Source organism: Bombina bombina, chromosome 3, assembly GCF_027579735.1.
Source record: "Bombina bombina isolate aBomBom1 chromosome 3, aBomBom1.pri, whole genome shotgun sequence".
Lineage (NCBI taxonomy): Eukaryota > Metazoa > Chordata > Amphibia > Anura > Bombinatoridae > Bombina > Bombina bombina.
The window spans coordinates 961,623,679-961,695,767 of record NC_069501.1 but is presented as its reverse complement, the minus strand read 5'-3'; positions in this window follow the sequence as shown (position 1 = coordinate 961,695,767).

Sequence of the window (72,089 nt, the reverse complement as noted above, 5' to 3'; positions counted from 1 at the left end):
ATTGATGGACTGTAATAAGCATGCATTACCAGTGAGTATTTTCAGTTGGTGCAAAAAGAAGTCTGACCATAATATCATGTACATAAATAAATACAGCCGATTTATACTTTTACACTACCACATCTTTTAACTCTTAAGTATATATTGAGATGTTACTGGTCTTTTACTCTGCTTCTTATAAGGTAAAGGGGCCTATTTAACAAATGTCTGTCCGACATGATCTGATCAGCGGATCATGTCCGACAGACATCGCTGAATGCGGAGAGCAATATGCACTACGCATTCAGCATTGCACCAGCAGCTCTTGTGAACTGCTGGTGCAACACCGCCCCCTGCAGATTTGCGGCCAATCGGCCACCAGCAGGAAGTGTCAATCAACCCAATTGTATTTGATCAGGTTGATTTCCCGCAATCTCTGTCCGTCTCCTCAGAGCAGGAGGACAGGTTATGGAGCAACGGTCTTTAGACCGTTGCTTCATAACTGGTGTTTCTGACGTGTATGAAGTCTTGCCAGAAACACGGCCCTTCAAGCTCCATACGGAGCTTGATAAATGGGCCCCAAAGTCTCAAAAGAGTAACTCAAAAAGGAGCTTATGTGATTTTGATAACAGGATAATGTGGTGCTATGTAGTGATTGATAATTGCAACAACTGACAAGAGAGGCAAAGAAGCCCACACCTGAAAAAAAGGACTAAATTTTTAGCACTCACAGGGTTAAAATAGGCGTAAATGTCATAAAATGGGTCACTTATATATACCAGATAACACTAAATACTAGTTAGAATCTTGAATGTGTTCATGTGACTTTTGAACAGTTAAAATATAACTTTTATTATAAACACACAATAAAATAGGAAAGTACCAAGTCAAAAACTCTCTTAGGATCCTATCATAGTGGTACTAATGGGTATTAGCAAATCAAGATGGAGCTTGTGTATTACATATACTGGTTTAGTGTTATGCTCTATTGTGTATGTTCATCCTTGTAATCTTATCATGCTTTCCCACCTTGTCGGTGATGAATGAACTTAAATATGTAAACAACTCGCGTGATGTTGATGTCTTGTTATACTTATTACCGCCACTTTGAATTTATACTGGTGTATTATATGAGCAGCTGAATGATAGTAACTGATGTCTCCTGAAAGGAGAACAACTGTGCTTACAATCTGTCAATTCCAATGTGTTAGAGAATAATATATAGACAAGCTGTATCAAATGCGAGCTTTGCCAGAACGGTTACTGCTGCGATGTATATTGGTTAGTATTATACCACATAAGATAAAAGCTTACAGTGTTTCGTTCTACTGTAATTGTAGTTACAGATGTTATAACAGTAGAGGTTAATATTCCATATATATGCAACTGCAAATGTTAACCGCATCTAACTGCCGTGGGGTAACAGGCAGAGCTTGTCAAATACTTTTGACGATAACAATGGCCTTAAATGTTCCTTGTTTCAATGATCCCACCATGGAGTCTTAATTTAACACATCACTTCTATGACCCATAGACAACTATGACCGGAGGCAGCCTAGGGCAATCTAAAAATACAGGAGCTCCTAGGACTCCTCACCAATTCCCTATCGTTCCTAACATGTTTCGCCTGACTGGCTTTTTCAAAAGTCTTGAGTCATGAAAAAGGCCTGTGAGAGGCCGAAACGCGTTGACCAAGCATCTAGTAAGCCTTATTTATATGGTGTGTGTGTGGGGGGGTGGGGAGCGCTAATAGTTCTAGCTGTGAGTAGGACTGATTTGGTGATAATTGTATATACTATCTATTATTCATGTGTATTCACAATTGTTCCTCGTGTTTACCTTATCTACCTGTCACTGTTTAGTGACTAAATATTATTTGTGTAGTGATTGAGCTTTAATTTGTCCTATATATATATACACTGTGTGCAGAATTATTAGGCAAATGAGTATTTTGACCACATCATCCTCTTTATGCATGTTGTCTTACTCCAAGCTGTATAGGCTCGAAAGCCTACTACCAATTAAGCATATTAGGTGATGTGCATCTCTGTAATGAGAAGGGGTGTGGTCTAATGACATCAACACCCTATATCAGGTGTGCATAATTATTAGGCAACTTCCTTTCCTTTGGCAAAATGGGTCAAAAGAAGGACTTGACAGGCTCAGAAAAGTCAAAAATAGTGAGATATCTTGCAGAGGGATACAGCACTCTTAAAATTGCAAAGCTTCTGAAGCGTGATCATCGAACAATCAAGCGTTTCATTCAAAATAGTCAACAGGGTCGCAAGAAGCGTGTGGAAAAACCAAGGCGCAAAATAACTGCCCATGAACTGAGAAAAGTCAAGCGTGCAGCTGCCAAGATGCCACTTGCCACCAGTTTGGCCATATTTCAGAGCTGCAACATCACTGGAGTGCCCAAAAGCACAAGGTGTGCAATACCCAGAGACATGGCCAAGGTAAGAAAGGCTGAAAGACGACCACCACTGAACAAGACACACAAGCTGAAACGTCAAGACTGGGCCAAGAAATATCTCAAGACTGATTTTTCTAAGGTTTTCTAGACTGATGAAATGAGAGTGAGTCTTGATGGGCCAGATGGATGGGCCCGTGGCTGGATTGGTAAAGGGCAGAGAACTCCAGTCCGACTCAGACGCCAGCAAGGTGGAGGTGGAGTACTGGTTTGGGCTGGTATCATCAAAGATGAGCTAGTGGGGCCTTTTCGGGTTGAGGATGGAGTCAAGCTCAACTCCCAGTCCTACTGCCAGTTTCTGGAAGACACCTTCTTCAAGCAGTGGTACAGGAAGAAGTCTGCATCCTTCAAGAAAAACATGATTTTCATGCAGGACAATGCTCCATCACACGCGTCCAAGTACTCCACAGCGTGGCTGGCAAGAAAGGGTATAAAAGAAGAAAATCTAATGACATGGCCTCCTTGTTCACCTGATCTGAATCCCATTGAGAACCTGTGGTCCATCATCAAATGTGAGATTTACAAGGAGGGAAAACAGTACACCTCTCTGAACAGTGTCTGGGAGGCTGTGGTTGCTGCTGCACGCAATGTTGATGGTGAACAGATCAAAACACTGACAGAATCCATGGATGGCAGGCTTTTGAGTGCCCTTGCAAAGAAAGGTGGCTATATTGGTCACTGATTTGTTTTTGTTTTGTTTTTGAATGTCAGAAATGTATATTTGTGAATGTTGAGATGTTATATTGGTTTCACTAGTAAAAATAAATAATTGAAATGGGTATATATTTGTTTTTTGTTAAGTTGCCTAATAATTATGCACAGTAATAGTCACCTGCACACTCCTTTGAGAACCTGGTACCAGAACATATTTTAAACCGGTTGACAGCAACAATTTCATACACTCAACTAGCTGTCACCATTATCTATGGAAAAACAATATCCCCAAAGGCCAAATGATGAGGGTAAGAAAAAATTGTAATAAAAAAGAAGACTATTTAACTCAGTCACTCATTCTGAAAGAAAAATTTATTGAAAGAGGATACAAAGATAATATTGTGGAAGATATAAGACAAGATATTGAAAAAATAGATAGAAGAACCCTACTAACAAAGAAACAAAAGGAATCAGATAATACCCAAATCAGCACAATTAAAGTACCATTTATTACTGAATATAATGCCAATCATAAATTAACAGAGAAAATTATGAAGAAACACTGGCATATTTTAAAACAAGACAAAATACTAGGACCCCTAATTAATGAAAGACCCCATTTTATCTACAGAAGAGCAAATAACCTGAAAAACAAGTTGGCCCCCACTACTATAAAGAAAAAACGAAATAACGATAGGGACTTAAAAGGAAACGAAATAAAAGGTTTTTTTCCTTGTTTTATCTGCAAATCATGCAGACATTCACAGAAAAGAAAAACAATTACTTCTAATACAAATAAAAAAGAATTTAAAATCCATGATTGTATTAGATGTACAGATACCAATACGGTATATGTAATTCAGTGCAAATGTGGTCAGCAATACGTAGGAGAGTCGGAAAGACCCCTACGTGAAAGAATCAGAGAACATATTTTATCTATTGAAAACATGGACAAAGAAAGAAATAAGGAACTATCGGTTCCTAAACACTTTAAACAATGTAATGGAGGTAACTTAAAATGTTTTCAATATACGGGGATAGCTAAACTGCCCAAACAAACAAGAGGAGGGGATGTACACAATAAGCTGCTGCAACTAGAGAGCTAATGGATTTTTAATCTTGATACATTACACCCTCAGGGCCTTAATCTAGAAATCGAATTAGGAAGCTTTTTCAAATAATAAATCTATACAAAGAATTTTTTAAAACAATTTTTTAGAAATTTTTACAAATGTTTTTAAGATAATAGTGTTTCTTCTATCATATTAAAAAAAATTTATATTAAAATTTTTTTATAAAAAACTTTTACAAAAAAATGTTTATTTTTATTCTTTCAAAGTGGCTTATATTACATGATCTCTTTTTTCTTTTTCTTTTAAATTATCAAATAGTTTATATTAAATATATATATTTTTAATATTTTTAACTATAATATCATTTATAAAAACAGCATCTGTAATATATCTTCTATAATACCACTCTCTCAGGTCCGATATGAATTGATAATATGTTTTTCACCATTTAATAATTAATTATTAAACTTTTGAATAATTAACTGTTAATTGATCCAAAATTATGTATCTTGTTTTCATAAACCTTTCCATAAGCTCTCACTTTTTAAATATATTTGCTTAGAAACACATCACTAAAATGTAAAACGTTTTTTTTCTATTGCAAAGTAAACGATATGCACAGCAAACACAAACTGAACAAATATATCAACTAATTATGGAATCAATTAGTATGGACATCTAGATATAAAAGGACCCCATCAGTATCATCCGGTATGGTTTGACAAAGTCTCTAAGGAGCTGAAACGCGTTACCAATACACGGATGATACATTGAGGACGCTGCTAGGACGCTGCTAAGGAAAGTCAGGTTTCAATCCGGGATACAACTCGCCAACGTCACTTCCCGCACTTGTGGGCGTGTCTTAGGATTGACACGAGTCTTTGTGTTTGGCGCTACCCCTAAACTGACGAGCATTTGCTGCGGTTTTCAGCAGTTTCAAATAAGGTACTTTCTTCTGCTCTGACATTGTTTCTAAAGCACAAGTACGAGTCATAAAGGAATAACCCAAAAAGGCTATTTGTTTCTGAGAAATATCACAGATGGATATTGGAAATTGGAGTTTGGAGTAAAAACTTTTCTCTCTCTTTTTTCCTATCATATGCCGACTTATTGTTAACACTGCTAACTCAGATTCCGGGACAAGAGAGGATCACACTAAAAATATACACATATGCTTAAGTCCAATTATAAGCATATAATTTGATGAACTGTTTCTAATGAGAAGTTTTTTAAAATTACCTTGCATAAGGTCACTTTAAGGCATTTTAGGCTTCTTTTAGACACTTTTCAGATACATTTTTAGATTGTGTATTAGATTTTAATTTTATCTTAGTATTAGATTGTCTAACTATACATATTTTAACCAGAAATATCGTTATTTATTTAGCACTCAGATTGGTACCAATAGGGAGAAGTTAGATTTTAACATTGTTTATGTGTAATTTGCTTACATTTTTTTTCGTATAAATTGACAGTTATTATTACAAATAAATTTATTGATTGTAAAAAATCTTTTTGGTATTGATTGTGAATTTCATATTATCGGTACTTTATGGACTGTTTGTTTTAAATATTTAAAAATAAGAAAATTTATGAACCTAAATAGATAAATAAAAAGCCATTATTAAAAAGATCTATTGTCATTTGTGTTTCACACAATATTGGCGCACACATATATACCCATTTGTTGTACCGATAAATACCCTGTGATTGAAAATTGTCAACAATATTGTTTTATACTTTCTTAATGTTTTCTAGTGATAACCTTATTGGTTTCAAATAGTGCTAATAGTGCATATATTGTGTTTTCGATATATACCTTTAGGAATCTAGTATTGTAATGCGCCTTTAAATCGATATGTACCTTTAAAAATCTAGTATCGTATTGTGCCTTTAAATCCCTTTGTTAGAAGAAAAATAAATTGAATGCTCCTCTGTATTGTATATGAATCATACCAAACTACTATATATTCTAATGACACCAAACTTGTATATATTCAAAATGATATTTTTATATGAAAATTTGCGTTATAAATACGAATACAAATATTACACAGATAAAATGTTGCTCAGAATAAAATCAGAATGGTTTCGTAAACCACCTATTGTTTGCATATACATATATGTAAAAACACGTTACTTTCAAAAAAAGGCTACTAGAGTCTGATTTGTGATGTGGTATCAAATACTCCAGTGCACACTCTCTTGTGTGTCTTAGCTTGACTTTTGGATTATGTATACATTTGTTGCAAAAAGATATATAATGAAGTTGTGGCCACAACTAAGTTCTTTAAATTTTCTTTCGTATCTCCAAATCTGGACAATGTAGTGTTGCACTCCCCCTAAACGGACCTCTTGGTTCTGTTGCGGCTTATGAAATCCACACTCGATAGTCTGTCTACGCGTTTCAGCGCTCTCCTGCGCCTTTATCAAGACTTGTATGATACAAGTCTTGATAAAGGCGCAGGAGAGTGTGGATTTCATAAGCCACAACAGAACCAAGCAAGCCAGGATTACAAGGAGATACACTCCCCCCACGATCCGGTTACCTGAATGGCCTCCAATGGAACACGTGAGACATACGACATCAGGGAGAGGAAGCAAGCCGCCGGGAACTTCAAACGGAGAGACGCTGATCCTCCATTAAGGTATTACATCGAGTGAGCAGCTTCCCAAGACCCCATTATAACGAGGTAAGACACGATCAGAGGTCCGGTTAGGGGGAGTACAACACTACATTGTCCAGATTTGCAGATACGAAAGAAAATTTAAAGAACTCAGTTGTGGCCACAACTTCATTATATATCTTTTTGCAACAAATGTATACATAATCCAAAAGTCAAGCTAAGACACACAAGAGAGTGTGCACTGGAGTATTTGATACCACATCACAAATCAGACTCTAGTAGCCTTTTTTTTAAAGTAACGTGTTTTTACATATATGTATATGCAAACAATAGGTGGTTTACGAAACCATTCTGATTTTATTGTGAGCAACATTTTATCTGTGTAATATTTGTATTCGTATTTATAACGTGAATTTTCATATAAAAATATCATTTTGAATATATACAAGTTTGGTGTCATTAGAATATATAGTAGTTTGGTATGATTCATATACAATATACAATACAGAGGAGCATTCAATTTATTTTTCTTCTAACAAAGGGATTTAAAGGCACAATACTATACTAAATTTTTAAAGGAACATATCGATTTAAAGGCGCATTACGATACTAGATTCCTAAAGGTATATATCGAAAACACAATATATGCACTATTAGCACTATTTGAAACCAATAAAGTTATCACTAGAAAACATTAACGGCTAGATTTAGAGTTTTGTCGGTAACGAACCGCGTAGCTAACACTGGCTTTTTTCTGGCCGCACCTTTAAAATAACTCTGGTATTGAGAGTCCACAGAATGGCTGCGTTAGTCTCCAAAAAAAGAGCGTAGAGCATATTTAAAGCAACTGCAACTCTCAATACCAGAGTTGCTTACGGACGCGGCCAGCCTCAAAAACGTACTCGTGCACGATTCCCCCATAGGAAACAATGGGGCTGTTTGAGCTGAAAAAAAACCTAACACCTGCAAAAAAGCCACGTTCAGCTCCTAACGCAGCCCCATTGTTTGCTATGGGGAAACACTTCCTACGTCTGCACCTAACACTCTAACATGTACCCAGAGTCTAAACACCCCTAACCTTACACTTATTAACCCCTAATCTGCCGCCCCCGCTATCGCTGACCCCTGCATATTATTATTAACCCCTAATCTGCCGCTCCGTAAACCGGCGCTACTTACATTATCCCTATGTACCCCTAATCTGCTGCCCCTAACACCGCCGACCCCTATATTATATTTATTAACCCCTAATCTGCCCCCCACAACGTCCCCTCCACCTGCCTACACTTATTAACCCCTAATCTGCCGAGCGGACCGCACCGCTATTATAATAAAGTTATTAACCCCTAATCCGCCTCACTAACCCTATAATAAATAGTATTAACCCCTAATCTGCCCTCCCTAACATCGCCGACACCTAACTTCAAGCATTAACCCCTAATCTGCCGACTGGAGCTCACCGCTATTCTAATAAATGTATTAACCCCTAAAGCTAAGTCTAACCCTAACACTAACACCCCCCTAAGTTAAATATAATTTAAATCTAACGAAATTAATTAACTCTTATTAAATAAATTATTCCTATTTAAAGCTAAATACTTACCTGTAAAATAAATCCTAATATAGCTACAATATAAATTATATTTATATTATAGCTATTTTAGGATTTATATTTATTTTACAGTTAACTTTGTATTTATTTTAACCAGGTACAATAGCTATTAAATAGTTAAGAACTATTTAATAGCTAAAATAGTTAAAATAATTACAAATTACCTGTAAAATAAATCCTAACCTAAGTTACAATTAAACCTAACACTAGACTATAAATAAATTAATTAAATAAAATACCTACAATTACCTACAATTAAACCTAACACTACACTATCAATAAATTATTTAAATACAATATCTACAAATAAATACAATGAAATAAACTAACTAAAGTACAAAAAATAAAAAAATATTTACAAACATTAGAAAAATATTACAACAATTTTAAACTAATTACACCTACTCTAAGCCCCCTAATAAAATAACAAAGCCCCCCAAAATAAAAAAATGCCCTACCCTATTCTAAATTACAAAAGTTCAAAGCTCTTTTACCTTACCAGCCCTGAACAGGGCCCTTTGCGGGGCATGCCCCAAAGAATTAAGCTCTTTTGCCTGTAACAAAAAAAAACAACAATACCCCCCTTCCAACATTACAACCCACCACCCACATACCCCTAATCTAACCCAAACCCCCCTTAAATAAACCTAACACTAAGCCCCTGAAGATCTTCCTACCTTATCTTCACCATACCAGGTTCACCGATCCGTCCTCGGAAGTCTTGATCCAAGCTTCGGAAGTGTTGATCCAAGCCCAAGCGGGGGGCTGAAGAGCGACGTCCATCCTCGGGCTGAAGTCTGGATCCAAGCGGCGACTGAAGAAATCCATCCTCAGGCTGAAGTCGGAAGTCCATCATCTGGATGAAGTCTTCTATCAAGCCGCATCTTCAATCTTCTTTCTTCTGGAGCGGAGCGGAACCATCTTCTTCCAAGTCGACGCGGAACATCCTCTTCAACCGACGACTAGACGACGAATGACGGTTCCTTTAAATGACGTCATCCAAGATGGCGTCCCTCGAATTCCGATTGGCTGATAGGATTCTATCAGCCAATCGGAATTAAAGTAGGAATATTCTGATTGGCTGATGGAATCAGCCAATCAGAATCAAGTTCAATCCGATTGGCTGATCAGAATATTCCTACCTTAATTCCGATTGGCTGATAGAATCCTATCAGCCAATCAGAATGCGAGGGACTCCATCTTGGATGACGTCCCTTAAAGGAACCGTCATTCGTCGGGAAGTCGTCGGAGAAGAAGGATGGATCCGCGATGGAGGTCTTCAAGATGGAGCCGGTCCTCATCGGATGAATGATAGAAGATGCCGCTTGGAAGAGGATGGTTGCCGGTCCGGATCTACTCTTCTTCCCTGATAGGATGAAGACTTTGGACCCTCTTCTGGACTTCTTCAGCCGTCGGATGATAGATGTCTAGCCCCCTCTTGGGTTGGATGAAGATATCGGAGCCAGGACGGATCGGTGTGATACCCGGTGAGGTGAAGACAAGGTAGGAAGATCTTCAGGGGCTTAGTGTTAGGTTTATTTAAGGGGGGTTTGGGTTAGATTAGGGGTATGTGGGTGGTGGGTTGTAATGTTGGAAGGGGGGTATTGTATGTGTTATTTTACAGGCAAAAGAGCTGAATTTCTTGGGGCATGCCCCGCAAAGGGCCCTGTTCAGGGCTGGTAAGGTAAAAGAGCTTTGAACTTTAGTAATTTAGAATAGGGTAGGGCATTTTTTTATTTTGGGGGTCTTTGTTATTTTATTAGGGGGCTTAGAGTAGGTGTAATTAGTTTAAAATTGTTGTAATATTTTTCTGATGTTTTTAAATATTTTTTTATTTTTTGTAACTTAGTTCTTTTTTATTTTTTGTACTTTAGTTAGTTTATTTCATTGTATTTATTTGTAGATATTGTATTTAATTAATGTATTGATAGTGTAGTGTTAGGTTTAATTGTAGGTAATTGTAGGTATTTTATTTAATTAATTTATTGATAGTGTAGTGTTAGGTTTAATTGTAACTTAGGTTAGGATTTATTTTACAGGTAATTTAGTAATTATTTTAACTATTTTAGCTATTAAATAGTTCTTAACTATTTAATAGCTATTGTACCTGGTTAAAATAAATACAAAGTTACCTGTAAAATAAATATAAATCCTAAAAAAGCTATAATATAATTATAATTTATATTGTAGCTATATTAGGATTTATTTTACAGGTAAGTATTTAGCTTTAAATAGGAATAATTTATTTAATAAGAGTTAATTAATTTCGTTAGATTTAAATTATATTTAACTTAGGGGGGTGTTAGTGTTAGGGTTAGACTTAGCTTTAGGGGTTAATACATTTATTAGAATAGCGGTGAGCTCCAGTCGGCAGATTAGGGGTTAATGTTTGAAGTTAGGTGTCGGCGATGTTAGGGAGGGCAGATTAGGGGTTAATACTATTTATTATAGGGTTAGTGAGGCGGATTAGGGGTTAATAACTTTATTATAGTAGCGGTGCGGTCCGCTCGGCAGATTAGGGGTTAATAAGTGTAGGCAGGTGGAGGGGACGTTGAGGGGGGCAGATTAGGGGTTAATAAATATAATATAGGGGTCGGCGGTGTTAGGGGCAGCAGATTAGGGGTACATAGCTATAATGTAGGTGGCGGCGGCGTGCGGACGGCAGATTAGGGATTAATTATTGTAGGTAGCTGGCGGCGACGTTGTGGGGGGCAGGTTAGGGGTTAATAAATATAATATAGGGGTCAGCGGTGTTAGGGGCAGCAGATTAGGGGTACATAAGTATAACGTAGGTGGCGGTCGGCAGATTAGGGGTTAAAAAAATGTAATCAAGTGGCTGCGATGTGGGGGGACCTCGGTTTAGGGGTACATAGGTAGTTTATGGGTGTTAGTGTACTTTAGAGCACAGTAGTTAAGAGCTTTATGAACCGGCGTTAGCCCAGAAAGCTCTTAACTACTGACTTTTTTCTGCGGCTAGAGTTTTGTCGTTAGATTTCTAACGCTCACTTCAGACACGACTCTAAATACCGGAGTTAGAAAGATCCCATTGAAAAGATAGGATACGCAATTGACGTAAAGGGGATCTGCGGTATGGAAAAGTTGCGGCTGAAAAGTGAGCGTTAGACCCTTTTTTGACTGACTCCAAATACCGGCGGTAGCCTAAAACCAGCGTTAGGAGCCTCTAACGCTGGTTTTCACGGCTACTGCCAAACTCCAAATCTAGGCCTAAGAAAGTATAAAACAATATTGTTGACAATTTTCAATCACAGGGTATTTATCGGTACAACACAGTACCAGGTTCTCAAAGGAGTATATATATATATATATATAGGACAAATTAAAGCTCAATCACTACACAAATAATATTTAGTCACTAAACATTGACAGGTAGATAAGGTAAACACGAGGAACAATTGTGAATACACATGAATAATAGATAGTATATACAATTATCACCAAATCAGTCCTACTCACAGCTAGAACTATTAGCGCTCCCCACACCCCCCACACACACCTTGCATAACTCTGATATTGGGAGAATATCAGAATTGGGGTAGCATTGTGAGCTGAAAAGGTTTGAGAATAGTACACGCCACACACACCCCAAACACAGAAAGCCTTATTTCTATATCTACTTTGAGCACACTACACTATATTGATTATCTTTCACAGATAAATCTAGCTAGGAGCAGATCTTTCACAGATAAATCAAGCTAGGAGCAGATCTTTCACAGATAAATCCAGCTAGGAGCAGGACATCCACTAAAATCTCTGGATTTCCACCTGTGGTCGCAGCACTAACCCTGCAGCACCCAGCTTCACTAATCTCGCAACACCCAACTGAACCTTGAGAATAATTTTTCATTCACTAACTTTCATCACTTAGACTTATATTGTGCCTACGAATGTATTTATCCTAACTTCAACAAGTTTTTTTCATCTTTTTTCATCAATGGCATCTTTTGGCAATTTCTGCTAAAAAAGAAAAAAAAAATCAAATTTTTTTCACATTTTTTACATGTTTGTATTTTTATCCTTTGTTGGAGGATAATCCTTTATTTTCTTTTCACTATTTTGCACTATTTTTTGAGCTTTCAGTCACATCCCCTTTTTTCTCCTACACCATCACTAATGAGGGATCATCTATAACATAACTATATTGGAATCTACCTAAGTATACACTTGGAAATTCTACATCATATTTTCACTGAACCTTGGATTACAAAATACACTCAACTAATAGGAACAATTTGTGACTTCTCACTACACCATGGCCAAGACCCCGCTGGGCGCTTAGTGCCCCATTTGTGTACCAAGGTGGTGTAGTACTTCTTTAGTGGTACTTTCTTTAGTGGTACTTTTTCCATATATATACTGTATATATACAGGTATATATATATATATATATATATATATATATATATATATATATATATAGTGTATATATAGCTTTTATTTGCTTATTATTATCAAGATTGTCACTGTCACATTTTACCAGTCTTTTTGTATGTTGATAAACAGGGATCCATGTTAATGTACTATTTGAATATTCCACATAGGTACCTTTGCATATTGCATATTATTTATTGTTTTAAACTTTTGTTTTAACCCTTTAAGGACACAGCTTTCAGTTTGCTCAATTGTTTTATGACGGAAAAATTCCGCCATATGTCCTTAAGAGGTTAATTATTGTTTTAATTGTTTTAACTGTCAACATTTATTGTCATTAATAAATACACATGTACTACCTATTCACATCCTAGCCCACTTCTAGTTGAGGCGCTCAGGCTACATCCATATATTCTTAGAGTTCCTTATTGACAGCTAGAGGTCAAGACAGCCGGAGCATATAGGATTACACAGGCGCTAGGTATATATTCCATCAATAGAAGACCCTGGGGGAAATGACGACATTCTCACTAGGTCCTCAAACCAAGTTCTGCGAGGCCACGCCAGAGCAATTAGAATCACTGAAGCCTGCTCCTGTTTGATACGAGCTATCACCCGAGGAAGGAGGGCAACCGGAGGAAACAGATAAATTAGACCAAATTCCCATCGCACTGCCAGGGCGTCTACCAGAGCTGCTTGAGAATCTCCTGATCCTGCTCCATATCTTAGAAGCTTAACGTTTAGACGAGATACCATCGGATCCAGCTCCGGAACTCCCCACTTGAGGGTCAACATCGAGAAAACTTCCGGATGGAGAGGCCATTCCCCTGGATGAAACGTCTGCCTGCTCAGATAATCTGCTTCCCAGTTGTCCACCCCTGGGCTATGAATGGCAGAGAGATGACATTTGTGAGACTCTGCCCACTGAAGAATGCGATTCACCTTCTTCATAGCTAACAAGCTCAGAGTTCCTCCTTGGTGGTTAATATATGCCACTGAATTGATGTTGACCGATTGAAATATGATAAACTGGACTAAACTCAGTTGAGGTCAAGCTGATAGAGCATTGAGAATTGCTCTCAATTCTAGGATATTTATAGGGAGGGCAGACTCCTCCTGAGTCCAAAGTCCCTGAGCTCTTAGGGACCCCCAAACTGCTCCCCAGCCTAACAGGCTGGCATCCATGGTCACAATCTCCCAAGAAGGTCTGAGGAAACAAGTGCCCTGAGACAAATGGTCCCTGGAGATCCACCAAGACAGAGACATCCTTGTCTGAGAGTCTAAAACTATCCTCTGAGAGAGATCTGAGTGGTCTCCATTCCATTGATTGAGCATACATAACTGTAGAAGTCTCAGATGAAAGCGAGCAAACGGATGCCACCATGAGACCAATTACTTCCATGCATACAGCCACCGATGGATGAACAAAGTACTGAAGAGAATGACAGGCCTCCAGAAGATTGAATTTTCTGACCTCCGTCAAAAAAAATCTTCATAGATAGAGTTTATGATTGTCCCTAGAAAACATACCCTGGTACATGGCACCAAGGAATTTTTTCTTAGATTCACCTTCCACCCGTGAAAGCGGAGACTAGTTAACAGAGAATCTGTATGGGATCTTGCTAACTGAAAAGATGGCGCCAGGACCAAGATATTGTCCAGGTAAGGCGCTACCACAATCCCTAGAGATCTGTCCACAGCCAAAACAGCCCCTAGAAACTTCGTAAAGATTCAAGAAGCAGTGGCGAGGACGAAAGGCAGAGCTACAAATTGGAAATATTGATCCAAAAAGCGAACCTCAAGAACTTAAAATGCTCACTGTGGATAGGCACGTGAAGCTACGCATCCTTTAGGTCTATAGTGGTCATAAACTGACCCTCCTGAACTAGAGGAAGAATAGAACGAATAGTCTCTATTTTTAAGGACAGGTCCTTGAGAAATTTGTTGAGAGAATTTAAGTCTATAATGGGTCAAAAAGTTCCCTCCTATTTGTGAACTATAAAAATATTTGAATAACATTCCTGACCCTGTTCTGCTAGAGGAGCTGGGATAATCACTCCCAGAGAGGACAAATCCCTTACGCAGTCTAAGAAGGCCTCTCCCTTTACCTGGTTTACAGATAATCTTGATAATAGGAATCTGTCCCTGGGGGGACAAAACATGAATCCTATCCTGTATCCCTGGGAGACTACATCCACTGCCCAAGGATCTGGAATGTCGCAAATCCAAGCCTGCTGAAAAAAGGAAAGCCTGCCTCCTACCTGATCCAGAACTGGATCTGACAAACCTTGGGTGTATTCTTCTTATCCTGTGGTAAAAAAAACTCCCTTTCCACCAGTAACCATGAAAATGACCTCTGCCAGACCAGGACTAAATAAAGTCTTACCCTTAAAAGGTAGAGACAGAAGCTTGAATTTAGAAGTCACATCCGCAGACCAAGACTTTAACTAAAGGGCTCTGCGGGGTAGTATCGCAAACTAGAAATCTTGGCTCCCAGCATAACAACTTGCACACTGGCCTCACAGCTAAAAGTGTTAGCCTGCTTTAGAGCCTTGATCCTATCCTGGATCTCCTCTATAGTAGTCTCTTCTGAAATTAGATCAGACAAAGAGTCACACCAATAAGAGGCTGCACCAGCAACTGTCGCAATACTAGCAACTGGTTACCAATGCAAACCCTGATGAAAAAATAGCTTTCTTAAATAACCCTCCAGTTTCTTATGCATGGGGTCTCTAAAAGAGGAACTATCCTCGAGAGGAATAGTAGTTCTCTTGGCTAAGATAGATATAGAGCCATCTACTCTAGGAACAGTGCGCCACAGATCTCACATTGAATCAGCCACAGGAAACATCTTTTTAAACACAGGAGATGGGTTAAAAGGAACACCCGGCTTCTCCCATTCCTAAGATATAATGTCAGACATGCAAACTGGAACAGGAAAAACCTCCACAGATTTAGGTTTGACATCAAACACTATATTCAATTTATTAGCCTTTTTAGGAGCCATTGCAACCGTTTCAGAGTCATCCTAAGTAGCTAAAACCTCCATAAAAAGTAAATGGAGATGCTCCAGTTTAAATCTAAAATTAACCTTCTCAGAATATATTGAACTAGGAACTGCAGATTTTGAATCAGAGATCTTGCCCTCAGAAGCTGCAGAGGAATGATCCTCACTAAATAACTGAAAAAGTCTAACCGGAATCAGAACCCATAGAAATATTGTTAGATTTCATCTTCCCTTTACCAGAGCTAGAAAGCACTTAGAGCTGCAGAAAATGCAGATGTCAACTGCGCAGAAAAATCTTTAGGCATGTGAATCTATCAAAGACTGGGACATGTTAACAGAAGGCTGAGACAACCCCTGAACAGCATTATCCTGTAAAAAGAAAAAGAAAGCTTAGATAAGGAATCCTTATCCTTAGATAATAAAACCTTATTAAGGCAAAGGGAACAAAATGGCACAGGAGGTATAACCTAGGCATCTGCACAATAAAGACATTTATCAAATGACAGAGAAAGCTTGGGATCGGCTTCCATAGAAAATAAAATAGCCCTTTATTCCCTTATAATCTAATTTTAATACATAAAAAATTAGAATAAAACTCTAAGCATAGATAAATAATTATTCAACTATGCCCTGAACTGCTGCCTAATAAATCCCCAACCTTTAAAAGGGATATTCAGTCTTATAAGGATCCACCATGTTCTCTAAGCATCTTTTAAAAAAAAAAAACAGGAACTCCTAAGTGCTGCATCCTTCTCACCTAAAAGGTAAAAGCACTTACCTGTGGATCCGCTGTAGGGCAGGTACAGCAAACAGGTGTGACAGAATCCTCACTGAGATAGACCTGTAGATAAAGAAAAAACAGAGTAACCAACCCTGATTTTCTATATAGGGGTAGCAAAAATGTTGGAAGGTAAGCAAAAGCCACCTAACCGTCTTCCAACTGCTAAAAGCCACCATTACTCTTACTAAAGAGAATTTCATGGACACAGCATAACCCAAATGAGCCTCAAGTGTGGGTGAGTATATGAGGATGTTGTCTAAGTGCACCACAACACACTGTTGCAACATATCTCGTAGGATATCATTAATAAATTCCTGGAAAACAGCAGTTGCATTACATAGGCCAAAGGGCATTACAAGATACTCATAATGACCGCTCCTGGTGTTAAATGCTGTTTTCCATTCATGGCCCTCCTTGATCCTAACAAGATTGTACGCTCCTCTCAAATCAAGTTTAGTAAAGACCATAGCTCTCTTGAGGTGGTCAAAGAGTTCCGTAATGAGCAGAATAGGGTAAGCATTCTTAATGGTAAGACGATTAAGACCCCTATAATCAATGCATGGTCTTAACTCGCCACCCTTTTTCTTCACAAAGAAAAAGCCAGCCCCTGCAAGAGAGCAGGATTTGTGGATGATCCCCCGCGACAGAGTATTGGCAACATACTCCTCCATAGCACAATTTTCCGCAACAGACAGAGGGTAAACCCGGCCCCGAGGAGGAATGGCTCTGGATTGCAGGTCTATGGCACAATCGTAAGACCAGTGAGGAGGCAACGTACCGGCACTCACCTTCTCAAAAACATCTAGGAACTCTCGGTACTCCTCTGCCAATTGAGATACCGAAGAAGTGCACAAGACTTTAACTAGTTTCCGAAGACAAGTGGAAATACATTGCGGAGACCACAACAAAATTTCGGACCTGTGCCAGTCGAGACTGGGATTGTGCTTTTGGAGCCAGGGATAACCCAGAACAACCAGAAAATGTGAAGAGTTTATCACCTGGAACTGGAGGGTTTCAAAATGGAGAACCTCAACTGGAACAAGAATGCCATTGCAGCTAGCCGCCTTCTCACCATGGACCTTGAGATCCTGGTCTCCCTCCACTCTTGCATCCACTCCAACAAAGCCCTTACCCTTCCTTCAGATGCATCAACCGGCCCCCATAATCCCCATACCTGGGTATATGCCCTCCATGGAACCGGTCCCACTGCAAACGGAAAAGAGCATCAGCAACCTCATTTAGCTTCCCCGGAACATGCACAGCTCTAAACAAGACATTGCATTGCATACATTTCAACACAAATATCCTTAACAACCGTACTACCGGAGGTGATGATGCCGACAATCTGTTCAATGCCATCACCACCCCCATATTATCAGAATGGAATGTCACCCTCTTGTTGGCCAACAGTTGCGGCCATACATGCAATGCCACCACCAATGGAAAAAGTTCCAGGAGCACCAAATTCTTAGTGAAACCCAATTCCACCCACCTCTCTGGCCACTGTCCCACACACCACTTGCCGTTCAGATATGCCCCAAAACCAATGGTCCCTGAAGCATCCGTGAAAAAATTCAGTCCCGTAAACCTCCCTCCTGCACCAGTGCCCTCCCGTTAAACTCCCTCAAAAAACCCCGCCAGGCTCCCAAATCCTCCTTGAACTCCTTCCTCAGCCGAATTCGGTGAAAAGGCTCCTTCATTCCCACAGTCGCCTGGGACAGGCTCCTCATAAACACTCTTCCCACTGGAATGATCTTGCATGCAAAGTTGAGTTTTCCAATCAACGATTGGAGTTCCCTTAATTTGAGCTTCTGTTTCCCCAACGCCCTCTCAATCGTCTCCACCAAGTCCACTATTTTATCCTCCAGCAACCTACATTCCATCTTAACTGAATCAATTTCAATGCCCCAAAAACTCAAACACGACGTCGGGCCCTCCTTCTTATCCCCTGCTACTGGAATACCAAACTCCCCCACTACCTGTGTAAATGTTGCCATGAGGTGCTCGCAGTCCCTAGATCCTTCCGGACCCACAAATAGGAAATCGTCCAAATAATGGACCAATGATCTTACGCCCGCCTGCTTTCTCACCACCCACTCCCCAAAACAACTGAATTTTTCAAAATATGAGCAGGAAATCGAACATCCCATAGGCAGGCACAAATCTACGAAATAGGAATCATCAAAATAACAACCTAATAAGTGATGACATCTGGGGTGCACTGGCAACAGGCGGAAGGCTGCTTCAACATCAACTTTTGCCAACAACGCCCCTCTACCTGCCGACCGGACCAAACCCACCGCCTTAACGAAAGATGCATAGCGAACTGCCACCAACTCGGGATCAATCCCATCATTCACCGAAGCCCCTTTTGGGTAGGACAGATGGTGTATCATCCTATACTGCCCCGGGGATTTCTTCGGCACTACCCCTAATGGTGAAACCCGTAGATTAGCCAAAGGCAGCACCTGAAATGGACCCGCTATCCTACCCAATGAAACCTCTTTCCTTAACTTATCCCTTACAATCTCCGGGAATTCCCTTGCTGATTTTAAATTTCAGGATGCCCCCTCCACGAATGGAATCCAAAACCCTGAACTAAAACCCGTTAACAGCATTTCCGCATCTGCCTTCCTCAAGCCCCCCCTAGCGTACTGGTCTAACCACAGCACCATCCTTACGACCTTCACCGGCGTCCACGACGTGTACAGCCACTTCCCCTGTCATGGCCGGCAATCAACCCTGCTTGAAGCACTTGGAGTATGCATGGGCTCCCCCACAACCTGAGCACTCGTGCTTGTACTTACATGTCCCCCGAACCGACATTGGCCATCATTAAACTGGAAATATATTTTTCACTTGTTAGGATTTACACCCTTTTTGGATAAACACATAGGCACAACCTCAGGTCTTATATTTTGAATTCAGGTTCTAGACATTCCTGTAACATTTTTTGTCCACCTGTTAGGATTTACATAATTTTGGATAAACACATAGGCAAAACCCCAATTCGGAGCCACTTACATTTCACACCCAACGGTTTCAAGCAACCTGGAATCTATCCACCTGTGCATTGTAACCCATTGTTTTTATAAATAGAGTGTGCATAAGCGCTCCTAGCATTCACATATTAGAATTTAAGTTTTATGCGATAGACATTATTTGTTAGATTTTTTTTTTTTTATATTAATTGTTCTACAAGCATTTTTAAATTGTTCCAAGTGTTTCAATATATATTTTAAAGTGTAACATGGATCCATGACTAATTGTTGTATAATTTTAAATGTACCAACTTTTTTATCTTATGTATTAAATCATATTATTTCAACCTATTGTTACCTTTGGTATTTGACTATCTGCCCATAGACCCTGCCTACGTTGTTTGGCGCTCTGATATCCAATCTTAAAATGAAACTGGAAACATAGACCTTTCCTGAGCGCCACTGCTGTGGTTGCTCCGGCCCCCCAGTACTTGCTCCTGCCCCACGAAAGGACTGCCCACCACGAAGAGGTGCCATCATGTCCAACCATATCACCATGGCAACCAAATCTTTTAACCCCTTCAGCAATACCAAATTCAACCCCCCACCTGTAGCCCCTGCATTCATGTTTAAGGAAGTGTTAGCCCCAGTCCCTGGCTCCTCACCTGCCGTTAGACGGAGCCGTAGCTGGTCCCGCACTGCTGCTGCCCCTGCGGTCCGGCTCCCCGGCCTCCGTCCTCCTAGCTCTCTCCTCTGACCATCCCAGCAATCTCCTGATCATCTACCTCAGTCGCACCGGTGATTGAGCCCTCTGTTGATCCCTTCCCCTTTCTGGGTTATTCATCCTCCTGGGAGACCTGTCCAGCCTTCCCCATGTTGGTGATATGTGCGTGGCTCTACTCCTCCGTGCATACACTGGCGAGCGGGACCTCACTCGCCGTCTACTGTTCCCGGCCCCGAAGGATCCTTGGCCCCCACTTCTGGGGCCGCTCTCCCTCCAGCCTGCGAAGAAAACAGAACTTCAGATTTGGCCCTACCAGACCGTCCCATTCCCGGCCCTGCTGACCTCACCACCATGCCTCCTTTCCGTGCCCTGACCAGGGCCCCCTTCTGCCTCCCCCATGCTCCTGGCAGCACCAGGTGACCACAACTGTAACAACTGTGCCAAAGCCCTCATATCCCCTACCTGGTCCGCCGTCCCAGGTCCAGTCTCCTCTACCCTTCCTTGCCCTTCTTCTTCGAATTCGTTGTAGGAAACCCCCAGAAATATGGTGTCCATGTCCATGTCATTGAAGTAAAACTCCTCCGAAGGCGATGCCCGCCTGGCGGGCCCGCCGTCACTGGTCCTGGGTAACTCTGGAGGAAGGAGAGAGAGAGTCGGGGGAGACAGCCTCATGTCAATGCCTGAAACCACTACTTTCCCACCCACTCAATTGCAATTCCACGCACTGAGGAGGGGGCAGGGGAGGAAGGAGGGGGGCAGGGGATGTAGAATGACATGGCCAGCTTATGCCAGCCCCCCCCCGGGGCCACCAGGAGAAGGGCGGAACAGACAAAAGGAATGCAAAATAAGGGGGAAACGCAGGAGAAAGGGGATGAAAAGAGGGGGGATGAAGAACGACGGGGTTATAGGATGACATGGCCATGGGGAGAAGAACACAGAGGAGGAGGAGGAGGAGGGGGAGGAGGGGGAGGGGGGGAGGAGGAGGAGGGGGCAGAATGACAAGGCCAACTGGGCTTATAATGAAATTTCATGGGCCCTGGGCCAGCCCTCCCACCATCCATGTCCCCACACTCAGGCCCTGCAGGCATCTTCCTGCCCTCAGCTAACCCCACTGCACACACCTCCTGCACCCCAGAGCCTCCCGGTTATCACAAGCCCTCCCTCCCCTCAGATCCTGGCCTCATGCTACCGGGCCCCCCACGCAACCAACTACCCCTATAGAGGCCTTTGCAACCGACCCACCGCTCCGCCCACAAAACCAACCTCCCTGCACCCCCCCAGTCACCCGCCATCACTGCGGCCCATGCCTCAACTTACTGAAGGCTCAGCCAGACATGCCGCCCTTCCTAACAGATCTCCCTCTTACCGCCAACTGCGATGCCTTCCATGCCTCACTGTCCCCCACCTTACCTCCAACGTCTGCCGCCACCGGAGGTTGCTTCTTCCCCTTCACCTGTCTCCTCTGCCTTCCACCCGCACGGCGGGTGGTGCCGCCTTCAGCTCCTCCCTACGTGGCCTCCTCCATCAGTGCCGGTCCAGCCCTTTCCTCGGGCCTCACCGGCTCTTCCAGGAGATGCTCCCCTGCCGCTCCCACTACGCAGGCTTCTGCCCCACATACTGCTCCTGCTCTGGGCTAAGCCTTTCCGGCGGTCTGGCACTCCTGACCGGCCTGGCCCCAGGAGGCCGTGTTGTCCTGCCTCTGGCCACCTCCTCTGTTACCAGAGCTGCTCCTACCCTCCAGAGCTGCTCCATTACCCACTCCACACCTCTGGCTTGAGCCAGGGCTGTCACTGCTGCAACCAGGTCCGGATTTGCCAACATTTTTCCAAGTAAGTGTGCAACAAAGCAAGCAGCTTTCTTCCACACTTACCCTCTCTCCCAAAACTTTTGGTGCTCTTTTTAGCTCCTCCCACTGACTTTATCCCTTCTTCCAAAGCCCCACCTGTCTCCACCCCTTATCCCCACCAACGTATCCACTTTGCACACCTATACAGGGGTCAAATGGCCTTCCCCTGCATAGGTGCCGTCCAGGGCTTTCTTTCTCTTTTGTGTATACAATAAAATAACTGTTTTGTATAGCTACATACAGTATATATCCCAACATAACAATTAGGTGCCTATGGTAAAATTGTAGGAGTAGTAACTACGAAACATGAATGAATATTATGATATTAATTTATATATTAATATTCCAATCAAAGCAGTTTTACACTAACTCAAGAGGCCTCTGCTTAAAAAATGTTAGTGCTATTCTATGGAATGATGGTAATTTTATCATGAGTGGCTTATTTTATGACTATTGGAAAAATGTATAAAAATGATCAAAAATAATTAAATGCTTTATCTTGTCCTAAACAAGATTGATTTTTTTTTCAACAATATAATATGTATTGTAAATTAGTGAACATCTTTGTGTGCTTATTAGCGAATCATGTCTGCCCAGCATTGCTAAATGCCAACAGCATACGCTGTTGGCATTTAACATTACACAAGCATTTCACAAGAAATGCTTGTGCAATGCTGCCCCCTGCACATTCGCGGCCAATCGGTTGTGGTCTTACGACCGCTGCTTCTTAACTTCAGATTGCCGGAAACTACGGGCGGAAGATGCAGCATCAACTGCTTATTAAATCTCCCCCATAAAATCAACCAAAAGGGATGCTCTCATGTGCATATATATCAACCTAGTAAACCTGTACTCTTGTTTTTAATAATAAAAAACAAACTTTCAAATTATTTATTCATTGCCTTGAGGTTAGCTGTGATTGTTGAAGAAAATATAATAAACCCTTTGACTGCCAGGAAAAGATGCAATTAGTTAACTGCTTATTTCAGTTAATTTGTGTTGATAAACTGCGCAAACAAGTTTTTTATTTGAATTAAATTGATCTGGATATAAAGTTGATTTGATGTAATTTTACCAAATGCTTACTGAACAGCATAATTTAATAAACTTAAATTCAATTTAATTATGTCAAATCAAATGTCAAATTCCAGCAGGAATATGAGTATGTGCTTGTAGATGAATTGGAATGAGTTTCTTTAGCTATCTTCAGGGGTTATTTTAACAGATAATTAATATTTTAGAAAACTGTAGAAACATTCTTACAAATGTCAAGAATAATTTAGTAGTTGAAACAGGTTTTTGCGAGCCGTTCTTTTACATCTGAAGTTTTATTTTCTATAGAGTGAAATAGCAACGTTCATGCAACAAGAGAGGCTGAATTCTAATAGAGGTACTTTTATAAATAGCTTTGGACTTGATTTTGGTTTTAAATAAATAATATTAATATCTTAACTGAGTTTACAGAAAAAAAGAGTCTCCTCTTAATTAAAGGGACATGACACCCAATTCTTTTTCTTTCAGGATTCAGATAGAACATACAATTTTAAACAACTTTCCAATTTACTTCTATTATCAATTGTGCTTCATTTCCTTGGTATCCTCGGCTGAAGGAGCATCAAGCACAACTGAGAGATAGCTGAACACATTGTCAGCCAATCACAAGAGACAAATGTGTGCAAGCACCAATCACCAGCTAGCTCCCAATAGTGTAAGATATGTGCATATTCTTTTCTAACAATGGATACCAAGAGAAGAAACTACATTTGAAAAGAGAAGTGGATTTAAAAGTGTCTTAAAATTGCATGCTCTATCCGTATCATGCAAGTTAAATTTTGATAAAAGATAAAGGGATTTAGGGAATCATTCCCATATATAACTTCTTGCACTATGGAAAGAACTACAAAAATTAAAACTTATTAGAAAAATATGATGGTATAAATAAAGATTTATATAAAACAAGTTTGCACAATGAATTATATTACAAATATACAATTCTATTCCATAGAAGTCTGTAAGATATACACTTTAATTCTGTATTCCTCAATGTAATAGACAGAAATAAAAATAATTTGAAAAGTAACAATCCACTATGAAACATAGGGCTATATTTACCATTATGCGGACGGACGTGATCCACTGTAACGATCATGTCCACTGCACATCGATAAATGCTGACAACATACGCTGTCGGCATTTATCATTGCACAAGCAGTTCTGGTGAACTGCTTGTGCAATGCCGCCCCCTGCAAATTCATAGCCAATCGGTTGCTAGCAGGGGATGTGAATCAACCCGATCATATGTGATCGGGCTGATTGCTGTATGCCACCTTAGAGGTGGAGTACGAGTTAAGGAGCAGCGGTCTTAAGACCACTGCTTCTTAACTCCTGTTTCTGGCGAGCCTAAAGGCTCGCACGGAAACAGAGGCATTGGGGCCGATACGGAGCTTCTTAAATCAGCCCCATAGAATAAAAAGCATATGAAAAAAGTAAATCTAGTTGGATTCTGAATGGAAAATGTACAGCCACATAATGATAATGTTTATTTAACTGCAATATACAATAGATTTGTAGGCACTGGTTTCTTTACAAATCGTAAATAGTGAAATATTGAAATGTATCCCTCTAGGCTTTGGAAATAAAACACCAAGGGGCCGATTTATCATGGCCCGAATGGGGCTGTATACCCCTGTTTCCACACGAGCCTTTAGGCTCGCCGGAAACAGGGGTTAAGAAGCAGCGGTCTGACATATAGTATAATAGCAAATTACTAATAAAAGTTCATAAGATTATTACTTTAAATTACAACATCTGAATTATTTGAATTATTGGATGTTTAGATAGGTCCTATTCTGGATAGTACACTGATTGATTTAAGTTAAAACAGTATCATTCTTTTATGTGTTTGACAAACAAATAGGAAGGAACCTAAATTCTGTTTCAACGTTTTTAAACACATGACTATTAATTGGAGATTAAAGCTAAAAAAGAAAATGATTTAAGGTGATAGAGCATTTAATTATTCAATTATTGCTTGCATATAACTATGGCCCAGATAGGAAGCAGAGCTCTCAAATGTCCCGCTGTGTACGGTCTTGTGACTGTCACTTCATTTTTTTCATGGCCGTTGTATCTTGCTTACACCATTTTGCTGCAAGTTTTTACCGCATTTGGAGCTATTTAATGACAAAATGCACACCTTTTTATTGCCGTTGTTTTGATATCATTCCTGGGTGTGCTATTTGTGAATCCTTAATTGTTATTGGATTATCCTCTTGTACTGACTTTGCCAAATAGTTGCCGACCTCTTCCTGAACTTTACTTGTATCTGGGATCCTGATTTAGTACTTCTGCTGCTCGCAAGTTGCTGACCTCTAGCCTGTAGTGACCACGTCTCTGGATTATCCCTTCAACTTAGTAGTCACGTCCTGGGTCTCATCCAGGGAGATCAGGCTGTGTTTATGAAGTCACTTCTCATCCACTGGGTTCTTACCTGGGCAGACACTAACATCTCCATAAGTGTGACATTGTGATAGCGCAGGATGTAATATAAATATCGCCGGACCACGCTAAAATTACTTCACAGTTTTACCAGAGAAGGTTTAGTGCGGCCAACATTGCTTTAGCAAGCCCTATGGTTTCAATGGATATTGCAACTGTGCTAAATATTATTCATATTACAAGTTGAAAGTCATGGGTTGCACTTGAACGCAAGCCAAAAAAGCAGTGAAGGAAAGTGCTAGGGTTAAAATAAAAGTTTCATAAAACACATGGAAAAAATATTAAAATACATTTTTACACTCATGTATAAACATTTTAATAAAAAATATTTTTAATGTTGAAAAAAATATTTTTAAAGGGATACTGTGGGGCCAATTTACTAAATGTTGGACGGACATGTCTGCCCGACATCGCTAAATACCGACAGCATACGCTTTCGCCATATAACATTGCACAAGCATTCCTAGTAAAATGCTTGTGCAACACCGCCCCTGCCGCTAGCAGGGGAAGTCAATCATCCCGATTGTATCTGATCTGGATGATTGCTCTCAGTCTCCTCAGATGTGGCGGACAAGTTAAGAAGCAGCTGTCTTAAGACCGCTGCTTCTTAACTCTTGTTTCCAGCGATCTGGAAACTATGGGGGTAGATAGCAGCATCTACCCCTGTATGTGAAGTTTTTTGTATTTATTTTTTGCTTGTTTGCTCTGGTGCAATTGCAATCAACAGTATGAAAAAAAATACTGAACCATTTCAGAGCGTAGGAGCCGGGGAGGGAGAGGGGACACATTCCCCTGAAAAACATGCGGGGGAGTGTCACACCCGTATGCGTATCTGAGGAATACAAAATAATTTCACTATAAATGGTAAGGACCTCAACTGCCGAGACAGAATGATATCAAAATTAATGTAGCAGAAAGTTACTGAAGAATACAATGAGTGGTTGTATCTTCATTGTAACACCAAGCTGTGATTTCTGTAATGGTAGTGTAAATAAGATTACCCTATAGCTGCCACATGTGCAGACCAATGCACTGAGAGAAATTGCAGCAGGGTAACTGGTTTACACCCCAGAGGTCAGATAAGGCATATAGGGCAGAACTAAATAAAACAATTAAGAAGCAGAAACTTCTGTATGTAATAACAAATTGTTAGTGCAGAAAGTATAACCTGAAAAGGTGTAATTCAACCTACTGAATATAGAGTGTTATAGGAAAAATGAAGGTTGTATATTGTCCGAGTAGCATAATATCCCAATAGGAGTGGAAATGAGGTGCAGGATACCACAGCATAGTACTTATGAACTTTAGGGGCTTACCGGAGAACAAATCGTTATGAGAGCTGAGCGATACTTCGTGCGGTTACAGAGGGCTGTGTCAGTCCGACTGTGCTGAAGTTGGCGTGTGACATCACCGCCGCCTGGCTTGGATGTGCGTAGTTGTTTCCCAGCTGACTGCCGATGCAGTGGAATCCGAGCAGAGAAAATACAGAGCGGTAGAGATGACAAAGTGTTAGAAAGCTCTGTGGGATTATGGCAGAAAGTAACTTTGTCAAATGCTGAATCGTAGATATGTGAACAGCGTTCACTTTGGCAGTTTGTGTGATCAGGTCGTGTGGATCCGTCTGTTGAACAGAGTACACAGCAGGAGTTGGCTTGTAGTGTATCAGAGGTATAGCTTCAATACTAAGCAACTTGTGAAGTGGGAGGCAACCTTAAATAGGGTGGAGAGGATAAGGTGAGCGGAGAATTAAAGGAACAGTGATAACTGACAGGTAGTATGAGAGGAATCCCTGACAGAATCCCCCATCTAATGAGCAACTCCCGGGGCTCATGGTCCAGGGCGGTCAGGGTTTCTCTGATGGAAACTGGAAACTAGACGCGGTGCTGAAATGTTGCTGGCAGATTCCCAAGAGTTTTCCTCCTTGGAGTAGCCCTTCCATCTGATGAGGTATTGTAGAGCACCTCGGTACAGGCGGGAGTCGAGAATAGTTCTTATTTCATACTCGACATTTGGATCAATGGTAACGGCTGGAGTAGACCATTGATTTGAGATGCGTCTTACCTCCCTATAGGGTTTTAGTAGGGAGACGTGAAATGTTGGGTGAATCTTTAATGTATCAGGTAACTTGAGGCGGATAGCATTTGGATTGATCACTTTCTCAACTGGATATGGTCCAACAAAAAGAGGGGAGAGTTTTCTGGATGGAGTATTCATTCTCAGGTTTTTTGTGGAGAGCCATACTAAGTCGCCTATTTGGTAGACTGGAGGAGTTCTTCTTTGTTTGTCATAGTAATGTTTTTGTATGTCTTTGGCTCGTTTTATGGAGGATTCGATAGAGCTGAAGTTTGAGGAGATGGAGTCAGACAATTCCGAGATGCTGGGAGAGAGGGACTGTGAAGTAGGTAACAATTGGAAAGAAGGGTGAAATCCATAATTTGAGAAGAACGGGGTTTGATTGGTAGTGGAATGTAACGTATTATTGTAACAGAATTCTGCATAAGGTAAAAGTTCAGACCAATGGTCTTGTTGTTTTGAACAGAAGGCTCTCAAGAATTGCTCAAGCCACTGATTACATCTTTCCGTCTGTCCGTTTGTTTGCGGATGATACGCAGTGGTGAGTTTCCTGTCGATGTTGAATATTTTACAGAATTGCGACCACAACTTGCTGGAGAATTGTGTGCCCCAATCGGAAAGGATAGTAGTGGGTACACCATGGTATTTGATAACATTGGAAATAAGTAAACGGATAGTCTCCATAGCAGTAGGTAGTTTGTTAAAAGGAATAAAATGACACATTTTTGTGAACAAATCCACAACAACAAGAATAGTGGTGTTTTTTGAGGATAGAGGCAGGTCAACAATAAAATCAAGTGCAATGTCGGACCAGGGCCTCTTTGGTGTAGGTAGAGGAAGTAGCAACCCATACGGGGGCTGTTTTTCCTTTTTGGAAATGATACATGTGCTACAAGTCTGAACATGGTTTTTTATGTCAGTGGTCATGTGAGGCCACCAATAGTTTCTGTTAACTAATTCTAAAGTCTTGGTAATCCCTGGATGCCCAGCGAGTAGAGAGTCATGTACAGAGTGGAGGAGAGTAGATCTGAGAGTAGGTGGGATGTATAATTTAGAGTTAAAGTAATAGCACCCGTCAGGTTTGATAGTAAGATCAAGTTCCGCCTTTGTTTTTTTTTTTTTTTTTTTGTTTTTTTTTTTTTTTTAATTTTAACATTTTTATTGATAAGAAATTTGCAGTACAATAGCAGTCAGACAACACTGCATCATAAGATACATGCATCAAATATAAATGGTACATTGCAGAATTATGAAATAAAATTGACAATTCCCCCAAAGATATAAGGGGGCCTCTTTTGGACCTCCTAGACTAGATTGATGAAATAGTGGGGGAAGTTTGGGGAAAGGGAATAAAGTAACAGATCGGGCCACTCTTGGACCCAAAATATTTTATGTAGTAGTATCAAAACGGCTTACATAAGAGATACAGGGCAAGGGGTAATATTATGTTAGAGAAGCTTCTTGGTGGCAGAAAAGTATATAGAACCACAATATTGTCACACACTCTTTCCATAGTAAATAACATATCTAAGATGGTCATTAAGTTATACACATATAGTGATCAAAGGAGACCGCTTATGGATCCCAAATATCTAACCTCATTTTTTATTTGGATAACTATTTGAACCCAACCTAACTAGAATATATATAGGGGTACAAGCTAACAGAGGACCTGATAATATAAACAATGCTTGACACTACCTAGGGGGTTGTGAGCTGCATATATTTTGATTTGTAACATAAATTAATATAGCACAGCAATTAACCACAATTACAGATGAATAGACCAAGAGCTTGGAGAAAGAGATCTAGAGGCCACTAGTAGTCCAAGTGTTACTGAGTGGGACTATTTTATGAGGACTATGTATGGTAAATTGTAAAAATGCATAGAATAAAGGGATAACTAAACTATTAAATTGTAATGTAACAACTACTAGATATCAAACAGTGTTCCTATATAATAAACTATAAGGATCTCTCATACTTCCGCTAGAATATATATATGGGGCGAGACAGCATAAGAGGGCTCAGTGATACTGACAAAACGTAACGTCACAAGGCAATGAGTTTAAGATCCTCAGATGTACTACATCAACAAACACATTAGAATAGGCAAACAATTTGTGGCCGAGAAACAACTAATCAGTGCATAGTTAAAGTACAAGAACATACCAATGTGTTAACTTAATGTCTGTTTTATGAACCAGAGACTGAAGATTTAAATGTTATCCTTTATATAATATCTAGCGAATCATTACGCTATTTCTCTAAAAGTGAGAGGGGTGAATAGCATATTACATGTGGGGATAAATTATCTTATTATTTCCCCCTTGAGGCTCTTTTGTAGGGCTTGAAAGAAACTGCGTACCTATTCCCTCCATGACTTACCCCAGATAGGTCCTGCGTCAGTACAAAGTTTTGAGTTAGATAATAAATTAGTCACCCACATATATATAGCAGAATAGAAATAAAAGCTGGTATAGCTTAGTATTTAAAAACAGGGGGGCCTGGAATGGTACAAATTTCTCACATGGCTAGACATAGAACCTTAAAGCAGGAATAGCTATCAAATATAAAAAGGGAATTTAAGAAGATACAGCTGTAAACAATATGGTAAGCATAGTAAGCTATCTGGCAGATTCTCCTAGCTAGTGGAGCAATGGGGGCGGTAAATGACAAAAATAAGGATCCACAAATCAGTAGTAGTATTAACACTTGCACTATCTAGTTAATGGTATGTGCTTGAAACGGCCACTATCTTTGACTCACTTGCTGACAAGTAACATATACAGAAAATAAAAAAAATAAAAATAAAACAACAACAGATTGTCCCACAGTATACTAGAGAACTCTCATATGGCATATCTTGATAGAGTCCTACTGTGATGCCATACTAGACTCAGGAGAACATCCTTTGAAGGAAAAACGTAGCGTTCATATGGAGAAGTCCCACAGAGTTATAGGTGATCATAAAATCACTAAAGTAAGTCAGCACCTAGCCTATACCCACCGGGTCCAGAGTTGATAAAACAAATATTGCAATGTGACCCGGAGTTAAGAGCCAACATACCAACACCGTGCCAATGATGATCAGTCCGTCTGTGTGCAGACCCGCTCGTGTTATGTTATGTCCTGCAGCAGCGTGTCTCATCTCATCATGATGAACAGTCTTTGAGGGGGTAAGCAGCTCCCCTCTTGCGTGAGAGACACTAACTGAAGGGGGGGGTACCGTGAACTGCCGGTCTAAGAAGTTGAGGAGATCGCCGGGAAGCCTGTTCGGAGGGCCGGTCAGCTGTCACGCATGGAAAACTCAGGTCAGAATGTATCCCCCTCATGTCGCGGTACCTTGCCTTGTTACGTGTCTGGTTGGCTCCGGGCCTGCAGGTATTAGCCGGTATGGGTTGATCTGCGGAGGGTAGGCCCACACCTCTCAGAGTACCTCTCTGGCCTATCTCAGATCCATGCCCGATGTTTCTCACCGCTCCAGAAATAGGCACCTCAGATGTCCAGGGAATCCCATCCTTGGAGTCCACTGGTTCTGCAATTGTCGGAGCTGTAGGTTTAGGGTAAGTTAAATCCTCTTTTGTTAAGTGCGCTTTCAAGGGTAGCATAGGCAGCCGAGTGACCCCATCATCTATCCAAAGTTGCGGTCGAGTGCTGAAGCTATTAGTAATTAGGTGAGACAGCCTCTGAAAGTGCTCTTCAAAGATATGGCAAATTGTATCCTCGAGAATTTGCCAGTCGGATGCCATAGTTCTACCGACAATGAAGTTAAGGGTGCCAGAAGATAGCTTGACAAACTTGCTTTGGGAGGGGAAGAAAAGGGACAGCGTATAACGCTGCTATACCCGGCTTACCGGGGGGGTTAGGTGGAGGTCTGGCCCGCTTCTAGGCCGCCACTGCGTACCTCACCGTTCCGGTACCTCAGGACAGAAGTTGGCGTCGCAATCTAGATCAAAAGATTCAGCAGGAGCTACAGTTTTAATATATAGTAATTAAGATCATAGATGGTGCCGTAGTCAGGCGATATGCAGCAGATATATTAGCCAGACTCTTCAGCCTCTAAAATAAGCAGCCATCATGGCCGCCGCCCGGAAGCATCCCCCCAAGTTCCGCCTTTGTTTGATCCTTTCTTTGTTCCATTTTTAGGATAGGCAGGGAGTCAGTGGTGAAACAGAGAAAATTTTGAGCTGGGATAAGAGATTGTTGAAGGGATGGTGAAGGTTTATCCACTGGCATACGTGAGAGGGCATCCGCCTTCTGATTTTTTCCAGATGGACGAAAAGTAATTAGGTAATTAAACCTTGATAGGAATAGATTCCAGCGGACTTGTCTAGCAGATAACGTCCTAGTAGACTTTAGGTACTGTAAGTTCCTATGGTCGGTATAGATTAGAATAGAAATAAGAGTCCCTTCCAACAGGTGTCCCCAATGTTCCAGAGACAGCTTTATAGCGAGTAACTCTTTATCCCCGATGGGATAGTTTTGTTCAGCCAAATTCAGGGTTCGTGAGTAGTAGGCGACAGGGTGTAGAGGTTTTTTCAAGTCTTCCCTCTGAGACAAGATTGTGCCTACTGCATAGTTGGATGCATCAACTTCGAGAACAAATTGGTATTTTGGGTCAGGGAACCGGAGGATGGGAGCAGTAGTAAATTTCTCCTTGAGGAAGTCAAATGCTTTTTGAGCGTCAGAGGACCATTTGAAAGTTCTATTGGATTTTGTTAACGAAGTAAGTGGAACTGTGAGCTTGGAGAAATTTTTTATAAACTTGCGATAAAAGTTCGCAAATCCCATAAAACTTTGTACCTGTTTTTTGGTTTTAGGGATGGGCCACTGTAGTATTGTATTGATTTTGTTGTCCTCCATACGAATGCCTGCTGGAGATATTTCGTAACCTAGAAATGAAATAGACTGCGAATTGAATATACATTTTTCAGCCTTTGCATATAAATGGTTACTTCTAAGTCTGGAGAGAACTTGTTTTACATGGGAGATGTGTTCAGGTAAGGACTTGGAGTATACCAGTATATCATCCAGGTAGATGACAATGTATACATCCAAGATATCTCTGAACAGGTCATTGATGAGATGCTGAAAAGTAGCAGGGGCATTACACAACCCAAATGGCATGACGACGTATTCGAACAAGCCGTAGCGAGTTCGAAACGCCGTCAACCATTCATCCCCAGATCTTATTCGGATTAGGTTGTAAGCCCCCCTTAGGTCCAATTTAGTGAAGTATTTGGCCCCTTCAAGTCTCTCTATGAGCTCTGGAATCAACGGCAAGGGGTACCGATTTTTTATGGTAATCTGATTCAATTTTCTATAGTCGATTAGGGGTCTTAGCGAACCGTCTTTATTTTTCACAAAAAATATCCCCGCACCTGCGGGAGAGGTAGAGGGGCGTATGAAGCCCTTTTTTAGATTGTCATGGATATAAGTTTTTAGATGCAGAAGTTCGGGGTTCGACAGAGGGAATATATGCCCACAGGGTATTTCAGATCCTGGAATGATCTCAATGGGACAATCGTATTTACGATGAGGGGGTAGGTTTTAACTTTCTGTCTTACTAAAAACATCAATGTACTCTTTGTAAACATCAGGTACAAGGTTTTCAGGTGAGACTTCGGTTGTCTGTAGGACAGTGACTGGAAAACAATTGTTAATACAGTAAGGAGAAGAGAAGGTCAGTGATACTCACCAGGAGGGGTACGGTTTCATAGACCACAGGACCAGTAGTGATTTCTCTATCATCTATCCCCCTAAGAAAGACAGGAGACTTTTTCTGAGTTAGTGGTATTTTATTTACAGTGACATATTCCTTATCTATGTATGAGGCAGTGGCTCCGGAATCAACTATCGCGGATGCGCTGGCCCGCTGTTGTTCCCACTGTAAGAGAAGAGACAGTGTTAAATAAGAATGAGTTTGTACCTGGGTAGTACAACAAAAAGGCTGGTATGAAATCTTACCCTTATTCTGTCTAAGAAGGGATGGACAATCTTTTACTGTGTGATCGTCAGAAGCACAGTATAGACAAAGATTTAGGTTGCGTCGTCTGAGCTTTTCTTGGGGAGACAGAGGTCCTTTTTACGAATCCTATGTCCATAGGTTCGGGCAAGGTTTTAGTAGTGGAAGTAGTATGTGAGGTAGTGACTTGTTTTTTGTAAGGGAAATCATGTGAAGACCTCTCTTGCTGCCTTTCTCTGAGGCGTCTGTCAATGGTGATGGACAGGGTCATCAATTCTTCAAGTGTAGGGGGTAGATCTAAACGTGAAAGTTCATCTTTTATAGCGTCAGACAGACCCAATATAAACTGGTTCCGCAATGATAAGTTGTTCCACTGTGAATCTTTTGCCCATTTCTTGAATTCGGTGATGTAGTCTTCTACAACTCTGTTTTTTTGTTTCAACCCTCTCATGGCTGTTTCTGCCGTAATCTGTTTGTATGGGTCCTCATACAACTGACCCATAGCTGTAAAGAAATTCTCTAATGAGTTTAAGATTTCTTCGTTGTTCTCAAAAAATGTGTTCGCCCAAGTACGGGGTTCACCTCTTAAGTATGATATCGTAGTAAGAACCCTCACCCTATCATTAGGATAGGTATGGGGTTTTAAAGTAAACATGAGCAAGCATGCGTTTTTGAATTCTCTATACTGAGATCTATCCCCGTGGAATTTCTCTGGGGGACTAACTTGGGGCTCAGTCCCAGGAATTCTTTTGTCAACCACATCCCTAATATAAGCTTTTATAGTCTCATTCTCTGTTTTGAGGGTATTGAGACCGTCAGTTAATAGATCAACCCTTTGTTGAAGGGCAATTATGTGTGGGTTGGTCTCAGCTGGGTCCATATTACTTTTAGGCTTAGTATTCTGTCACACCCGTATGCGTATCTGAGGAATACAAAATAATTTCACTATAAATGGTAAGGACCTCAACTGCCGAGACAGAATGATATCAAAATTAATGTAGCAGAAAGTTACTGAAGAATACAATGAGTGGTTGTATCTTCATTGTAACACCAAGCTGTGATTTCTGTAATGGTGGTGTAAATAAGATTACCCTATAGCTGCCACATGTGCAGACCAATGCACTGAGAGAAATTGCAGCAGGGTTACTGGTTTACACCCCAGAGGTCAGATAAGGCATATAGGGCAGAACTAAATAAAACAATTAAGAAGCAGAAACTTCTGTATGTAATAACGAATTGTTAGTGCAGAAAGTATAACCTGAAAAGGTGTAATTCAACCTACTGAATATAGAGTGTTATAGGAAAAATGAAGGTTGTATATTGTCCGAGTAGCATAATATCCCAATAGGAGTGGAAATGAGGTGCAGGATACCACAGCATAGTACTTATGAACTTTAGGGGCTTACCGGAGAACAAATCGTTATGAGAGCTGAGCGATACTTCGTGCGGTTACAGAGGGCTGTGTCAGTCCGACTGTGCTGAAGTTGGCGTGTGACGTCACCGCCGCCTGGCTTGGATGTGCGTAGTTGTTTCCCAGCTGACTGCCGATGCAGTGGAATCCGAGCAGAGAAAATACAGAGCGGTAGAGATGACAAAGTGTTAGAAAGCTCTGTGGGATTATGGCAGAAAGTAACTTTGTCAAATGCTGAATCGTAGATATGTGAACAGCGTTCACTTTGGCAGTTTGTGTGATCAGGTCGTGTGGATCCGTCTGTTGAACAGAGTACACAGCAGGAGTTGGCTTGTAGTGTATCAGAGGTATAGCTTCAATACTAAGCAACTTGTGAAGTGGGAGGCAACCTTAAATAGGGTGGAGAGGATAAGGTGAGCGGAGAATTAAAGGAACAGTGATAACTGACAGGTAGTATGAGAGGAATCCCTGACAGGGAGACAGATAATGCAGAAATCCCCACTAGTTAAATGAGACAGGAGGATGGCTTAACACAGGACTGGAATCCACAAAATACCCATGGCTGCCCCACTGCTAACTCCCACCATCTGCGGCTTTCTGCTGCCAGCCGTGCCTAAAATTTACCCAGGTGCAGCTGGTTCCTTTCTAGGCTGCTCCCGTGATGTAGGCATCCTCTCCTCTGGCCATGCAGCATGCGAGGACTTCTAGTTCACTGTCCCAACGCTAGATGATGCTGACATAGCAGGGTCAGATCATATATACAGCAATGGGGGAACACAAAATGCGAGCTGCAGAAGACATGCTATATATAGCACACGCTGTGAGCGGTAACACTGTAGGATGCACCTGGAGCCCATAATCCCACCAATGACACCCGCAGGACCAAGGCATATACCACCACCCAGCTGTGTACAGTACCTCATAAGTGTAGGCTCAGAATCACACACATCCACTCAGTTTTTTATTAGTAGAATGGTCTTTACAGGTGCAGAACAAGTGTGTGGGGGGGGGGGCGTGGATAGGCATAGGAACTGTCCATGAAAAATCCCCCAACTTCCTCTTCCAAATATAAAATGGGGTTTTTATTTTATTATTTTCTGCAAAGCTGTCATCTGCACTTTGAACAGCAGGTGTAACCTTGGCACCCAGCACCTCCATCGTCATATGTGTACATATTTACAGACATGTATACACATATAAACACATAAATACATATGTATTCATATATAGGCATATATAAGTGCATTGGAGCCCTTTGCAATCAAGTAGCTGAAAACATGTAAAATCATATTTATGAAATAATTATATTTAATAACCGTGTACTTACTGTAAATATTTCATTTTCCAGTGTTCTTTACATAAGGTAATATGTTCTAAGTATTTTAAATTTATATATATATATATATATATAAATATATATATATATATACACAAAACTCCAAACCTCACTAGGAATAGCCTTGGGTGCAGCAAACAAAGTATGCAGTATTGAAGAAAAAAGCGCACTCCAAAGGACTTACATAGATATCCACTTTAATCTGTGAACGTTTTCGAGCTGAGTCAGCTCGTCCTCAGGCAGACAAGAAATCAACAGTTTCACTTTCCACCACCGTGACTTTATACCCAGTGAAACCAAATAAACACACTCTACACGTTAGACACACCCCCTGGGGGAGGGGTAGTCAGCCGTGTCAACGTGGTATCGTATTGGTGTAAACCAAAAGTGACATATATAGCATATCAAAAACATCTAAGTAAGCAATATGCATACTAACTCTAATACGCAATAACCACAAATGCAGCAAACAGGCACAAGGGAAAGCAGAATACAAAATATAACGGGCTTAAGTGTTAAAGGCAAATCTGACCGGGTAACCATGGTAACAAATAACAGAGCCGTGAGCGGCTACAAGCTGTAAAGCACACAGCATCTAAATGCCCTTAAACAAAGACAGAGCCATAAGGTGACAGCAGTCAGACCTGGCAACACATGCCCAATAAGACAGTAGGCAAATTCTAATGAAATTCTTTTTTTTTTTTTTTTAATTTATTTATTTATAGTTCAACAATATAACAAAAATTGTCAAAACAAAAACAACACATGTTATTAACACAGAAATAAATTTCATTAAATTCAAGTTTTTCTATTCCATTAACATAGTGGAATTATTCATAAAAATAATATATTGATTTTTCTCTTAAAAAAATTTCGACACAGAATAAACATGCAAAAAGAAATTCATAGCAAATGATCTGGGTTTAGAGCACCCTCTTTAAACACTGAGCTTTAAAACTTGTCAAAAACCAAGCACTCTCCTCTTGGTGTATTCTTATACTGTTGACTGTTTTATTGAATTTTATAAAACCGAACAGACAAGGGATAAAAAAGGAAAAAAAAATGAAATTCTTAGCCAAAAAAATTACTGGTGTCGGACCCGGTAATCATGGCAACTGACAGGGAAGCCGTAATCGGCCAAGAGCTAGAGCTGCTAACACGCAGCAAAACAAGGCTCGTAAACAAGTCAGATCCATGTAGAGACCGAGGTCAGAATAACCAGCATTTAAAAAGGAACAAGGATAGCCATAGCATTAATATAACTGTCATCGGTATAAAAGCACCATAGTTAAACACAGAAACGCCAAAGTTGAAAATAGAGAATGTTACCGGAACCCCAGTAGAGGGTGTAAGGGACATCATGAAAAAGGCTGTACAGGGAAAAACCCTGATATACAGATCAAGAACTATGATCACGATCACATAAGCCCCAACCAATCTGGGGTCCCAATAGCATTGTTAATACTAAAAATTGTACTAATAGAGGCCAATCTAATCCCATATAAGTTAGGGAATCACAAAGCCCCTGAAGGGGCAATGAGAGGGTCAGGATCCTACAGCCATATGAAAAACAGGTCTATATACCTATCGAGAAATACAAGTTTAAAAAACAAACCATAATAGGGCATATGAGGAACATCATACACAAATCACAAAAAAGCCTAAACAAAACTAATAATAAATAAAAGCAGCATAAATAAAGCCAAAAAGACAAGCAACATTTTTTGAAAAGAATAAACAGCCATATGAGGGATCAAAAACCACAACTGCAATGGTTAAACCTAAACTAAATGGATAGTGGTTCTCAATGAATCTGGATGTAACAGGTCATAGGAACACCTGCCAGTCCAAGTATGCGTTCAATCCTTTCGGTGTCACAGTTTCCAACTTGTACATCCAGTGTGCCTCTCTTTGGAGTAGTACTTTGTTCCTGTCACCCCCTCTAGCCAAAGGAGGGACATGATCTATGATGGTGTATTTTAGATCAGCAACCTTATGCTGGCAGTCCACGAAATGCAGTGCTACTGGCTGTTCTGAAGTCCCCTGTTTTAGGGCGGTCCGGATGGCAGAGCGATGGTTCACCATCCTCATCCTGAGATCATCAGAGGTCTTGCCTCTGAAGTCCCTGTGATCAATCCACTACAGGTCACACAGCCCAAGCATCGAAAGACTCCTACTTTTTTGTTATTGAGCCATGTCGAATGCCTGTATGAATCAATTGGGTCCGTCCTGACAAGGAAATCTCTCAGAGATTTTGCTCGGCGGAAACCCAGTCTTGGTGCTGGTACTTCAGTAAACGGGAGAGCTCTATCAGTCCTGATGAGGTTCCAGTGTTTCTTCAAAACTTCTGAGATTCTTCAGACAAATGTCATACGATGATCGGTGCTTTGTATCTTGGATCTGTCCATCTGGGCTGAAATAGGTCTCTGAGGGTAATCCCTCATTCAAAACCTGAGAGACATCTCCTCCAGTTGTTTAACTGTGTTGTCCTCTTCAGTATTGTTCCTCTCAACTCTTAACAACTATGATTTGGGCAGTGATCTTTTGATCGCAGGGGGATGACAACTCGTAAAATGTAGCAGTGAGTTCCTATACATGCTTTTGCGGAACAGTGTAGAGTGTATCTTGCCTTGTTTCTTATACAGCCGGACATCCAAGAAATCCACTTGGGTATTATCATAACGAATCTTGAATTGCAGGGCTGGATTGGCTTTATTCAGTTGTTCAAACCAATCATCTAACTCTATCGCCGACCCCAACCAGAATTGTAACAGATCATCTATGTATCTTCTAAAGAAGATAATTTTTTCATTTCTGAAGAGATCCGTCTCAAACTCCATAAACAAATTGGTGTACGATGGAGCCACACTGGACCCCATCACCGTCCCAGTCAATTGCAAATAGAACAGCTGTTCGAATCTGAAATAATTTGTAGTTAAACAAAATTCCAGTAGATGGAGTAGAATTTCAGGCAGTGGTCCTATATAAGGAGTCCTGGACAACTGGAACTCAACTGCTCTTAGCCCCTCTCGATGAGGAATCAAAGTGTACAAGCTTGTGACGTCTAAGGTCACAAGTAGTACCTTTTCCTCCAATAGACCCAGCCCCGTGAGCAAGTTCAATAGTGTAGAGGAATCTTTAAGATAGGATGGCATGTGTTGGACCATCAGTTGGAGAAAGGCATCAACAAAAATTGCCAACGGTTGTTGCAGAAAGCCTATAGCCGAAACTATAGATCTCCCCGGGGGGTTAGTGAGTCTTTTATGGATTTTGGGCAATGTGTAGAACACTGGCGTCCGAGGATAGCCAGTGCTCAAAAAATCACGTGTGCCCTTATTGATAAACCCTTCATCATACATCCGTAGGATATATTGGTCAATCTGTCTTTTGAATGATGTAGTAGGATCATGACTCAGTGTTCTATACATCCTGTTATATGTTAATTGTGACAATACTTCGTCCCTGTAATCACTATAATTTAGGAGAAGGATGGCATAATTGATTTATTATCCTTGAGTGTATTCAATGCCTTCCATTCTTCCCTTGAAAAGTTGCTGAAGGTATCTGAATGGTGTTGTTGAACAGACTCATTCAAGTCATCGAGCACGAGTCTCTGTTATTTGTTACCATGGTTACCTGGTCAGATTTGCCTTTAACACTTAAGCCCATTATATTTTGTATTCTGCTTTCCCTTGTGCCTGTTTGCTGCATTTGTGGTTATTGCGTATTAGAGTTAGTATGCATATTGCTTACTTAGATGTTTTTGATATGCTATATATGTTACTTTTGGGTTACACCAACACGATACCACGTTGACACAGCTGACTACCCCTCCCCCAGGGGGTGTGTCTAACGTGTAGAGCGTGTTTATTTGGTTTCACTGGGAATAAAGTCACGGTGGTGGAAAGTGAAACTGTTGATTTCTTGTCTGTCTGAGGACGAGCTGACTCAGCTCGAAAACGTTCACAGATTAAAGTGGATATCTATGTAAGTCCTTTGGAGTGTGCTTTTTTCTTCAATACTATATATATATATATATATATATATATATATATATATATGTGTATCAATTATTTATTCCATTACTGGAGGTAAGTCAGTTGTTTTGCCTCAAGACTATAGATCTAAAGGGAAGTTCAAGGCTCCAAATCATTTTCATTCTTTTCTAAACAAATATCAGAAGCCTCTGGCTCTTACTGGAGACCTTCTTCCAGTTTGAATAAATCTAAAGAATTCAAGAAACCTAATCCTGTCCAGAAAACAGCATGAAGGTGCATCCCCCAACCCAGTTCTTCTGGTAGGGGGCAGATTAAAACTTTTTCAGACAATTTGGTCAGAATATGCCCAAAACCCCTGGATTCAGAATATAATATCTCAGGGATATCAAATTGGTTTCAAAATCAAACCCCCAAGGGGACGGTTTTATTTAACTCATGTTTCAAAACATCCGTTAAAAGCTGAGGCTTTTACTAACATGTGTCTCACTCCTAGAACTTATGGGAGTGATTGTCCCAGTTCCTCTACAGGAAAAAGGAAAGGGGTTTTACTCAAATCTGTTTATTGTACCAAAGAAGGAGAATTCCTTCAGACCAATCTTGGATCTGAAAACACTAAACAAATTTGTAAGAATTCCAACTTTTAAGTTGGAAACTATAAGTACTATTCTACCTTTTGTTCAGCAAGGTCATTATATGTCCACAATAGACTGACAGGAACAGGTTGCTTATCTTCACATCCCTATTCATCCAGACCATTTTCAATTTTTGAGATTCTCTTTTCTAGAAAAGCATTTTCAGTTTGTTGCTCTTCAGTTTGGCCTAGCAACAGCACCAAGAATATTTTTCTCTGTGCCCTTCTATCTGTAATAAGAGACCAGGGTATTGCAGTGTTTTCTTATTTGGACGATATCATGGTTCTAGCTCAATCTTTTCACTTTTGTTGTTTCTTCAAAATCATGGTTGGAGGATCAATTTTCTTGATTCTTCAGACAAAGGTCACTTATTTGGGATTCCAAATAGATTCAGTGTCCATGACTCTTTCCCTAACAGAAAAGAGACAAATAAAGTTAGTCAGCTTGTTTGAACCTTCAGTCCCTATCATACCCTTCAGTGGCTATATGTGCATGGAGGTTTTAGGCCTAATGATTGCAGCATCGGATGCAATCCCCTTTGCTCATTTTCATATGAGGCCTCTTCAACTTTGCATGCTGCGGCAGTAGTGCAAGGATTATACTTGAATATCACAACTAATATTCTTGTATCCCAACACTCATTTTTCTCTGACATATTGGCTGGACTACCAATTTCTTCAAGGGGCTTCCTTTGTTCGTCCTGCCTGGTCTGTGATTACAACAGATGCAAGTCTTATGGATTGGGGAGAAGTATGGGGGTCCCTGACTGCACAGGGAGTTTGGAATATTCAGGAAACAAAGATTCAGATCAATATTTTAGAACTCCGTGCTCTTTTCAAAGCTCGTCAATATCACAACAGTGGCATATGTCAATCATCAAGGGGAAACTCGAAGTTACATAGTCATGAAAGAAGTATCCCAGATACTTTCTTGGGCAGAAACCAATTCCTGTCTTATCACTGCAAATCACATCCCAGGTGTGGACAACTGGGAGGCAGATTATCTCAGCCATCAGTCACTGAATCCGGGGGAATGGTCTCTCCATCAAGATGTATTCTTTTAAATTGTTTAGATCTGGGGTCTTCCTCAAATAGATCTCATGGCCTCTCATTTGAACAAGAAACTTACCAGATACCTTGCAAGGTCACAGGATCCTCAAGCAGTAATGACGGATGCTCTAGCAGTCCCTTGGTCATTCCAATATGCTTCTTTATTTCCTTCACTAGTTCAAAAATCAAGATGGAACAATCATCTGTACTTCTGATAGCTCCTGCATGGCCTCTCAGGGTCTGGTATGCAGATCTAGTTTGGATGTCCAGATACCCGCCTTGGCATCGCCCTCTAAGACCAGACCTTCTATCTCAAGGTCCCTTCTTTCATCCAGATCTAAAAATCTCTGAACTTAATGGCGTGGAGATTGAATGCCCAGTTCTCAGTCACAGAGATTTTTCAGATTGTAATTAATACTATGATTCAAGCAAGAAAACCTGTTTCCAGGAAAATTTATTATAAAGTTTGGAAAATTTATATTTCCTGGTGTTCCACTCCACTCATAATTTTTCTTGGCATACATTTAGAATTCCTAGAACTCTTCAGTTTCATTAAGATGGTTTAGATAAAGACTTATCTGCCAGTACATTGAAAGGACATATATCTGTTTTTTCTGTTATGTTTCACTAAAGGATTGCTCATCTTCCAGACATTCATTGTTTTGTTCAATCTTTGTCTAGAATAAAACCTGTTATTAAATCTATTTCTCCTCCATGGAGTCTCAATCTAGTGTTACAGATTTTACAGGATCCTCCTTTTGAGCCTATGCATTCTTTAGACATTAAACTACTTTCTTGGAAAGCTCTGTTTCTTTTAGCTATCTCTTCTGCTAGAAGAGTTTCAGAATTATCCGCCCTTTCTTGTGAAACACCTTACTTGACTTTTCAGCAAGATAAAGCAATTTTACAGATTACTTTAAAATTTTTGCCAAAGGTTTTTAATGATAACAACATTGACAGGGAAATTGTTGTTCGCTCTTTGTGTCCTAATCCTAAAAATGATACAGACAAATCTATTCTTTGGATGTTGTCAGAGCTTTGAAATATTATGTTGCTGTCACTAAAGATTTCAGAAAGACTTCTAGTTTATTTGTCATTTTTACTGGTTCACGGAAGGGTCAGGAAGCTTCTACCATTTCTTTAGCCTCTTGGTTAAAACTTCTGATTCACAAAGCTTATTTGGAAGCGGATCAGTCTCTGCCTCAAAGAATTACAGCTCATTCTACAAGATCAGTTGCCACATTTTGGGCTTTAAAGAATGAGGCTTCAGTTGATCAAATCTGCAAAGCAGCCACTTGGCTTTCTTTGCATACTTTTACCAAATTTTACCATTTTGATGTTTTTGCCTCTTCAGAAGCAGCTTTTGGTAGAAAGGTTCCTCAGGCAATGGTCTCTCATTGATTCTGTTGCCTATAAAAAAATATTTTTACGTCTTTTAGTTATTAAAAAACTTAATTTTGGATATTATTTTCAGCGGAAAAAAAGCTGTTTAGATTTTATCCCTCCCTTTTTATTTTGTTACTCGTGGACTTCCACATCTTGGGTATTATATCCCATATGTAACAAATTGTGGACTCTCGCCACCTATATGAAAGAAAACATAATTTATGTAAGAACTTACCTGATAAATTCATTTCTTTTATGGGGCGAGAGTCCACGAGGTCCTCTCCCTATTATGGGATGTTTTTTAACAGAGCACATCTTTTTTTCCTATTCCTTTTTTATGGCATTTTCTTACTCCTTTTTTACACCTCACTTCTTGGCTATACGTTAAACTTAGATATGAGTGAGGTAGGTGGGGTATTTATAGGCTTTGAGGTTTGGGAAACTTCGCCTCCTCCTGGTAGGAATGTATATCCCATATGTAACAAATCATGGACTCTAGCCACCATAAAATAAGTTAATTGATCGGAATAGCCTTGATTTGGGTTTTCCATGAAAAAAATATAATTTATGTAAGAACTTACCTGATAGGAGGCGTAAGTTCTTACATAAATTATGTTTTTTTCATGGAAAACCCAAATCAAGGCTATTCCGATCAATGATTTAACCTAATTTAACATTTTAAATTTGAAACTCTATTTTGGCTTGATTCAAATGGCATATCTAGGTTTTCTGCAGATTAGTTTTATATTTAAGTCTTCTTTCATAAGGTGGTGAGAGTCCACAAGCCATTGCTCCTGGGATTCAATTCCTGGCCACTATGAGGAGGCAAAGATTCCCAAAGCTCCAAGAACACTTAATTCCCCCACTTCTCCCAGTGTAATCTTTGCCTGCATAGGAGGTGGGTGAAGAATTAAGGTGCTCCAGATTCTTCATTGAGAGGGGTCTTCACGCTGATTTGAGACCCTTTTTTTCCCCCAGAGAGCTGCTACTTAGAGCCAGAGGGGAGATTGGAGTATTGGGCAGTGACAAAATCACTCCCAGTTAGTCACAAACCTGCCACAGGTGTCACTGGGACCTGTCCCCTAGCCTTTTATTGTTGGGTTGTTGATATATTCCTTACATAGGTTCTCTGTTGTGACATACACAGCACTGGATGGGCTCTCTACCAGAAGCAGTCTTTTCTGCAGTCACTATAAAGGGTAGATTGGGTACACCTGTGGTAAGTGCTGCCATTTCTTTTTGTCACATAGCTCACAGGCTATTAGTAGGTACACCAATTTTAAGATTTATCATAGTAAGTCTAGTTATTATGGAATTGTTATTATGTGGTAATAGTTTTTTTTTTCTTCTTCAGCTAATTAATTCTGCTCTTTATAGATTCATATTTTGGCTTTTTTTCTTTTACATACTACATGAAAATGTATACATTTCTTGACATCTATGCTTAGGGCCTGATATTTAAAAGGTCTCCCCTCAGTCGAGTGAAACACAAATTTTATTTTGAAAGATATTTATCTCACTATAAAGGGTTCTTTATATGAATGCGAGACACCAACATTACAATATAAGGTCTTAAAAAAATCCCAAAGATCTTGCATAGTTTCTCTCCATGACGGCGAGCTTTTGAATATCAGGTGCTTCGTCAGGACATATCCAGTGTCTAAACTAGTTTCTCCTCTTTGGAAAATGAAGAAAATGAACTTGTTTTTTTTATAAGCTTTAGAGGCTTCTCCTTTAGAGCTTGCATGCTTTGGACATTTAGCTTTTGTCTTGGAGGTTTTTGTTGCTTTTAGTAATATCTTCTACCGGAAGACTTTCTGAATTGTTTGCTCTTTCTTGCAAACTTTCTTTTCTTATTTTCATGAAGATAATCCAGATTTTAAGGACTCAATATGCATTTTTTACCTAAATTGATTTTTTTTTTATAAAATCAATCAGGAGATTGTAGGCCAACTCCTTGTCCTAATCCAAATAATTCATTAATTAATACATTTAGATATTGTGTAAGAGCTTTAGAATTCTACTTTAAAATTATAAAGGTTTTTAGACAGTCGTTTAATTTGTCACTTGGTCTATGTAAAGGTCAGAGGGCTGCATCCCTTTCTTTTCCTTTTTTTTGGCAAAATCTCATGATTACCAAGGTTTACTTGGAGGCGGGATAGTTTTTTCCAAAACACATTATTGTTCATTTTTCTAGATATTTCCTCTTCTTGGATTTTCAAGATTAAGGCTTATAAAGAATACATTTGCAAGGTAGCAACATACTATCTCTAAATGTTACCATTTTGATGTGTTTGGTAGAATATTCATTCAAGCAGCAGTATGGTATTTAGGTGCCTGCTTTACAAAATGTTGTCCTGCCCAATTACTTATGAACTCCACAGCTTGAGTATTAGTTCCCAGGAGTAATAGACTCTCACTAAACAAAATGTATGCTTACCTAATCAATTCATTTCTTTCATGACGAGGAAAATCCACGAGACTTGCCTATTTTCATTTTTTACGTATATTTTTTTTCTGGCGGTAGTTCTAGTTTTCACCTCATTTTCCCTACTTTCCTCCTTTCCTACCTTCCTACTTCTCCTTTATTGTCTATAGGTCAGACTGGAATACCAGAGTTGTGGGAGGGATTAAGTGCTCTTGGAGTTTTGGGAATCTTTGCCTCCTCCTAGTGGCCAGGAGTTGAATCTCAGGAGTAATGGTTCATGGACTCTTACCCCCATGAAATAATTTAATTTATCAGGTAAGCATACATTTTGTTTTTGTGCATACTCAGTTCACTTGTTAGAAAATACAATTGTCACAGTGTCTATAAAATAATGTGAAAATATAACATAAATTAAACTTTTGAAATTATTTTTAGAACTTTTCTTCTCTGTAAATTTTGTGTATCCACTTCACCATGTTTTTTACACCAACTTTTAATTACAGTTTAGAATATCATTATTTTGTCTCATTTATCTTCCCTTTTCTAGCACAGTAAAATGCTAGAGGCATCTCTCTAAATCTTCTATCGTCGTGCCTAAATTTATACAATGTCCCCTAGGAGTATCTTCCTTAATTAAATCAGTAACAGACTCCTTTTTTTGTTCTGTAAACAGTTCTCTAAAGATGAAATAGCCCCTAGATAATACTCAAAAGAGCTTTAACCTAATACATAAGTCTGAATCTTTGTGTTCTACTGTTTTAATTCTGCAAGCTTAAGCAACAATTATTTAAATCACACCTACTAGATCAAACTGCTTACAACTTCATTTTATCATATATTTATTATGCCTTAAATGTAGGACATTCAGTGTTTTTCCACAGAGTTACACAGATACACATATACACAGACAGAGAAATATGTCCTGAAACAAATTATACTGGGAAACAGGTATGGGTAAGTGTTAACTGGAACAAATTGTACAAACCAGTATAGCAGTCAGCAGTTCAAGTGCAAGTTGAGACAGACAAGCACTTAAGTGCTTGCTTCTGGGCAAAGCAAAGGATACCAGAGTGCTTAATACAGACTGAAAGCAGCAGACAGGGCTAGAGTAGGATGCAGAGACATGGTTAATCAGTCTAAGATTCAATGGCAGGATGCAAGTGTCCAAGTCAAGATCCCAGTCAGGAAATCCAGCAACAAACAGGAACCAGGAACATAAACACAGGACAGATTCAAATGTCATACCAAGGAGTAAAGGTATAGGCTACTCTATATATAGTCAGAGAGCACCTCCCTGATTGACTTGCATCCAGAGAGGGTGGAGCTGGGAGACACACCTGCTGATTATATCATTCTTCTATAAAACCCTGCATATAAACATCTTCTATTAGCACAAACAGAGCAAGCCAGACCCTGAGTCTGGAGTCTCCTTTTTCAATCTCAAGCAGGGCACATTGAGGGAAGTCACCAGAGGCATCCACGCCATTCAATTTGCTTTTTGTCACAAACAGAGTTTATGGGAACCTAAAGCCTTTTCATAGCAGGCAATGTAAACACAGGTGCTATATGATGCCTTCACACACCTAGAAGATGATATGTCCCTAGAATCGACTGGAACAGTGAGTCCATAACAGGTGACTAAAATGTTATGAGATTGGTATGTAATGGAATGTAGACTTAAACTATGGCCATACTACTGTTTAAACATACTGAAAGGACATTTGAAATTATATTGTGATATTTTGCTTCAAAGCTCTATCCAAACCACTGGTGTTACATACAGAAAACTTTCATTATGAGGCAGTAATCATTTTCTCTATTTTATAAACAGATAACACTTTTGTGTTTTTTAGAGGATTATTTAAGATGGTTGCCTTACAAATTTGTTATCAATGAATCTTATTATCAGAGAGACTACAGGGACCTTTTATGTTGTTCAGTGCTTATAAATGCACAGATATTTGTTCAATGCAACATTTTTTATAGGTTTAAACGTGGTTATCCAGCATTATTATTTATAGATCATTTAATACATTTTGTAGAATTTATGCAAAAGTTTAGCATTATTTGTATCATTACATATATATTAAAATATGAATTTAAATATTTATTGTCATAGATCCATATTGAAGCCTATGTGAATCAAAATTCAAAAGTAATATGCAGATGTTACATATCATATTTAAGTATTAGCATTCAATTAACAAATTTAACAGTGAATATTTAAATGTTAACATTATTTCTATGGAAACGTTCAAATGTAAAAATGTTAACCTTTGATTAGAATCTAGCTGCTTAATTGTAAACCAGGAAGAATTATTATTTGTTCAGCCCTGGACAGATTTGATAAAGATACTATGATAGAAAAATGTGAAATAACACATTTCCCTGCTCAATAATAGGGTGCAATAATTAGAGGGCTATAATGTCTAAATTATTATATGAAAAAAATGGTAAATCATACAAAAAGACAGGAAACAGAAACAGATCTATATTCCATTTAGCTATTTAGCATGATAAATTTCACTGAAAAAGTCTTAACCTTGTAATCCATCAATGCAAGGACTTGCTTGATATCATTGATGATTGATATAATGTGTTCCATCTCAGATCTCTTCAGAATAAAGAGCAAAAGTAGCATGGAGTGTGTTTGCACTGAATACCATGATGGCACATGTGTTTAATTTAGAAAAAAAAGGGACAACCTCCTGTAGATTTCTGAATAAAGAATCCTCTTTCTAACCGCCATCTCTTGCTGTATAAACCAGACTGTGCACGCTCAAAATTTTCGCTTTGTCCAAAATTTTCCTAACAAATATTTGGGGAAATTTGTTTCCACAATATATCCATTGCCTGTGCTATTAGGTATTTGTTTCCTTGCAAACTAAATGAATACTGAATATTAGTTAAATATTCATATTCATTGAATGAATGTAAATGTTCCAAAGCTACAGGTGAACGATGGAAAAAAATTTTTTAAAGATGGAATCATGATGCATTGTCAGTGATATGCTTCTCTAGCATGTATTTAAAATGTTCTAACCAGGATGGTCTACAAAGAAATTGCAATGAATTAGTCTACATGTTGTCATATACTTAAAAGGACACTCAAGTAAAAATTAAACTTTTATGATTTAGATGAAAATTGCAATTTTAAACAACTTTCCAATTTATTTTCATTAGCAAAATGTGAACAGTCTTTTTATATTTACACTTTTTGAGTCACCAGCTACTACTGAGCATGTGCAAGAATTCACAGAATACACATATATGCATTTGTGATTGGTTGATGGCTGTCACATGATACATGGGGAGTGGAAATAGACATAACTGAAATTTGTCAGAAAAAAAATTACTTCTCATTTGAAGTTCAGCCTAAGTGCTATTGCATTGTATTTTTATCATGCATTTGATGATTATGCAAATCTACTGTATTTACTGTTCCTTTAACTGCAAAGGGCTCCAATGCACTTTTATTTATATATATATATATATATATATATATATATATATATATATATATATATATATATATGTGTGTGTGTGTGTGTGTGTGTGTACATTTGTATTTATGTGTTTGTGTATATATGTCTGTAAATACATATAAATACATATGCACACACAAACATATATAACCATTAGATTTGTTCTTTTAGCAATGGTATAATGACCATATATAATTATTTATTAGTTTCTTTATTAGATTACAACCAGAAAATATAGGATATTTTAAAGCAGTACTAAAAAAATCAGAAAAAACAGCTTCTATAGGCTAAAATGGCAGTATTTAGTGTGACCTCCCCTTACACTTGAGCAATAGCAGGAACCTGGCTCTTATAAACCTAAATGGAATGAAACCCTAATAAATGTCATTGCTAACACCTTTATTTGTTCTACTATTTCATGTCAAAATGACTGCTGTAAAAAAGGTCTATTACACTAGGTTTGTGCAAGACATAGTTGAGCATTACATACACATGTGGTATGAGTTTAATTCATTAGAGAACTCCTAATAAGACCAACTTTCAATCACATCATTCCATTCAAAAAGCCAAAGATCACAGAGTTTGACAGACATAAAATCATACTTTTGCATCAGCAATGCCACTCTCAAATGAAAATCAGCAAACAAACTGGATATTTAAGATGTGGTATTTAGGCTGTTATAAATTATTTTAAATAAATAGGGGAGGTCAAGGACAAAAAAGGACTGGAAGGACAAGAGAAGTTTCTCAGATTTTCTTCTTTCAGAGACCGGAAGAAGTCCAGCAAGGACCTTGCTCAGCATCTGGCAGCTTCATCAGGATTCCAAGTTGACCCTTCTACAGTCCAAAGAAGCTTGATCAAGAATAGTCTTTGTGGAAGGGTAGCAGCCAAGAAACCAATTTTTCAGAAGGGGAACAGGGTGAAAAGGCTAAGATATGCTACAGCTCACAAAGATTGTAATGAAGATCAGTGGAAAAGATTATTATGGAGTAACAAATACAAGTTCGAACTTTTTGGGTCCAAACAAAGACAATATGTGACATGAAGGGTTGGAAAGAGATGGAAGAATGAAGTGCTTGCGGCCTTCAGTGAAACATGGTGGAGGGTCTGTCCTGGTTTGGGGCTGCATTTCTGCCAGTGGGGTTGGCGATATTGTCCGAATTGATAAGATCATGAATGCTGAAAAGTACAAAGAGGTTTTAATTCATGAAAGTAAAAAAAAAAAATAATAATAGAGAATGGCATTGTCTAATAGTTATATTATGTTTAGGTGTGGGTGTTGTATACTTAGAGAAAATCATAGCTTGCAGTGAGTCACTAAAATGTATACCTTTTATCACCATATCCACTGTGACAGATTCCTCGCTACCCCGACTGGGTAGCTCCACCAAAAGGATCCTTATGATACATGGAACAGGCCGCTATGTAGCAGAGAACAAGTGATTTTAGCAATTCCCACCCAAATAACTAGACAGACTAGCATTCAGGTGAAAACAAGAACTAACTTTTATTAGGAAAAACACACAACATTTATACAGAAACAGATCTTGATAACAAGCCTTATCTGAACTTCATATCTCCCGCCATTTCCGCCCTTCCAGACAGGCTGGCGCCTGCCATAGAAGCCATAGTCCCACAGAGACCCAGAATACAGGGGTGGTGGTTTCGAGGTGATCCCGGGGGAGCGGCTGCACTTTTGTCATTTGAAAGCTCAGTAAAGATTGGGGGTAGGGGTGTCCAAAACCCCCAGTTCCCAAAGTAATTCCACCACCACTTGTTCTTCCTAGGGGCTACCAATCCCCAAAAGAGCGGAACTCTGAGACAAAGAGCCGCTGGAGCGACCGGGGTTAAAGGGGACCAGGGATCCCAGCTGATGCAGTGGACCGGCAGTTCCAGGAGGTCGGCCAGTCAGAGGGAGATAGGTTGGTCAGAGGCCAGTTTCTTCCAAGATACAGTTTACAGACAAAACAAGGGAAACCAAAGCTCTGGGAGATCGCAGTTGCTCTGAGGAGCCCAAAACTGCAGAGAAACAAGAGGGGGTAGGTAGGTGGTAGGGGGGGTAGAGGTTTAACCCCTGCAGCCTTGTATCTGTGACAACTCCCCCCTTCCAGTTTGCAGACCCAGCTAGATCCACACACAGGTCAGCCTGGGGCTGTCCGAGGAGTTTATGCCACTTCAGTCCGCTGGGAAAGTCCATTAGCATTTCCATTGCTTTTTCCCGGCTGGTACTGAATGTCAAAGTTAAATGGCTGCAGGGCTAGACTCCACTTCAAAAGTCTTCCATTGTCTCTGGAAACTTTATTGAGCCATACAAGGGGGTTGTAGTCTGTGAGGACGGTAAAGGGTCTCCTGTAGAGGTAAAGCTGTAACTTTTTCAGGGCCCAGACCATGGTCAAGCACTCTCCACATCTCCACCGCCGCATAGCCTACCTCTCTGGGCAACAGCTTTCTACTGATGTAGGCTATAGGGTGGTCTTGCCCCTCATCATCAGCCTGACTTAATATGGCTCCCAACCCGAACATGGAGGCATCTGTGTGGACAGAAAAGCATTTGGTGGGGTTAGGCACGGCCAGCACTGGAGCATAGATTAAGGCAGATTTGAGACTCTGAAAGGCAGCTTTACACTCGGGGGACCACAGGACCTGTCGGGGAAGTTGCTTGCTGGTCAGGTCAGTCAGAGGTTTCACTAGGGTACTGTAAATGGGGACAAACCTTCTGTAGTAACCTGCGGTTTCTAAGAAAGAGAGAACTTGGGTTTTGGTTTGGGGGGTTGGCCAATTAACCACTGCCTCAACCTTACCTGGCTCGGGCCGCTGCTTTCCACAGCCCACTCGGTGGTCCAGGTACTGGACCGTCGAATGCCCAACGGTACACTTATCAGGTTTCAGGGTCAGTCCGGCAGCTCTAAAGCAATCTAAAACAATGCCTAGGTGGACCAGATGGTCTTCCCAGGTGTTGCTATAGATGGTAATGTCATCCAGGTATGCACAGGCATAGTCTTGGAGGCAATCTTGAAGGCGATCCACCATCCTTTGAAATTTGACTGGGGCATTCTTCATCCCAAACAGCATGATCTTAAATTGGTATAGGCTGAAGGGGGTGATAAAGGCGGACTTGGGAACAGACTTGGGGTCTAGGGGATTTGCTAGTAGCCCTTGCAGAGGTCGAGGGTGGTCAAAGTGGCCACGGGCATTTCTATCTAACAGGTCATTGACTCGGGGCATAGGGTTGGCATCGGTGGTGGTTCTGTCATTGAGCTTACAGTAGTCAATGCAGAACTGGGTAGTCCCGTCCTCTTTGGGTACCAACACTACAGTGGAGGCCCAGGGGCTGTTGGATGGTTCAACAACACGGGGAGCTCCCAGGGCATGCTATCCCAAACGGCCTCTAGGAACTGGTAAGCTGCCTGTCATAGGGGAGCCTGTCCCGGGTTTCCACTTGGTGTATGGACATTGTGGTGTACCCAGGGACAGTAGAGAACATATCTCATCTCTCTTCCAAACCTGCTTTCTCTGTTCAGTCCCTAACCTCTCAGCTAGGGGTATGTCGGCCACTCCTTGGGGGCGTCAGTGGGTATGGGTAGCTCCGGCATTGGGAGACTTTCAGAGTGCTCCACTTCCGGGGCACAGATAGCGGTTACATCCTTGTCCCTTTCTATAAATGCCTTCAACATGTTCACATAAAAGGTCCGGCGGATCCGATCATCTGAACATTTGGTTACCAGGTAATTGGTGTCGTTTAGTTGTTCCACTACCCGGTAAACAAGCCTGTAGCTTGTCTGTTTTGACAGGCATCAGGGCGAGGACCTTCTGCCCTATTGCCAGGGTGCGGGTACGAGCATTTTGGTCAAACCATCTCTTCTGCTTACGTTGGGCGATCTGAAGGTTCTCTCGCACCTGGTCAGCAAGGTCCATCAGTTGGTCCCGGAATTGGAGAACGTACTCCACAACAGAGTGTTCTTTCCCAGTGAGCTCTTACTAAGTCGAGGGGCCCCCTTATCTCCCAGCCATAGACTAACTCAAAGGGATAGAAGCCTGTGGATTCCTGGGGCACCTCTCAGTATGCAAAGAGGAGGTGCGGCAGGAATCTTTCCCAGTACAATTTTTTCCGCACAATTTCCATTGCTGTTGAGTAATTTCCGCAGTGAACTGTGTTCCTTGGTCAGACATCACTTCCTGGGGAAACCTACCCTGGTGAATATCCGGAGAGTCCCTTATTCGATGATGCTGTCGGTTATCCTGGGTCAGTAAGAACAACACCCCCTCCTCTGAGTGCAAAGTTAACCCATACAGATCCATCAGTGTTCTAGTCTGTTTAATGCCTTAGCAAGATCACTAAAACAAAATTATACCATTATGAACTAGCCACAATTGCAACGTGGGGAATACTAGTTACCCATGTTGTAATGCTTAAGCGGAATTATAGCATTATGAACATAGCCACAATCAAAATAATAAATTTAAATGATTAAATAATCTAAGAACATATTTCAACATAGGGAGTACTACTAACTGACATAACAGTACCCAGATGGAAAGTGGCAATTTTACGTTACAATGTATTCAGGCAACTGCAACAAAAAAAACAAAAACAGGATGAGGAAAGCAGGCGTGACCCAGTGACGTCGGAGGTATGCAGATGATCCACCAGGACTCCGAGCAATGCCGGTGAAGAGAAGGGAGCACTTGTAGAGGTATTCTGTTATACCCGTGCACCGCAAGTTGCATTTAAGTCCGGTAAGAGTGGCCTTTGGGCTAGTGGATCGCAAGTGCTGTGGTCACCCTGTGTAACAGATTGTGGAAATTGACTGTATTCGTTGGCACATGTTTCTACCTTGCTGCTATTTACTATAAGGCTCTTGAACAGGTTTATGATCCCAAGTAATTTTGTATATGTGTACTCTGGATAATTGACAGGATCCGCTGCATACACCCAGTGGGCAGTGGCCTGATAGGTCCTAGCTGAAGGGACTCCCCACTGGCCCGGTGCGGGGTTCCTTGGCTGCTGGGCTGAGGGGTTCCTTGGCTTTGTTGGGCAGAATTGTTGGAAGTGGCTGAGTTGCCCACACCTTTAGCAGCCCCCTTGGTTGCTGGTCCCGACTGGGGAAACAGGAGCAGGCCGGCGTGAGTCCATACCGGGCAAGGATGCACTTCTTCACCAGGTCATAGTTGTCTTGATCTCTGGAGGGGACAGCATGGAAATCCTCCCGGGCCCTACTGGACAGTTTCACAATCAGGATAGTAACCCTATTGGCATTGGTGATGCCCTGCAACTGGCACTGGGTCTCTAACAGTTGAAGGTAGCGATCGAGATCCTCACTCTTATCATCTTGAAAGGCTCAGAAAGCTCTGTGAAGTAGTTTCCTGGGCCGGGAAGGGGGGTCCATGGGATCTGGCATGACCCCCCTTCATAGACTTCTGAAGCTCCAGCATGTGTACCTTGGTTGCTTCAGTCACTACCCGAGTAATAATCTCCTCTGGGGGATTAGATCCATAGAGAGCCAGTCGCCACTGGATCTGCAACTGGAGGTCAGACACTATAGTCTCCTGAGTAGAGGCTGTACTGGGCCGACCCCCAATTTGGTCGATGTCCAACCCACCAGCCTGCTCTCTAGTCCGAACATCCTCCATCAATTCTGCTATGATGGTTACCTTTGACTTGTTGCCAGCTATCTTTCCTCTAGCCTGCAGCAAGGTTTTCAATTCCTCTTCCTGGAGCGCATGATATTGCTCCATCCGGCAAAGTCTTCAGTTGGTGGTTTGGATGTTCCAGGTAGACAGAAGCATCCCACTGCTGCCACCACTGTGACGGATTCCTTGCTACCCCAACTGGGTAGCTCCCCCAAAGGATCTTTCCAATACCTGGAACAGGCCTCTATGTAGTGGAGAACAAGTGATTTTAGCAATTCCAACCCAAATAACTAGACAGACTAGCATTCAGGTGAAAACAAGAACTAACTTTTATTAGGGAAAACACACAGCATTTATACAGAAACTGCTATTGATAACAAGCCTTATCTGATCTTCATATCTCCCGCCATTCCCGCCCCTCCAGACAGGCTGGCACCTGCCCTAGAAGCCACAGTCCCACAGAGACCCAGGACACAGGGGTGATGGTTTCGAGGTGATTCTGGAGGAGTGGCACAATTTCCAAGGTGTCATTTGAAAGCTTTCGGTACTCATATGGCAGAGTCCAAAAAACATCATGATTTGCTACTGGGGACCAGAGTTACAGCCCAGTAAATATTTAGGGGTAAGGGTGTAGAAAACCCCCAGTTCCCAAAGTAGCTCCCCTCCGGCAATTGCACTACCTCTTGTCCTTCCTAGGGGCTACCAATCCCCAAAAGAACAGAGCTCTGGGACAAAGGGCCGCTGCAGCGGCCAGGGTTAAAGGGGACTGGGGATCCCAGCTGATGTGGCCGTCCAGCAGTTCCAGGAGATCAGCCAGTCAGAGGAAGATAGGTTGGTCAGAGGCCAGCTTCTTCCAAGATCCAGTTCACAGACAAAACAAGGGAAACCAAAGCTCTGGGAGATCACGGTTGCGAGGTTTAACCCCTGCAGCCCAGTATCCGTGACATCCACTATAATAGTATTTATTGCCCAGTTGTGGGAAACATTGGTAATTAAAACATAACTTTTATTACAATATCATATTAAAAAATGGAAACAAAATCGATAAAAGAAAATGATGGAGAGAATATTAATGAGTGTTGTGTTGCAGTTGAATTCCACAATATTTGTGATAAAATATTGATATTGTATCTGCTTCATTATTTCTAGTATATTTGACAGTAAAAAGACACTTGTTTAAAAAGGTGTGGGTTGATTCATAGTTAACTCAATATTGCCCAGAATAGGGCTCCAATTGTGGATAAGTTACACCTAGTAATGGATAATAGCAGTCTGCTATTGCTGTGTCTTCCCATCAATACTAATTATAATAAGTAATTCAATAGTATCCAATATTTGGCAACAATGGTCTGTGGTTGGTTGTGAAGCAATACAAAGTAGTAATAGTAGTAATTTATATTCGAGTAGCTTAGCAGTTTAACCGCCGGATACACATAAATTTGAAATAAATAATTTGCTGCTCAATTGGGATTTACAACATCAGCTGTGATATATCTGTATATCCTATAATGAGCCATTGTGGTATTAGTGTGTTATGGTAACATTTACTAGTAAGCTGTCAGTAATTGCAGTATAACATCTTTAAATAACTGTGTCCTTCTGTACAGCACAGATGGTGAAAACCGGTAAACCATCCCCACCATTCATCATATCATAAATGGCACTTGTACACACAGTAACGCTAAATTATTTTGATATATACAGATTGACCACCTCATGCAGGCAAACCCCTACAGTTACAAAGTATCAATTATGTCACTCAATAGTAAGAACAAACAACATAGATTCTAGCTACTCCATAATCATGTTAAAACCAAGGATCCCATATGTTCCCAAATAAACTCCCTTAACATGTTTGGTGTGAACCGCTTTATCAAAGGCCTTAATTCATCATGCCATTGGGAATTGTTTTATTCTTCAGCATCATAATGATCCCAAACACACTGCTAATGCAGAGAAATCGTATCTGGACAGAAAAACAGCTGATAAAACACTGAGAGTCATGAACTGGCCTCCAAAGAGTCCAGACCTGAATATTAAAGAGTCAGTATGGGATCACCTGGACAGAGAAAGAAATAAAACACAACCTAAATCTAAAGAAGAAAAACTTCAGGACAGTCTCCCCAAAAGTGTTCAAGAGGTGCTTAGTGCCAAGGGAGGTCACACTAAATACTGACTTTGGCCTGAAGAAGCCATTTTGCTCATAAAATTGTTTTATTATATATTTTGTGTACATATTTCCTGTATTTTCTGTTTGTATCTTAATAAAGAGACTGAAAAATAAATATAGATGGCCATTAATTACCTCGTAATGCCAGTGATAAGTCAGACAAGCGCAAACACCCGCGCTAAACCCCTCGTGCGTAAACGTTTGTGCTCCACTCGTAATCTGACCAAAAATACATTTTGAACTGCCTTGTCTAACTACCTACATCACAATACATGTGAGAAGTTACCACACATCCTATGTTTCATCATCCTTTAACCTCCAAACTGTAAGCAGGCCCTCCCTCCTTATGCATTAAAGGGACAGTGTACTGTAAAATAGGTTTACTCTAAGGGGCCCATTTATCATATTTTTTACAAGTTATGAAGCAGCGGTCTAAAGACCGCTGCTCCATAACCTGTCCACCTGCTCTGAGCAGGCGGACAGACACCGCCGCAATTCAACCTGATCGCGTATGATCAGGTTGATTGACAACCCCTGCTGGTGGCCGATAGGCCGCGAATCTGCAGGGGGGGGGGGGCACGTTGCACCAGCAGCTCACAAGACCTGCTGGTGCCATGATGAATATGGAGAGCCTATTGCTCTCCGCATTCAGCAAGGTCTGTCGGACCTGATCCGCACTGTCGGATCAGGTCCGACAGACCTTTGTTAAATAAGACCCCATATGTGTTTCAAGTGACTTATTATACCAGCTACAGAGTTTTAAATGTATGACAAATTCTTCCTTAAGGTTTATTTATTTGTATGTAACATAACTGTTTTGCTAATTGAGACCACAATCTAATCAAATGGGCTGATCTTGCATTGAAAGCAGACATCCTTATCTTATCTCTAACTATATAAACAAATACCAATACTTTCAGAGAATATCAAAAAATAACATTTTAGTATTATTCTCTTTCCTCCCCCACTGTGAGTTTATCCAGCGAACTTGCTGTAAATATACATAGGCTATAACTATTACTGCTGTACTGATTTTTTTTCAGTATAGGTTGTGGATACAACAGGAAAAAGCAGGTATTGCAAATTACAAGTAAAGTAGCTAATTGTAAACAATTTAATACACTTCAGCAGTTAAAAATGGATAGTTGGGAACAAATGAAATGGAAGACAAAATTATAGTATACTTTCCCTTTAATATGTTTCGTCTGGTCTGTTTTATGTTTATGTATTTTTTTTTCTATTTAAAGCCATTCCAATCAAGTGGCTTCACACTGTTAACTTCACCAGTATGCTGCTTTGAAAGACATTGACAACAGAATTTCAATTCATCATAAAACACTTATCAAGAAGATCTTTGCTCGACTTTTACGCTTTCTTAATTGGGAACTTTTACATCTGGAAAACCTATTTTAGTCTTTTTTTAAGCTGCATTTCTTGGCTCTTCGCACAGCTTGTCCAATGTCAAATGGATATTAAAGTCATTTTTTTCCTTTTTTTTTTTTTTGCATTTTAAAACATATTACAGCTTTTGTTTTTTGTAAAACAGATATTCAACTATCCTTGTGAGATGTGTCACTGTCTATCTACTAATGATTCAGTGGGATCTCCACTCATCAGCCAGTAAGCAATCAGTCCTTAAAAATCGCATACACATATGTGCACTTACTAGCTTCAGAATCAAAACAAACAACTTTACCTTAATTGTTTTTTTTAACGTATTAAAAATTGTTCTTTCAAATGCATGACACATATATATATAGGGCTTCCTGTTCCTTTAATTTTTGCATATATTGGTCACTTTAATAAAGATAATTTCTAGATATAATTAAAACAAATGTATATTGTCATTCTTTTAAAATATAAAACTATGTATTTAACTAAATGCAGACGTCAAACTGTTCATTTATGACTTAAAGGGACATTAAACTGCTGTTCACAACTACAAAAGAACAGTGACTACATATTGTGTTCTCCTGTTTTAATAGCTTAAAGGTGTCAAATGCTCTGCCTCTTTATACTGGGCGCCACCATCTTGGAGCTCAAGTATTCTCCCAGCCTGTAACAGAAGCAGCTTTCATTTACATATGAATGAGGTTCTCAACATTTTGACAACTTTATAAAGTGTCTCAGGTTAGGGTGCATGATTAGGGTTGCCAGCTGTCCTTAAAGAAATACTGGACAGCCAGCAGATAACCCGGGGTGGGGCGGGGGGGGGGGGTAGGGGAGTTAATGAGGCGTGGTATGTCTTGTGGCACAAAAAAGGGCACATACAGTTATTTGAGATTCATTTATTTATATATATATATATATATATATATATATATATATATATATATATATATATATAAACACAGGCAGTCCCCAGGTTACAGGCATCCGACTTAAGTACAACTCGTACTTACAAATGGACAAAATAGAGCTTTATCGCCAATCCTTCTTTCCAGGATAACCCAAAATACTCAAAATCCAATGGTCACAAGGAAAGAAAGTGATGTGAAATTTTCTGAACAGGGGCACAGATAGCAAAACAAACTTTTCCCTATGCTATCCAAAACCTAAAATATGTTTGTATGTATGTTTCACCTAAAAAAAGTGCCTGTTCGTAACCTGGTGACTGACTGTGTATATATATATATATATATATATATATATATATATATATATATATATACAGGGAGTGCAGAATTATTAGGCAAATGAGTATTTTGACCACATCATCCTCTTTATGCATGTTGTCTTACTCCAAGCTGTATAGCTCGAAAGCCTACTACCAATTAAGCATATTAGGTGATGTGCATCTCTGTAATGAGAAGGGGTGTGGTCTAATGACATCAACACCCTATATCAGGTGTGCATAATTATTAGGCAACTTCCTTTCCTTTGGCAAAATGGGTCAAAAGAAGGACTTGACAGGCTCAGAAAAGTCAAAAATAGTGAGATATCTTGCAGAGGGATGCAGCACTCTTAAAATTGCAAAGCTTCTGAAGCGTGATCATCGAACAATCAAGCGTTTCATTCAAAATAGTCAACAGGGTCGCAAGAAGCATGTGGAAAAACCAAGGCGCAAAATAACTGCCCATGAACTGAGAAAAGTCAAGCGTGCAGCTGCCAAGATGCCACTTGCCACCAGTTTGGCCATATTTCAACATCACTGGAGTGCCCAAAAGCACAAGGTGTGCAATACTCAGAGACATGGCCAAGGTAAGAAAGGCTGAAAGACGACCACCACTGAACAAGACACACAAGCTGAAACATCAAGACTGGGCCAAGAAATATCTCAAGACTGATTTTTCTAAGGTTTTATGGACTGATGAAATGAGAGTGAGTCTTGATGGGCCAGATGGATGGGCCTGTGGCTGGATTGGTAAAGGGCAGAGAGCTCCAGTCTGACTCAGACGCCAGCAAGGTGGAGGTGGAGTACTGGTTTGGGCTGGTATCATCAAAGATGAGCTTGTGGGGCCTTTTCGGGTTGAGGATGGAGTCAAGCTCAACTCCCAGTCCTACTGCCAGTTTCTGGAAGACACCTTCTTCAAGCAGTGGTACAGGAAGAAGTCTGCATCCTTCAAGAAAAACATGATTTTCATGCAGGACAATGCTCCATCACACGCGTCCAAGTACTCCACAGCGTGGCTGGCAAGAAAGGGTATAAAAGAAGAAAATCTAATGACATGGCCTCCTTGTTCACCTGATCTGAACCCCATTGAGAACCTGTGGTCCATCATCAAATGTGAGATTTACAAGGAGGGAAAACAGTACACCTCTCTGAACAGTGTCTGGGAGGCTGTGGTTGCTGCTGCACGCAATGTTGATGGTGAACAGATCAAAACACTGACAGAATCCATGGATGGCAGGCTTTTGAGTGTCCTTGCAAAGAAAGGTGGCTATATTGGTCACTGATTTGTTTTTGTTTTGTTTTTGAATGTCAGAAATGTATATTTGTGAATGTTGAGATGTTATATTGGTTTCACTGGTAAAAATAAATAATTGAAATGGGTATATATTTGGTTTTTGTTAAGTTGCCTAATAATTATGCACAGTAATAGTCACCTGCACACACAGATATCCCCCTAAAATAGCTATAACTAAAAACAAACTAAAAACTACTTCCAAAACTATTCAGCTTTGATATTAATGAGTTTTTTGGGTTCATTGAGAACATGGTTGTTGTTCAATAATAAAATTAATCCTCAAAAATACAACTTGCCTAATAATTCTGCACTCCCTGTATATATATAAATATATATATCAATGTAAATATTTGCATAGGAAATTAGCACATCTAGGCAAGATTCCCCACTCGCTTTTTCCCAGAAATACCTCATATACAATGTTACCATTGCACAAGGGAATTCTGGGTAAGATATGCAAATTCTCAGTTTTTTTGCTTCAAAATACGGTTTTAACACAGCTATCCTTTTAACAGGATTATTACAGCAAACCAGAAATCACTCACTATGCAGCCCGTTTCGTTCTTTTTGGAACTCATCAGTAGGAGATAGATTTCTGGTTGCTGCATTGGTGAAGCTATTTTCAAGGTTAGACCAAAATTCATTCAATGAATTTTGGTATATATATAAATCCACTTTATGGGTTACATGTACAAGGAAGGTCACCATAGTTTAGGGGAAAATTCACATATTTATGGTAAATATACACATGTACAGTGGTAATAATATATATATATATATATATATATATATATATATATATATACACACACAAATATTTAGATAACCATAAAATAGACATATAGTATATATTTATATGTACATATATATATATATATATATATATATAGATATAGATATATATAGATAGATAGATACACACATACATATATATAGTATTTATACACACATATACAGTATCTGTGCAATCTGTGTGTGTATGCATGTGTATATATGTATAATTTACACACACATTCTCTATCTATCTACAACCCCAATTCCGAAAAAGTTGAGACAGTATGAAAAATGCAAAAAAAACAAACAAAAAGAGTAATTTGAAAATTCAATTCACCCTGTACTATATTGCAAACAAATTCACCTAGATTATGAGTTTTGCATTAGAGGCTATGCGGTGCTAACGAGCAGTTTATGCTCACCGCTCACTTACAGACAGCGCTGATATTACAGGTTTTTACAAAATTTTGCTCCACATCTCACTCCAATAGCAGCGCTGCTTACGTTAGCGGTGAGCTGGTTGTGCGTGCTCATGCACGATTTCCCCATAGGAATCAACTGGGAGAGCCGGCTGAAAAAAAGTCTAACACCTGCAAAAAAGCCACGTTTAGCTCCTAACGCAGCCCCATTGATTCCTATGGGAAAATAAAATTTATGTCTACATCTAACACCCTAACATGAACCCCAAGTCTAAACACCCCTAATCTTACACTAACATGAACCCCAAGTCTAAACACCCCTAATCTTACAGCCAATAGGATTTTTTCTACCTTAATTCCGATTGGCTCATAGAATTCTATCAGCCAATCGGAATTGATGCGACGCCATCTTGGATGACGTCATTTAAAGGAACCTTCATTCAGTGTTAGCTGTCGGATGAAGAGGATGCTCCGCGTCGGATGTCTTGAAGATGGAGCCGCTCCACGCCGTCTGGATGAAAACTTCTGCCCGTCATGAGGACCACTTCGCCCGGCTTGGATGAAGACTTCTCCCAGCTTCGTTGAGGACTTCGGCCCGGTTGGATGAAGACTTCTCCCGGTAAGGTGATCTTCAAGGGGTTAGTGTTAGGTTTTTTTAAGGGGATATTGGGTGGGTTTTAGAGTAGGGTTGGTTGTGTGGATGGTGGGTTTTAATGTTGGGGGGGGGGTTTGTAATTTTTTTTACAGGTAAAAGAGCCGATTACTTTGGGGCAATGCCCCGCAAAAGGCCCTTTTAAGGGCTATTTGTAATTTAGTGTAGGGTAGGGCTTTTTTATTTTGTTAGGGGGATTAGATTAGGTGTAATTAGTTTAAAAATCTTGTAATTTGTTTATTAATTTCTGTAATTTAGTAGGGTTTTTTTTTGTACTTTAGATAATTTAATTTAACTGTATTTACTTGCATTTAATTTAGGGAAATACTTTAATTATAGTGTAGTGTTAGGTGTTAGTGTAACTTAGGTTAGGTTTTATTTTACAGGTCAATTTATCTTTATTTTAATAACTATTTAGTAACTATTCTACCTAGTTAAAATAAATACAAACTTGCCTGTAAAATAAAAATAAAACCTAAGATAGCTACAATGTAAGTATTAGTTATATTGTAGCTAGCTTAGGGTTTATTTTACAGGTAAGTATTTAGTTTTAAATAGGAATCATTTAGTTAATGATAGTAATTTTTATTTAGTAAACATGTGCAATTCGTTTCGGATTGATTCGGAAATTCGGAAAATTCGGTAAATTCGGAGATTCGGATCGATTCGAATTTCCGAATTAAAATACTGCCAAATCTACCGAATGAATCCGAATTAGCTACCGAATCTACCGAATAAATCCGAATTAGCTCGGTAAATTCGGCATTCCCCCATAGGAAACAATGGGACAGTTTCGGCTGAAAAAAAACCTAACACCTGCAAAAAAGCAGCGTTCAGCTCTTAACGCAGCCCCATTGTTTCCTATGGGGAAACACTAAGTCTACACCTAACACCCTAACATGAACCCCGAGTCTAAACACCCCTAATCTAACACTTATTAACCCCTAATCTGCCGCCCCCGCTATCGCTGACACCTGCATTATACTATTAACTCCTAATCTGCCGCTCCAGACACCGCCGCCACCTACATTATCCCTATGAACCCCTAATCTGCTGCCCCCAACATCGCCGACACCTACATTATACTTATTAACCCCTAATCTGCCCCCCCAACGTCGCCGCAACCTAACTACAAGTATTAACCCCTAATCTGCCGACCGGACCTCTCCGCCACTATAATAAATGTATTAACCCCTATACCGCCGCTCTCCTCGCAAACACTATAATAAATTTTATTAACCCCTAATCTTCCCCCCAACGTCGCTGCAACCTAACTACAAGCATTAACCCCTAATCTGCCGACCAGACATCGCCGCCACTATAATAAATGTATTAACCCCTAAACCGCCACACTCCCGCCTCGCAAACACTATAATAAATTTCATTAACCCCTAATCTGCCCCCCCTCCAACGTCGCTGCAACCTAACTACAAGTATTAACCCCTAATCTGCCGACTGGACATCGCCGCCACGATAATAAATGTATTAACCCATAAACCGCGCACTTCCGCCTCGCAAACACTATAATAAATTGTATTAACCCCTAATCTGCCCTCCCTAACAGCCAATCAGATTTTTCCTACCTTAATTCCGATTGGCTTATAGAATCCTATCAGCCAATCGAAATTCAAGGGATACCATCTTGGATGACGTCACTTAAAGGTACCGTCATTTAGTCGTCGGATCAAGAAAGAAGAGGATACTCCACGTCGGATGTCTTCAGGATGCTGCCGCTCCGCTCCGGATGGATGAAGATAGAAGATGCCGCCTGGATGAAGACTTCTGATGGATGGAATACCTCTTCTTGCCCCGCTTGGATGAAGACTTCTGCCGGTCTGGATGTCCTCTTCTGCCCCATCGGATGAAGACTTCGGCCCGGCTGGGTGAAGATGACTCAAGGTAGGGAGATCTTCAGGGGGGTAGTGTTAGGTTTATTTAAGGGGGGTTTGGGTGGGTTAGAGTAGGGGTATGTGGGTGGTAAGTTTTAATGTTGGGGGGGTTGTATTTTTTTTTACAGGCAAAAGAGCTGATTACTTTGGGGCATGCCCCGCAAAAAGCCCATTTAAGGGCTGGTAAAAGAGCTGATTACTTTGTAATGTAGAATAGGGTAGGGACTTTTATTATTATTTTTTTTTTTATTATTTTATTAGGGGGCTTAGATTAGGTGTAATTAGTTTAAAATTCTTGTAATATTTTTTTATTTTTTGTAATTTAGTGTTTTTTTTGTAGTTTAGTTTATTTAATTGTATTTAATTGTAGGTACTTGTAGTTAATTTATTTGATTTATTTAATGATAGTGTAGTGTTAGGTTTAATTGTAACTTAGGTTAGGATTTATTTTACAGGTAATTTTATAATTATTTTAACTAGGTAGCTATTAAATAGTTATTAACTATTTAATAGCTATTGTACCTAGTTAAGATAAATACAAAGTTGCCTGTAAAATAAATATAAATCCTAAAATAGCTACAATGTAACTATTAGTTATATTGTAGCTATATTAGGGTTTATTTTATAGGTAAGTATTTAGTTTTAAATAGGATTAATTTATTTAATTATAGTAATATTATTTAGTTTTATTTAAATTATATTTAACTTAGGAGGGTGTTAGGGTTAGGGTTAGACTTAGGTTTTGGGGTTAATAACTTTATTATAGTAGCGGCGACGTTGCAGGCGGGAGATTAGGGGTTAATAATTGTAGGTAGTTGGCGGCGATGTTAGGGAGGGCAGAATAGGGGTTAATAAAATGTATTATAGTGTTTGTGAGGCAGGAGTGTGGCGGTTTAGGGGTTAATACATTTATTATCGTGGCGGCGATGTCTGGTCGGCAGATTAGGGGTTAATACTTGTAGTTAGGTTGCAGCGATGGTGCGGGCGGGATATTAGGGATTAATAATTGTACAAAAATGAGGAAGAAGGAAAGCTGAGTCCAGGTGTCAAGAAAAAGTTTTATTGCAAAGTAGGCTTTCTGGATGCAAGGTAAGCTCCAATCTCCAGTAATTGTAGTTAGGTTGCGGCGATGTTGGGGGAGGCAGATTAGGGGTTAATAACATTTATTATAGTGTTTGCAAGGCGGGAGTGCGGCGGTTTAGGGGTTAATAAATTTATTAAAGTGGCGGCGATGTCCGGTCGGCAGATTAGGGGTTAATACTTGTAGTTAGGTTGCGGCGACATTGGGGGGGGCAGATTAGGGGTTAATAAATATAATATAGGTGTCGGCGATGTTAGGGACAGCAGATTAGGGGTTCATAGATATAATGTAGGTGGCGGCGGTGTCCGGTCGGCAGATTAGGGGTTAAATAATTTTATTATAGTGTTTGCGATGTGGGGGGCCTCGGTTTAGGGGTTCATAGGTAGTTTATGGGTGTTAGTGTACTTTGTAGCACTGTAGTTAAGAGCTTTATATTCCGGCGTTAGCCCATAAAGCTCTTAACTACTGACTTTATTCGGTAGATTCGGATGGCCGTGTATTACACTAGTATTGTACAGTATATTAGGTTATATCACTCTGCTATGGGTTACAACTAATATACAGCACATAATACTAGTCTAATACACAGCATATCCCACCTAACACAAAACAAAATTCTGAATTTCTGAACCGAACCAAATCGATCCGAATTCAGCCGATTTTATTCGAATCCGAATAAATCCAAAATAAATTAATTCAAATTTTGCAGAATTCGAATCGATCCGAACCGAAATTCGAAAAAATCTGAATCAATCCGAACCGAAACAAATTTTTCAATCATGCAAATATCTATTATTTAGATTTCTTTTAATTATATTTAAGTTATGGGGGGTTAGGGTTAGACTTAGATTTAGGGGTTAATAACTTTAGTATAGTGGCGGCGACATTGGGGGCGGCAGATTAGGGGTTAATAAATGTAGGTAGGTGTCAGTGATGTTAGGGACGGCAGATTAGGGGTTAATAATATTTAACTAATGTTTGCGAGGCAGGAGTGCGGCGGTTTAGGGGTTAATACATTTATTATCGTGGCGGCGATGTCCGGTCGGCAGATTAGGGGTTAATACTTGTAGTTAGGTTGCAGCGATGGTGCGGGCGGGATATTAGGGATTAATAATTGTAGTTAGGTTGCGGCGATGTTGGGGGAGGCAGATTAGGGGTTAATAACATTTATTATAGTGTTTGCAAGGCGGGAGTGCGGCGGTTTAGGGGTTAATAAATTTATTAAAGTGGCGGCGATGTCCGGTCGGCAGATTAGGGGTTAATACTTGTAGTTAGGTTGCGGCGACGTTGGGGGGGGGGCAGATTAGGGGTTAATAAATATAATATAGGTGTCGGCGATGTTAGGGACAGCAGATTAGGGGTTCATAGCTATAATGTAGGTGGCGGCGGTGTCCGGTCGGCAGATTAGGGGTTAAATAATTTTATTATAGTGTTTGCGATGTGGGGGGCCTCGGTTTAGGGGTTCATAGGTAGTTTATGGGTGTTAGTGTACTTTGTAGCACTGTAGTTAAGAGCTTTATATTCCGGCGTTAGCCCATAAAGCTCTTAACTACTGACTTTATTCGGTAGATTCGGATGGCTGTGTATTACACTAGTATTGTACAGTATATTAGGTTATATCACTCTGCTATGGGTTACACCTAATATACAGCACATAATACTAGTCTAATACACAGCATATCCCACCTAACACAAAACAAAATTCTGAATTTCTGAACCGAACCGAATCGATCCGAATTCAGCCGATTTTATTCGAATCCGAATAAATCCAAAATAAATTAATTCAAATTTTGCCGAATTCGAATCGATCCGAACCGAAATTCGAAAAAATCCGAATCAATCCGAACCGAAACAAATTTTTCGATCATGCAAATATCTATTATTTAGATTTCTTTTAATTATATTTAAGTTAGGGGGGGTTAGGGTTAGACTTAGATTTAGGAGTTAATAACTTTAGTATAGTGGCGGCGACATTGGGGGCGGCAGATTAGGGGTTAATAAATGTAGGTAGGTGTCAGTGATGTTAGGGACGGCAGATTAGGGGTTAATAATATTTAACTAATGTTTGCGAGTCAGGAGTGCGGCGGTTTAGGGGTTAATATATTTATTCTAGTGGCGGCGATGTCCGGTTCGGCAGATTAGGGGTTAAAAAATGTCTTTTAGTGTTTGCGATGCGGGAGGGCCTTGGTTTAGGGGTTAATAGGTAGTTTATGGGTGTTAGTGTACTTTTTAGCACTTTAGTTAAGAGTTTTATGCTACGGCTTTGTAGTGTAAAACTCTTAACTACTGACTTTTAAATGCGGTACCAGTCTTGACAGGAGAGGGTCTACTGCTCACTTTTTGGCAGACTCGTAATACCGGCACTATGTAAGTCCCATTGAAAAAAGAGGATACGCAATTTACGTAAGTGGATTTGCGGTATTGCCAAGTCTGGGCAAAAAAGTGAGCGGTACACTTGTACCTGCAAGACTCGTAATACCAGCGGGCGTTAAAAAGCAGCATTAGGACCGGCCAACGCTGCTTTTTAAGCCTAACACAAAACTCGTAATCTAGGTGATTATTAACACAATTTTTGATGTTTTACTTTGTGAATTTAATGTATTTTTTAAAATATACACTAATTTAAAATCTGATGACTGAAACACGTTCCAAAAAAGTTGGGACAGGGGCAATTTAGGACTAATAGCAATGATGACAAGTTGAAATAAGAAGGTGATGTGAAACAGATGAGGCTATTGGGTAATCATATTATATAAGGAGCCTCTAAAAAAGGCCTAGTCCTTCAAGAGCAAGGATTTCTCGAGGCTCACAAATCTGCCTATAGATGCATCAGCAAATATTCCAACACCTTCAGAACAACATTCCCCAAAGACAAATCAGTAGGATTTTGGGCATTTCACCTTCTACAGTGCACAATATAATTAAAAGATTTGAGGAATCCGGTCAAATCTTGGTGTGCGAAAAAGGCAAGGCCGAAAACTATTTCTGAATGTGCATGTTCTTCGATCCCTCAGACGTCACTGTCTCAAAAACCTTCATAAGTCTATAATGGATATCCTGACATGGGCTCGGAAATACTTTGGAAAACCTTTATTAGTCAACACCATTCGCCATTGCATCCACAGATGCAAGTTAAGGCTTTACTATGCAAAGCAAAAGCCATACATCATAACTGTCCAGAAGTGCCGCCGACTTCTCTGTGCTCGGTCTCATCTGAGATGGACAGTAGCACAGTGGAATTGTGTTTTTTGGTCCGACGAGTGAACATTTCAAATATTTTTTGGGAAAAACAGCCGTCGTGTTCTCCGGGCCAAAGAGGAAAAGGACCATCCAAGCTGTTATCAGTGTCAGGTAGCCAGCATCTGTCATGGTATGGGGGTGTGTTAGTGCCCATGGCATAGGTAACTTGCACATCTGTGAGGGAACCATTAATTCAGAAAGATATGTATACATTTTCGAGCAACATATGCTGCCATCCAGACGTCGTCTTTTCCAGGGCCGTCCCTGCGTTTTATAGCAGGACAATGCCAAACCCCATTCTGCCAGGATTACAAGCGCATAGTTGCATAAGCAGAGAATGTTGGGGCTAACATGGCCTGCCTGCAGGCCTGACCTGTCTCCAATTGAGAATGTGTGCCGCACTATGAAGTGCAAAATAAGGCAACAAAGGCATATGCGAACCTGCCCCATGCAAGGGCTCCGGAGCAACTTTCGCTGCTTAGGATATGGAGCCCAGAGAATACAATTTTAAAAATGTTTACAATTTACTTCAATTATCAAATTTTTCCTAGTATTAGGATATTATTATTATTATTATACTTTATTTATTAAGCGCCAACATATTCCGCAGCGCTGTCCATGGATACAATTCATTTAAATAAAACAATACAAGACTTGTAAGATACAGGACAAAATTTACAAACACATACAGGAGGGATTGAGGGCCCTATTCCCGTGGGAACTTACAATCTAGAAGGGTAGGAGGTTGGGAAACAGGAGGTGAGGACTGCAAGATTGAGAAAGATGTTAATATAGAGTTAGATGAGGGAAATATTAGGTAAGTGAAATTAATTTATTATTGAGTTGGGTGGTAGGATTCCCTGAACAGAAAAGTCTTCAGGGAGCATTTAAAGGAAGAAAGATTGGGGCAAAGCCTGACAGCACGAGGGAGAGTGTTCCAGAGGGTAGGTGCTGCACGACAGAAGTCCTACAGTCTAGCATGAGAGGAGGTGATAGTTGCGGATGCAAGGAGCAGGTCATTGTTGGATCTTAGTGGACGGGCTGGATTATACTTGTGTATTAGAGAGGATAGGTAGAGGGGAGCAGCATTGGTGAGAGCTTTGTATGTAAGGGTGAGAATTTTGAATTTAATTCTGCTGTGAATGGGGAGCCAATGAAGGGACTCACAGAGAGGTGCAGCAGATACAGATCGACGGGAAAGGTGGATCAGCCTGGCAGAGGCATTTAGGATGGATTGAAGGGGGGAGAGGCGGGAAAGAGGAAGGCCAGCGAGTAGGTTGTTGCAGTAGTCAAGTCGGGAGATAGCAAGGGAGTGGATTATTTGCTTTGTGGTGTCAGCGCTCAGAAAAGGGCGAATTTTAGAAATATTGCGTAGATGATTGCGGCAGGATTTAGGATACATATCAGAAATGACAAATTATTAACATTTTGTATTTATTAATTGTTAGATATGAAGACAAGCAAATATTCTTTATTAGCTTATTTGATTTATCACAATAAAGCGACAAATTACATTTCTAATATACATTTGTGAAATATTCAGGGCTTCCTTGTTCTCAGTAGATATCATTTTGTAAAGCATATGTTTTTGTCAAATCATTCTCTGTACATTTAGCATCAAATCATTTTGCAGATTATTCACCATTGTTAAACTGATTTTATAAAGAATTCAATAAACTTCCTCGTGAACAATATTACTTGGAGCTACATTCAGTGTAGCTGAGTAGATCAATTAAATGATAGGTGAAAGTATTATAGTTAATGGAGCGTAGTCAGAGAAGGGGAAGGTTACAAATGCAGTGCCTAAGGCCCACGTCAGTCTTGTAATAATATATATATCAGCAATATTACTAATAATCTTCAAGGTCAGGAATGTCTTTTTTTTTTTGCTTATAACATATCCATCCCTGACAGGGATGATACAATTCTGGAGTGCGAAATCAAATAAAAAAAATTAACAAAAATGAAGCTAGTCTTCAAAAATCCAAGGTTACATTATTGACATAATAAATCATTTAAAAATGGCACTTGGGCACAAGGATTCATGGATAGCCCAGCACCAAAATACCTTTTCCCCCCAGAAACCATTGCTCCTTCCTGGTTGAGCGCTTCTCTTTCTTTATTCTAGTACAGTAGTTCTTTCTAAAGTTTTGGCAACCAAGCTTGCAAAGCACAGAACTTAAGGTGATATAAAGTGTTTTGCAAAATGTTTGTTCAGCCTTTTGTTCAGAAGGGGAAGTTCTAGTATGGCTTCATCTAAATGCAGGCAAGCTAGTGGCTAGCGTTGGTTTTACACGCATCAAAATAAAAAAAAACACCCTGATCTTTTAGATTATGCTTCCATGTGACTGAGGAGGAGGGACAAAACAGCTCAACCCAGCCATGTCTATGCTGCCAAGTCACACCTCTAACCTATGGAAACAAGAAGCACACAGTACAGCTCTGATTTAAAGGACCACTAAACATAGTAGAATAGCATAATTAATAAATACATAATACAAAGACAATGGAAAAGCACTGAGTTTGAACTTCACATGAGTAGTAGATTTTTTTCTTACAAATTTCAAAGCTAGTTTTATTTTGCTTCCCATATATGATGTCAGGTTATTCCATCTGCCTTATGTAAGTTTGAATCCATTTGAAAAAGGTGCCAGTCAGGCACCGAAACGTCATGGGACTTTTTATAGCTTGATCTGCTTCAATAAAAGCTAAGATTTAACCGAATATCCAGTGAGTGCTGTCTTTATATGCAAGGCTATATACTGTATATATATTTATATAAATAAAAAGAACATTTTGTTTCTATGTGCAGAACATTGGAATATGTATAACATGGTTAGCTCACATGAAAATGTTATCTTAAGGCGCATTATGTAAATATTACATATAAAACATTGAAAACTTGCTGATTTACATT